Below are 72,089 nucleotides of genomic sequence, written 5' to 3'. Positions count from 1 at the left end.
CAGCACCTCGCTTTACCGCAAGCCCACAGATAATCTCACGATGCTCCACTTCTCCAGCTTTCACCCGAAACACATTAAAGAAGCCATCCCCTATGGACAAGCCCTCCGTATACACAGGATCTGCTCAGACAAGGAGGAGCGCAACAGACACCTACAGATGCTGAAAGATGCCCTCGTACGAACGGGATATGGCGCTCGACTCATTGATCGACAGTTCCACCGCGCCACAGCAAAAAACCGCACCGACCTCCTCAGAAGACAAACACGGGACACCACTGACAGAGTACCCTTCGTCGTCCAGTACTTTCCTGGGGCGGAGAAACTACGACATCTTCTTCGCAGCCTCCAACACATCATCAGCGAGGATGGACATCTTGCCAAGGTCATCCCCACACCCCCACTACTGGCCTTCAAACAACCGCGCAACCTCAAACAAACCATTGTTTGCAGCAAATTACCCAGCCTTCAGAACAGCAACCACAACACCACAAAACCCTGCCAGGGTAATCTCTGCAAGACATGCCAGATCATCGACATGGACACCACCATTACACGTGGAAACACCACCCACCAGGTACGCGGCGCATACTCGTGCGACTCGACCAATGTAGTCTACCTCATACGCTGCAGGAAAGGATGTCCCGAAGCGTGGTACATTGGCGAGACCATGCAGACACTGCGACAACGAATAAACGGGCATCGTGCGACTATCAACAGGCAGGACTGTTCCCTTCCAGTTGGGGAACACTTCAGCAGTCAAGGACATTCAGCCTCTGATCTCCGGGTCAGCATTCTACAAGGAGGCCTTCAGGAGACGCGACAACGCAAAATTGCTGAGCAAAAACTTATAGCTAAGTTCCGCACGCATGAATGCGGACTCAACCGGGATCTGGGATTCATGTCGCATTACATTTGGCCCCCACCAACAAGCCTGGACTTGCAGAGGCCTACCGACTGAACTGGCTTGGGACAATTCACACCTCTTTAACCTGGAGTTACCTCTCTCTCTGCATCTTTGATGATTTGATTGCCTGCAGGTGCTCGCATTCCGGGGCATCTCTGACTGTGTCTATATAGTAAGAAGTCTTACAACACCAGGTTAAAGTCCAACAGGTTTGTTTCAAACACGAGCTTTCGGAGCACGGCTCCGAAAGCTCGTGTTTGAAACAAACCTGTTGGACTTTAACCTGGTGTTGTAAGACTTCTTACTGTGCTCACCCCAGTCCAACGCCGGCATCTCCACATTGTGTCTATATAAACATTTCTGGAACAAGCCTTTCCATTCACCTGAAGAAGGAGCCGTGCTCCGAAAGCTCGTGTTTGAAACAAACCTGTTGGACTTTAACCTGGTGTTGTAAGACTTCTTACTGTACGTTTGAATAGATCTATGTTGGCTGCCAACACCGCGCGTGCGCAGTTGACCACACGGCCGCCATCTTTAATGGGGGCAAGTGCGCTCCATTGTTCGGCATGGCCGTCATCTTTCATTGGGGCAGGTGCGCGCCATTGTTCGGCATGGCCGCCATCTTTAATGGGGGCAAGTGCGCGCCATTGCTCGGCATGGCCGCCACTGGCGCGGGGCTTTCAAATCTCCGCGGTACCGACAATTTAAACCGGGCTTCACTTTTTTACGGGACGTCCAATGAAACTGCGGCCATCACTGGGTGGATCAGAGGCCTCACCGCCGGGAAAATTGCGGGCAGGCCACGTCTCTCGCGCGCCCGCCTGCCGCGCGACTCAGAAGCTGCGCGAGACTGCTGGAAATTTCAGAGCAGCGCATATCGTGTTCTGCGCCTGCGCGCGCACTGAAGCGTCCAGACGGCCATCTTGCGTTGGCAGGACACGGTGATTTGCCTCCCTCTGGGGGGACATTTCCATTGGGACACCATTTCGCGGATGATTAGGCCGGAGATGGGGAAGGGGCGAGGGAGGGATAGAACCGGTACACTCCATGTTAAAGGTACACTCCATGTGAAAGATGACTCCATGTTAAAGGTACACTCCATGTTAAAGATGAGTCCACGTTTTTTAAAAATTTATAAATTTAGTCTAGCCAATTCATTTTTTTTCCAATTAAGGGGCAATTTAGCATGACCAATCCACCCACCCTGCACATCTCTGCACAACCCAAAGATGAGCAGGGTAGGTGGATTGGCCACGCTAAATTGCCCCTTAATTGGAACAAAAGAATTGGGTATTCTAAATTTATTTGAAAAAAAGATGACTCCACGTTAAAGGTATATACCATGGCTAAAGGTGACTCTGTGTTAAAGGTACACTCCATGATAAAGGTACACTCCGTGGTTCAACATGTGTTTACATTGTGTATCTCATATGTTCTATGTTTTTCATGTATGGTGCGATCTGACTGGACTGTATGCAGAACAATACTTTTGTTCGGTACACGTGACAATAAATCTAAAGGTGACTCTTATGTTAAAGGTACACTCCATGGTTAAAGGTGACCCCATGTTAAAGGTACACCCTTTAACATGCACTCCATGTTAAAGGTGCATCAATGTTTCTCCTCACTGGAAACTACATAACCCTCAACATTCACCAATCCTGCCATGTGGAGAACCAGAGATCAAAGCACTTCAGTGCCATGGCGAATATGAGTAACTAAATTCTGCCTGACTTGGATTATTCTTGGAGCAGCTGCGGCCAAATCTTAAAACTCCACTCAAGAGTTGCGCTTCTGTACCTCCTCATCTGGATGAGATAAAAGCGCCCGGTAGTGTCCGCCAGGTGGTGTCAGAATGCAGTTGGATGCCTATTGTGTGATGATGGAACAAGAAGTTATACAACCAACAAATTGATCCATCTTTGACACAGTAACTTTTTTTATTTTGTAGAATCCCTACACTGAGGAAGGTATCTCCACATCATGGCTACACTGAGGAAGGCAGCCTTACATCCCATTGAGTATGCACCGACCCTCCGAAAGAGCACCCTAACCTGGCCCACTCCCCATCCTTATAACTCTACCCAACCTGTTGAATTTTAAAAATAAATTTAGTGTACCCAATTATTTTTTTCCAATTAAAGCGTAATTTAACATGACCAATTCACCTGCCCTGCACATCTTTGGGTTGTGAAAGTGTAATAATCCACAGGAGGCAGGAGTCCCGTCACCACACCAATATTATTGCCAATAACTAGATACAAGAGTAGCTCCAAACAGTGCTGCTAGCATTCCAGTCAACTTAAGACAGCTCACAAAGCCTACACAGGTGCTTATATGGGCCCCCTCAATGTGCTATCATTGAGGGAGCTCATACTCCAATTGGCCAACCAATAACTGTTTGGTCGAGGAGTTTCTTCAGCACCTTACATCCTATCGAAACTTCATTGGATATGGACCCTGTTTGGGACTCTACCGTGCCTTTGACCCCGTTGGTCCATTCCCATAATTCTTGACCCAAACCGGTGCCCCCACCTGGAAATGTCTCTGCTGCCGACTATTATCATGCCCCCAGCGTTGGGCCTCCTGTTGTTTCTCCACTTTCCCCGTTAAATTTGGGAAAAGGAGACTCAGCCTCGTTCGCAGCCGCCTTCCCATTAAGAGTTCAGCTGGCGGTATGCCCGTTGTGGAATGCGGTGTGGTCCTATAATCAAACAGCCAGCGGGAGAGCTTTGTGTCTATTGACGCTGCCGGCTGCTTCTTGAGTCCCGCTTTTAGTGTCTGGACCGCTCTCTCTGCCAGGCCGTTGGACGCTGGATGGTAAGGGGCCGTCTTGATGTGGCGGACTCCGTTTTCTTTTAGGAATTTTCCAAATTCCCCACTTGTGAATGCTGTTCCGTTGTCCGACACCAATACCTCCGGCAGTCCATGTATTGCAAACGAGGCCCTGAGCTTTTCGATTGTCGATGCTGTGCTTGCCGTGTTTACCCGGTGGACGTCGAACCATTTGGAGTAGGCGTCCACTATCACCAAAAACATTGAGCCCATGAAAGGGCCGGCGTGGTCAATATGCAGGCGGGTCCACGGTCTGCCTGGCCATTCCCACGGGTGCAATGGCGCAGCTGGTGGCACTCTTTGCCCGTTGGCACTCCTGGCACCGAAGTACCAAGGCTGCTATGTCTGTGTCCAAACCCTGGCCACCAAACGTAGCTTCGAGCTAGCATCTTCATTTTAGACACCCCTGGGTGTCCGTGATGTAACTCGGTAAAGATTGCTCGACGGCCCTGAGCTGGGACTATTACCCAGGCTCCCCATAATAGGATACCGTCTTCAACGGTTATTTGGTCCCTTCTGCTCCAGTATGGGTGCATCTGGGGCTCCACTGGTCTTTCCAGTTCCCCTGTTAGCAGTAAATGCTTCATCTTGGCTAAAACTGGGTCTTTTTGCGTCCACAACCGAATATGTTGTGCGTCCACTGGTAGGGTGTCCAAAAAATTTAGAGTCATTACTGTCTCCTCTACTTTCGGTATTAGCGGCAGGGTGTCCGGGAGGGGAAGTCTGCTCAAAGCATCTGCATTTGCTACTCGCGTTCCCGGTCTGTGCTCCAGAACGTATCTATATGCCGCCAGTAGCAACTCCCAGCATTGGATTCTAACTGATGCGATCAGGGGTATTGACTTGTCTTCTTTTAATAACCCTAATAACGGCTTATGGTCCGTCACTATGGTGACTTTCCGCCCATACAGACAGTGGTGAAATCTTTTTACTGCAAATATCACAGCCAGTCCTTCCTTCTCGATTTGGGCGTACTTCCTCTCAGCCATCGCCAAGGTCCTCGAAGCATAGGCTATTGGCCGTTCTTCCCCATTCCTTCCTCTATGGGCTAAGACGGCTCCTACCCCGTAAGGGGATGCGTCACAAGTGACCACCAACTCCTTCCTTGGGTCATAATGCTCTAGGACATTTTCGGATGACAGGTGTTCCTTAATGTCCTTAAATGCTCGGTTTTGGCGAGTGGACCATTTTCATTCTTGCCCCTTTTTTAGTAGCTCGTGGAGGGGTTCTAGGATGGACGCCCTATTTTCAATAAATTTGCCATAATAGGTTACAATCCCTAGAAATGATCGTAACTCCTGGACCGTGGTGGGAGCTGGGGCTTCTTTTATTGCCCTTAGTCTGTCTTACAATGGGTGTAAGCCCGACTCGTCTACTTTATATCCCATCCTCGTCGCCACTGTAATAATCCACAGGAGGCAGGAGTCCCGTCACCACACCAATATTTATTGCCAATAACTAGATACAAGAGCAGCTTCAAACAGTGCTGCTAGCATTCCAGTCAACTTAAGACTGCTCACAAAGCCTACACACGTGCTTATATGGGCCCCCTCAATGAGCTATCATTGAGGGAGCTCATACTCCAATTGGCCAACCAATAATGCTAATTGGAGGTCATTACAGAAGGTGAGACCCACGCAGACACAGGGAGACTGTACAAACTCCAAATGAATAGTGACCTGGGGCCGGGATCAAACCTGGGTCCTCGGCGCCACCATGCTGCCCAGGGACCTGTAGGTTTTGTGTTGCATTTGTTTTATGGCTTTGCCTCCATTTTATCTATATCTGCTTCTTCGCATTGATATATCCTACACTGTATTCACCAGAATTGCTAACTGTCCCTTACTCTTTCTCGGCAGTAATCACACCCATAGTATCAACACTTCATCCGCTTGGGGTCAGTAAACCAGTCAGTCCCTTCCAGTTTGCAATGTCCTCCAATTCATATCAAAGCCCACCTTTCTTAAGTATGGCACCAGTTGATCATTGTTTCCTGTTTGACATTCTGGCCCTTCCCGCTCTTTTCAAAACCCCTGCACTCTATACTTCAACCTGCATCTCTCGGCAGGGTTATCTGTAGGGTTGCCAACCCTCCAGGGCTGGCCTGGAGTCACCAGGAATTGAAGATCAATCTCCAGGACACTGCTGTGTGCAACCCTGGAGAAAAATCATCAGGACATTAGACCATAAGACATAGGAGCAGAAGTAGGCCACTTGGCTCATCAAGGCTGCTCCACCTTTCAGTTAGATTGTTTTTTTAAAAATTTCCCAGATATAAAAATATTGAGAATGAGGAAAAAGGTTGTTTGGCTGATGGGCAGCATGGTAGCACAATGGTTAGCACTGTGGCTTCACAGCGCCAGGGTCCCAGGTTCGATTCCCCTCTGGGTCACTGACTGTGCGGAGTCTGCATCTTCCACCTGTGTCTACGTGGGTTTCCTCCGGGTGCTCTGTTTCCTCCCACTGCCCAAAGACGTGCCGGTTAGGTGGATTGGCCATGCTAAATTGTCCTTAGTGTCAAAAAAAGGTTAGGAGGGTTATTGGGTTACGGGAATAGGGTGGAAGTGAGGGCTTAAGTGGGTCGGTGCAGACTCGATGGCCGAATGGCCTCCTTCTGCACTGTATGTTCTATCATAGTCCAGCATCATCCAATTGGGTAATAAGCCTTTTTACTTTCCAATTGCTGCAGGAAGGCAGTGCGGCAGAAGGATGGATGTGTTAGCTGACTGGTGGCTGGTGGTGGGGGAGAGGAGGGCGAGGAATGTGATGAGTCTCTCTGGAATACATTTAATCACTCTTGGAAGCTCCAGTTATCCGACAGTTGAGAGCAGACTTAAAATGAGGGGCAGGGAAAAATGAGGGGCTCCAAAACAAACCTCCCCATACCGATGTTGTGCCCTTGTACACCACAACACTCACCTCCCCTTCGGGTAATTCCTGGGAAAGATAATGTGAACGGGGGGGGGCACTCTGACTGGGGAGAGGAGATGGGGAGGCATCCGGATAATTCCTCTCTAACTTTAGGGCAATCAAACCTACTCACTTTGGTGTTATTAAATGCTGTTGCATGGATTTTTCACCTTTCCCGGAAGGTCCTGTAGTCCTCGAATGAGCACAGAGTCATTCTGTAGGGTGGGGGGAGGGGGGGGGGGGGGGGCATTCCTGCTGGAGGACAGCCAAGAGGAGGATGGGTGAAAGCCACCCATTGACTCCCATCAGCCTGTCTCCATTCCAGAAGAATAGCTGTCAGTAATAGCAAAGTTGTAGATTTAAAATCATTGCCAAAATGTTTAGAAGGGGAGATGAGGAAACATTTCATTTTTCGATTCAGAAACACTCTAAAAGGCGGTGGAAGTTGATTCCGGAATTCTGTTTTGTCTTAAATAGAGGTGGACAAGGACTTGGGAATGAGGAGTTTACCCCGAAAAACAGCGAGGTGGGACTTGAACACAAACAAACAAAAAAGGGGCAGCAGGGTAGCATGGTGGTTAGCATAAATGCTTCACAGCTCCAGGGTCCCAGGTTCGATTCCCGGCTGGGTCACTGTCTGTGTGGAGTCTGCACGTCCTCCCCCTGTGTGCGTGGGTTTCCTCCGGGTGCTCCGGTTTCCTCCCACAGTCCAAAGATGTGCGGGTTAGGTGGATTGGCCATGCTAAATTGGCCGTAGTGTCCTAATAGAAGTAAGGTTAAGGGGGGGGTTGTTGGGTTACGGGTATAGTGTGGATACGTGGGTTTGAGTAGGGTGATCATGGCTCGGCACAACATTGAGGGCCGAAGGGCCTGTTCTGTGCTGTACTGTTCTATGTTCTATGTTATATAAACTGGTCTTTTCCTTCACTGTCGCTGTCGCTGTCCAAATCCTAGAGCTCCCTCCCTAACAGCACAGTGGGTGTACCTACACCTCAGGGACTGCAGCGGTTCAAGAAGGCAGCTCACCACCACCTTCTGAAGGCCAATTAAGGGTCGGCAATAAATGCTGTGCCTAACCGGCAACCCCGACATCCCAGGAATTAATTTTAAAGGGGAAAAAAGGAGCTAGTACACGCGCGATGGGCCGAACACCCTCTTTGCATGCTGTAACTTTCTCTGAATCTCCTGTTCAGGCGACAAACAATGTTTTTTATTGGGGGGGGAGGCAGTTTTCCAACTTGTGATGTGTTTTGACTCATCGATCTTGCTGCCATTGGAAAGATTGCACATGGATCATCCCTTCCCCAGCCTCACAGTCATTGTCAAACGATGCCCTTGGGGAATGAGATCTACAGTGAAAGGGGGGGGTTACTTTACAGAGATCACCTCGCTTAATAAAAGCGAATGGGTGTGGGTGCTGCCGGAAAGACTGTGGCACTATAACATCTGTTATCAGGGTGTCCACACGGTGAGCTCATCTTTTCCACAGCAGGCTGTCTTACACGCTGGAGATAAGCTTCCTGGCTGAAACCTGCACTGGAACTGCTTGGAGCAAGTCCCAAGTTCCGAGCAATACAATCAGAGATCAGCAGAGGGCCTCACTCGGGCTTTTTTAAAAAATCCTTCACAATCCTCACAAGGCCTCTGCAAAAAAAAAAGCTGCTTTAAGTTTGATCTGAAACAATCTCTGCGTTATTGGATTTTGGAAAAAAAATTATCTGTGACTTTATAAAGGAACACTAGCGACGAAAATGGGAATTATTGAGGGGGGGAGGGGGGGAGGGGGGGGGGGGGGGGGGGGGGGAGGCCCTAACAGAAAAGCTTGTGAAAAAGTAGTTTAAAAAACTTTATCAAAGTTACAGGAAAGGGGCAGAGATGGCTTTCAAACAGTGAAGGAAATGTTTGAATCCAGCTGAGGTGTTTGAATGTTCATTAATTGGTTTGAGGCTGGGGAATGGAAGTCAGAATGAGACGCTAAGGCAGGATTTTTATTGGGGCCGGATGATAATTTTGTAACATTAAAAACCAGTTTGAAAAGCAAACCCGGCGGTGCCAGAGCTCAGTCAGGAGGTAGTACATAGAGAGAATGGTGGGCGGCACAGAGATTATAAAATAATAGTGTGAACAGAGCCTTTAGGAGTCTGAGTGAAAGATTAGGAATTTTGTAATCCCCATAGAAGCAGATGCACGTTTAAAACTTATTTTTAAAAGTCTTGTCACAAATCCCCCCAAAAATCCTCAAGAGGGGCCAGGTTTTACTCTATTTTTAATCCAATAAAACATTCACTGTTTTATCCTCACCGCATTCAAACGCTTTCCCTGGGACTGGACTAACCCCATCACCAGTGTACCCATCCTGGGAGGTGGGTTTTTTTGGGGGGGGGGGGGGGGGGGGGGGGGGCCTCCAGTGAAATGTACCTCGATCAAACCCCAAACATGGAAAAGACACGAGGCAGAATTCAGCTTTTGGTTAAGTGCGGAGCAGCCGTAACCCCAGATCTAAATTCAATACTTCCATTCTCCCCAAATCCTCAGAATTGCAGAGAGAAGCTGAGATTTTTTTTAAAAAGCGGACTTTAAACAAAAATAAAAAAAACTGCTCCGTAACAAAAAGGAAAAGGTTCGCAGAGAGAGAGAGAGAAACAATTCGCATTAAGTTAAACCTAAACAAGAGAATTGTGGCAGGAGATGGGTTGGGGGGGGGGGGGGGGGGGGGGGGGGGGGGGGGGGGGGGGATGAACATCTTGATGCAAGTTGCAAACTGACATTTAGAGGGTTTTTTCACCAAATCTTTCACACAGAAATATAAGTGAAATAGACTTCTTGTTATTACTGCACAACTGTGTCCAGGATCTTCGAATCTATGTGAACATGAAAAGGGGTCAGGAAAGGAGATTATTTCTGAAAGCTCTGTTTTAGTTGAATATTGGGGGATTCTGGTTTTGTGATCATTTTAACCTGGGACAGTTTGGTTTTGAGAGTGGGAGTGAAGTCCCCGGGTTTCCCCCCTCTAACGCCCTGGAAGGGGGGGGGGGGGGGGGGGAGGTAGTGTTTTGCTCTGATTTTCTCTCTTTTTGGAGCTCAGCTTTGGTTCCCTCCTGGCCCATCCAGCACCCCCTCCCCCCCCCCCCCCCCCCCTCACACACACACAGCCCTCTCCCCCTCGGGGATCCGGGGCTCGATGAAGTTCAGGCAGCCCCCCCCTCCCCTCGGTCCCTCCACCCCCAGCTGCTGCTCCAAATCCACATTGCCCCCCCCCCCCCCCTCCCCACCTCCCCACTCGGTTGGGAATCCACCGGGGGCCAAGCAGCTCAGCAGCCCCTCTCCTGCCGCCTCTCACCGACTGCAGTGAGTGGGACCGGGGTTTAACCGCCCCCCTCCCTCACAGCATTGAGGGGTGGGGTTGGGGCTCTTTCTGAACCAGATTCTTAAAAACGAATGACATTTGCTCCACTGTGAACTTACCCTGTCCAGTGTTGGGATCTCCCTTATTAACAGTGGTGGTGGGGGGTGGGGGGGGGGGGGGGGGGGGGGGGGGCTCTTTTCTATATAGAGAGGTTATTTTTACTGAAGGGGGGAGGATTTGAGCACATCAGGGTTCTCCAAATTCAAACGACAAACATTTGGAATAAAGAGGTCAGAGCCGCCTGTTTGATGGGATGACCAGGTCTCACTGACAAACTCCTATTTTCTCAGCTAGCCTGGGGTAAATTGAATGGAGGACTGAGAACAATTTAATGGACACGACCGCCCCTCATTTCACATCTTAGGGTCAACAATATGCAAACGATCATATTCGAAATGAGGGATGGAGGCTGGAACATTTCCCCCTCCTGGCAACATTGCTGCACTCTGTGGTCAGGAGGAAGACGCTGCCTCATCCAGCATTCACAGACAGCATCGGGTTCGGTGCAGCGTGAAGGTCCCTGTGCACTGCCCCAATCTCACAGGAAGAAAGATCACCCGAGTCTCTGCGCCACCTTGCGAGGTAGCCCCTGAACACTGAACTATCTGGAGTTGTGTTCCCGGGCCCCCACACCCAGCAGCATCGGGTTGAGATCAGGCAGCAAGGCGAGCCGACATGTTCGCCCTGGAAAGCAGAACCGGACTTGAAGCCAAGAAATGGAGAGATTCCCTCCTCTTACCCCCCCCCCCCCCCCCCCACACCCTTCAATTCAATGCCAAGTGTGAGCTGCTTTCACAGTTCAATAAACAATGGGATGAGTCCCACCTGTCAGAACCAGTTAATATTCTCCAGTCGCCAAAATTAAACAAATTACAAAGATTAATGGTAAAATAACACCCTGGCTGACGGGGATCTGCAACACGGAAAGTTCCTTATTTAAAGTCAAAGATGCACAAATCTGTTCTACTTCGCAAAGTTAACGCTCTTAGGTTTAGTCGAACATTGCACTCAATTTAAACATAATTCAGATATGACTTTTTATCAATTCCCTCCCCCCCTCACTGAGGACGCGGGGTTTTGCTGTTGTTTAGGTGCCGAGCTATTCGGCATGAGTGTGCCTCAATATAGAAGAGGCAACAGTAGAAAGCAGCCCCCTCTCCCAATGGGCATCCCCCTCCCCAGGCTCTGCAGCAGTGCTCAGTAGTGGGGACCCTATTCTGAAGCCCTCTTCGAAAGAGTGATTGCAGCATTACCACTGAGGAGCCGGGATTGACCCTACTGTGTCTCAAACTGGGGCTGGATTCCCAATCGGATCACTTACTCTCTTTGGGAGTTAAAACCCCAACAAGTTTCACAACTTGGGGGGGGGGGGGGGGAATCTAATCTTATCAGGTTTAATGTGGGAGACTTTATCCCCACATTATCTGTACTGACTGTAACTGGTTACTGATGGAGCCCATGGACTCAGGAGGTGAAAACGTTTCCAGCTCCCACTGCTGCAGAATCGGTCGATACATTTCCAATTCGGTTACCTTGCCTCGGTTCCCGAAGCTCATGGATCTTTATTTCATGGGACCCCCCCCCCCCCCCCCCCCCCCATTCTTGTGGAGCAAAGTCAGACGGGATCTTTATTTGTTGCCTTTCTCAATCGTTGTGTCCCTGGCTCCTTTGTAACTCCCGATAAACATCCCTCTGGATGTAAGCGCCAGAGTGGAATATATATTCCACCCTGGCACTTACACGTGTGTGTGCGAGATATGTGAACAGGAAAGGGATTAAGAATCCTTGGATCTGAAGGAGGTGGTTCTGTAATTCCCTGAAGAAGGAGGGAAGGAGTTGGGGGGGGGGGGGTCTGCTATCTCCATTCCTGGCTATTCCAGAATGTTGGAAAATGTTGTGGGAGCTGGGATGCCCCTGCTGGAACTGACCGGTGTGTGCCAATATACCAAGGAGGAGTAAAGGAGGCCACTCGGCCCCTCGAGCCTGCCCGGCCATTCGACAGAGGATAGGCGCAGGAGGCCATTCAGCCCTTCGAGCCTGCTCTGCCATTCATTCTGATCATGGCTGATCATCCAACTCTATCCCGCCTTTCCCCCCCAATTTCCTTTGATCCCCTTCACCCCTGTATATCTAACGGCTTCTTGAAAACAGTGTTTTGGCCTCAACTACTTCCTGTGGCAGCCAATTCACAGGCCCACCACTCTCTGGGTGAAGACATTTCTCCTCATCTCTGTCTTAAATGGTCTACCCCCCAAATCCTCAGACTGTAACCCCCCCCCCCCCCCCCCCCACCACCACCACCACCCTGGGCAGATGGCTGACTTGAACCTCAACCCCACACTCCTGCCTTGTTGATCCAGAATCTATCCACCTTCTGCCTCAGACACAGCCAAAGGCTCTGCTTCCATCTCCTGAGGAAGAGAGTTCCAACCACTCAGGACCCAGAGGGAAATACTTTCTCCTTCAATGGCGAAGAGCTGGACTTAACGGGCAGGACAGTAACTGTTGGAGTCTGACACTGGGATCACTGCCAGAGGAGGAACAACAGGGCGAGCAGAGAGAGAGAGACAGAGAGAGAGGAGCCGGGCAAACTGGCGATGTGACCCTACCTGGGCTGTCGGAGAAAAGTACTCGACTGTCTTTTGGTGAGAGGGCGCTGAGTGAGTGAGTTCCTCCCGGAGACGCATCAACGTGGATCAGCCGAGTATTTGAAGTCCTTTTCTGATCCTGGGGGTGGTGGAGGGGGGAATTTGGAGAGATAGATTACTGCCTTGTGCAATCCAGGACTGTCAACATTTACAACAAGGAGTCGCCAGCCTAACAACGCCGCGTTTAACTGGAACACACCTTCCTCTGCAGCCCATCTGGCGAGTGTTTCCTCCCGAACGCTGTGCAGTGGGTGGCGCTAAGAGTTACTGGAGACCAAGAGAGTCAGTCTGTGGTGTTACCAATCCCTGATGTGAAAGCAACACCCACCCCCTTTACTCACCCCCTCCAAGGCTGTGTACAATCTGAATGGGTCTGCCAAAGGAGGGCAGATTATTAAAAGTGAGCCAGCTGCAAGGAGCGGAAACGAGCCCTGGAAGAAATGCCAGGTCCCCGGGAGCAGCCCTGATCTTCACCGCTGGAATGTGCACTGGAGCCGGCCGCTTTGATATCAGCTCCGGGCCTTAATCCCCCATCACCGCCTTAATGCAGCCTCCCCACTGCATGTCAGCCAGAGACTTAATAGCTTTAACATTTCTCAACTTGGCCTTTCCAGGAAGAACCGCTGCTTAACGACCGACTTCCCACCCCTACCCCCCAAAAAAACAAGTTAGCTCCGATCAACGCACGTTCACCCCCTTGTAGCAATTGCCAGAAAACAAATAGCAGCAGGGAATGCGAAACCCCTTCCTTTGCAAATCAAGTTTTGTGTTCAAGCAGAAGTTAGTGCTGGGATAATGGAAACATTGTGTATTTCAGCAACTGTAAATCAGGAGTTAGATACAGAGTGAAGATCCCTTTACCCCCACCCCCATCAAACACTTTCCCAAATCAGATTCCAGAGGTTTTAAAGACTATTATGCTCTTGAAGAGAAAGATGTTTACCAGGGCGCTATCTCTCCTCTGCTAAGACAGGTGAACTGATCATTTTAAACAAGAACAATTTACGTTCAGGTAACACCGCTAACGTGAGGACATGCCCCAGGGGCGGTCCAACAACAGCTGTACACCAAACCAGCCGAGCTGCAAACGAGAGCTCGAGAGGTGGTTTAAGCAAAGGAATGGGCCTTGAGGATCTTTTTGCAGGTGGTGAAGAGAGGTGTCCACACGTAAAGATTATAGAGACGGAGTTAAAGCCGGCAGCAAAAGTTGCTGAATGCTTTGCTGCGAATGGCTAGGCGAAGGGAAAGGGGGGAGGCAGAAAACCCCTTTCCTGGAGGCAGTTCGGTGGAGGGGGATTTTGCAATTGGAGGAGATTGCAGAGAAAGGGTGGTGGAAAGATTTGATGATTCCGACGTGGGGGGTGTTACCTAGTGCAGGGGTAGCAAGGACAGATTGATGGACACCAGCGATTCCAGGCGGGACAGAATGTGTGTGGAAGAGGATGTGATTGCATTAGACAGGGTGCAGAGGAGATTCACTAGGGTGGTGTCTGGGCTGGAGGGTTTCCGCACTGAGGAGAGGCTAGTTAGACTGGGGTTGTTCTCCTTGGGGGTGGGCATGATTGAGATGTACAAAATTATGGGGGACATAGATAGGGTAGATAGAAAAACATTTCCCCCCTTAGTTGAGGGGTCAATAACCAGGGGGCATAGATTTAAGGTAAGGGACAAGAGATTTACAGGGGATTTGAGGAAAAGCTTTGGGTGGTTGGAATCTAGAACTCACTGCCTGAAAGGGTGGTAGAGGCGAGAACTCTCACCACACTTAAGCATTTAGATGAGAGCTTGAAATGCCACAGCATATCAGACTATGGACTAAGCACTAGAAAATGGGAATCGAATAGGTAGCTGTTTGATGGTTGGCGCAGATATGATGGCCAAAGGGCCTCTTTCTGTGCTGTAAAACTCAATGACTAAAATAGAGACAGGAAACTGGGGATATTGGAGTTGTTAAGTCTAGAGATGACAACGGCAGTGGAAGAGAAGGGTGGTGAAGATGGGGCAGTGGCGTTCAGGCGGTCATGAGTGGTTTTCCAGTGAGGGACGAGTGTGGCGCCTTGAAGCTCAAACGTGGGTTGAGCCGGACTCTGAGATTATGAACCACGTGCCTCACCTGAGAGAATGGGCAAATAAGGGGGTGGAGTCAGGGCAGAGGTTAACTTTGAACTTGTAACGTTGAGCTAGAGGAAGTTATGACTTATCCAAGATACTGCGAAGACAGGAAGTGTAATACCATGGAGATAATATGGAGAGTGTTAGGAAAATAAAGGGATTTATATATATATATATATATATTGGTAATCATTAGAAATATGATATAGTTTTAAGTGGGTTTAATTTAATGTTTCTGTGCCTGTAAAGGTAAAACCTATAGTTAGATTCATGCTGGACTGGATTGGTTTATTGTCACGTGTACCAAGGTACAGTGAAAAGTATTGTTCTGCGTACAGTTCAGACAGATCATTCCGTACATGAAAAGAAAATACATAGGGCAAACATAAAATACATAGACAAGGCCTCGGGTGAAGCATACAGCAGTGTAGTACTACTCAGCAGAGAAGATGTGTGACGAGATCAGATCAGTCCATAAGAGGGTCGTTTAGGAGTCTGGTAACAGCGGGAAATAAGCTGTTTTTGAATCTGTTAGTGTGTGTTCTCAGACTTTTGTATTTTGTGATATGCACACCTAGGAATTTGAAGCTGTCAACCATCTCCACCTCGGCCCCATTGATACAGACAGGGATGTGTACGATACTTTGCTTCCTGAAGTCAATGATCACCTCTTTAGTTTTGCTGACATTGAGGGAGAGATTGTTGTCATTACAACACTCCACTAGGTTCTGATTTATCGTTGTTCGAGGTCCGACCCACTATAGTTGTGTCGGCAGCAACCTTGTAGAGGGAGTTGGAGCCAAATTTTGCCACACTGTCATGTGTGTACAGGGACTATAGTAGGGGGCTAAGTACGCAGCTTTGTGGGGCCCCGGTATTGAGGACTCTTGTGGAGGTGTTGTTGTTTATCCTTACTGATTGTGGTCTATGGATCAGAAAGTTGAGGATCCAGTTGCAGAGTGAGGAGCTAAGTTCTAGGTTTTGGACAAAGGTGCTTGTAAGTATGGGGATTGATTTCAATTCCAACTGTGATTCTATTGTGCTTAGCGAATGTTACAGCATGAATTGTAAATTAACTGGCAGTGGTTGCTTAGCAACTGGGGTCTTGTATGGTAGATAAACTTTAAAGTTTTAGTTTCATTAATTTGATTGTACTTGGAGGTAGATAGTGAGAGAAAGGGCAGCACAAGTGGATAGCACCGTGGCTTCACAGCACCAGGGTCCCAGGTTCAATTCCTCACTGGGTCAGTCTTTGCAGAGTCTGCACGTTCTCCCCGTGTCTGCGTGGGTTTCCTCCCACAGTCCAAAGACGTGCAGGTTACATGGATTGGCCATGATAAATTACCCTTAGTGACCAAAAAGATTAAGAGGGATTATTGGGTTACGGGAATAGGGTGGAAGTGATGGCTTAAGTGGGTTGGTGCAGACTCGATGGGCCGAATGGCCCCCTTCTGCACTGTATGTTCTATGTTTGTTCTAAAAGGCAGTTCTGAGCTCTGCTAAAAGTAACTGGTTTTAGAAGGCTAAAGAGGGAACATCTCTCAGTCGTGCTAGAAGAAAAGCCAGACCATGGAGCAATGATTAAGAAAAAAATATGCCAGAAACCTAAAGTCCAGCTAATGAAGGAGAGAAATGAAGAGAAGTTTCCAAGAAGTCTGGAATTAATCGAACAGGAAACTGGGAACCAAAACAGATTACTGCTCAGTAAAGTCAGAGTTGAAAAGGCATTGGATCGTGAGAGGCCAGAAAGCTATCTGCAGTAATGCTAAGGTTTGTGAGAAATTACTAGTTTGGGAGACATTATCTGAAATAATTGAGGAAATTGCTAGCTGGACCTCAGAGTTTGTGTAAAAGTCTTTATGACAAAGGAAAAGTAAAACCTTGATGGAAGTGGTGGAAAGCATAATTTAAAAGAAGATTTGAAAGTGCGATTTTTGAAAGCAGAATTTTAAATCACTCGTGTGGAAGCTGGCGTTTAGTGAGGCAAGGTGGATCATGGTATAAAAGTCATCTGGGGGGATTTTGAGGAGAAGTCCAGACATTCACTTGGGTTCAGAGAGAAATGTGTCTTACCAGTCATCTTGTGTGCTTAAAAGGGACTTTTGTGTGTTAATGAGACCATTGTAGCTTAGGGTGTGCCTTATAATCCGTGTTCATCTTCAAATCTTTGTGTAATTTTTTAGATAAAGGGGGAGTAAAGGAGTATTGTTTCATAATCCAATTAATCCAGTTTTTCTTCCATTTCTTTTCTCTGCAAACTGTAGATAAACAAACATGGAATCCTCAGCTGGCGAAATAGGCAAAATTATGAATGGCGAAAATGTAAATGAAGGGTCCATCCTGTATGTGATATTTCTGAGATAATCAATGAAACACTTTAAAAAAAATATATAAATTTAGAGTACCCAATTAAGGGGCAATTTAGCATGGCCAATCTACCTACCCTGCACATCTTTGGGTTGTGGGGACGAAACCCACGCAAACACGGGGAGAATGTGCAAACTCCACATGGACAGTGACCCAGAGCCGGGATCGAACCTGGGACCTCGGCGCCATGAGGCAGCAGCACTAACCACTGCGCCACCATGCTGACCTCAACGAAGCACTCTTAGCAGTATATAAACTTTTAAGACTTTTTCATGTAATATATTTTAGATATTTTTGAAATATGTCCATTAAAAACAGCTAGCACAGACAAAAAGTACACATGAACGTTAGACAAGGACAGATTCTGGCTAAACAGTGGTGCCCATCACATTCAAATAGGCTTCCCAATTTAAAAAAGGCAAGTTACTGGGCCAACACTCATAGAACCCAGCTTTCAAAGGAGGAGGAATTCAGAAGATAATAGGAACTGGACTAAGCCATTCGGCACCCAATGCTGAGAGGCAGGGAAGGAGGACCACCTCCTCATGAACCTGCTCCTGGCCAAACGTGCCATTTACAAGTCCAGACAGCAGGCGACCTAGGGGGGGGTCATCCAATTTGACTGTCTGTCCCTCTAACATGGCTACATTTGGGACCAGGTGTCCCTCGAGAGGAAGCATACAATGTCTCCCAGCACAATCAAGGTCATGCGTGCCTGATGGGCACCGCGGGGAGGGGGGCTTATTGACCTCCTAATCACATTTTGGTTTAAAGTTTTAAGTTTGATTTGTGATTTGCTTTTTTGTTTAATGCAGTATCCCTTTAAGGGGCTGCCTCTTTTATTTGTCCTTTAGCTCAGCTGATTTAGTTTAACTGGTTAATCGTTTATTTTAAAGTAGGAGTAAGCCATTCAGCATCTTGAGCCTGGTCTGCCATTCAATAAGATCACAGCTGATCTGATTGTGGCTATATTTTCACTGTCTATCCCCACAAAACCCTCGATTCCCTTGTTATTCAAAAATCTGTTGAACTCAGTGTAGAATATATTCATGGCATCGTCTCCACTGTTCATGAGGGGAGAGGATTCCAAACAATAACAACCCAGAAGAGAAGGAATTCTACCTCATACCATATCAGTAGATAAAGAAAATCTGTTCCCGTTCATAAAAGGATCAAGAACGAGAGATAACAGATTGATATTGATTTGCAAAAGAAGCAAATGCAATGAGAAAAATCTTTTTCACGAGTGGCTTCAATCTGGAATGCACTGCCTGGAAGCGTGCTGGAGGCAGCTTCAATCCCGGTGTTAGATGGTTATTTGAAGAGAAATAATGTGCAGGGGTACGGGGAAAAGGCAGGGGAATGGCACCAAGTCCTAATGCTCACTTGCAGAGGTGGTGCAGACACAATGGGCCAAATGGCCTCCTTCTGCACTTCACAATTCTGTGATTCTATCTCTGTCTTAAATGGGAGACCCCTTATTTTTATATGGAAAAGAGAAAGGATATATTCAGATGATACTTTTGGCTTGTCAGCATTATTTTACTTGGAAAAAATGTACACATCAATTATTCATTTAATTGTACATCAAGACTTCAGATGCTGTAAACTGAACATTGTCAGTTTTCGTCTGCATACATATCTAATATCTACTGGAAGTCTCCTTCCTTTCATGCATTGTCTAGGGGCAGACCCCCAAAACCTGTCACTTGAGAAGGTGTTGACAGGAGGTAGTTTAGTGGTGAAGCTGTTTTCAGGAGCTGGGAGAATCTGAAAGTCACAGTTGGATATATCGGCACAGCTTTTTTCAGTACAGGCTGTACCAAACTCCTTGAAGTCACTGTGCATGGATAATAGTATCGATTTATTTCTTTAAGAAGTTACTCAGTCATCAATAAACATACGGTATAAAAAATGTTATTCGTCATTCATGCAGAAATCTCCAGCCAACATTTGCCGGATCTCTGAACATAAAATGGGCAGAGTTCCAAAACCTACACATGCGTAAAATAAAATCCAATTTACTGAAGCAACACTATTGACGGTTTTAAAAATCAATTACTTCCAAACCATGGATTATTAAAAATGATTAAGAGCCTTGAGTGTTATTTTTGTGCAGGGTAATAGGTCATAGCCCAGGAATCAGTATGGAAAGTTTTCAATCATTCTTATATTCTGAGTATCTAGAAAATCCTATTTCCAATCAATCTATTGCAGCATATTCCACTGCAGAAATGGTACACCAACTCCTTATTTCTAACAAATATAAGGGCTAGGCTATGATTAATAATTACAATAATTTGGAAGTTATTAGCTTTTGAGATAAAACAGAAATCAGAAAAACTATGTTAATGACCTCCAGGAAATAGGCAGACGACGAGGGGCAGTTAGTGCTGCCATTGACAGTTTAGACGCTTGCCCCAAATAACAAATAAAACCGCCCCAATTGATCAGCTGGCAGAATTTACATATGACTGGAGGGGAAATACAGGAATGAGATTTGGAAAATAGCATTTGTACACGTCTATATATGCCTAAAGAGATGCTTTGCAACAAAATCACCTTCCCATTGCCACTCTTTTTACCGCAGCCAATCCACCTACCCTACACATCTTTGGGTTGTGGGGGCGAAACCCACGCAAACACGGGGAGAATGTGCAAACTCCACATGGACAGTGACCCAGAGCCAGGATCGAACCTGGGACCTCGGCGCTGTGAGGCAGTAGGGCTAACCCACTGCGCTGCCCCCCATTGCTACTCTAATGAGATCACAGCAAGATTATATAGGTTTATTTAAAAGATCAAGCCTGCATTTGTTCACAGCTTCCTATTTTCATCCATATCAGCATTAAGGTGAATAATATGATGAATCTTGATAAGCACAAGTCACAACCCCAAACATTAGTGTGCGATGGACACTTAATTGTTAGAATCGCAATATTTGCGCGGCACAGTGGTTAGCACTGCCACCTCACGGCGCTGAGGACCGGGTTCGAACTCTACCCCAGGTCACTGTCCGTGTGGAGTCTGCACATTCTCTCCGTGTCTTAGTGGGTGTCACCCCACAACCCAAAAAGATGTGCAGGGTTGGTGGATTGGCCATGATAAATTGCCCCTTAATTGAAAGAAAAATGAATTAGGTACTCCAAATTAAAAATAGCTATATTTAAGGCATTTAAAGACTGAGTAAGGGCAGCATGTGGCGCAGTGGTTAGCACTGGGACTGCGGCGCTGAGGACCCGGGTTCGAATCCCGGCCCTGGGTCACTGTCCGTGTGGAGTTTGCACATTCTCCCCATGTCTGCGTGGGTTTCACCCCCACAACCCAAAGATGTGCAGGTTAGGTGGATTGGCCACGCTAAATTGCCACTTAATTGGAAAAAAATAATTGGCTACTCTAAATTTAAAAAAAAAGACTGAGTTGCATATCATAGAATCCCCGATGTGCAGGAGGCCATTTGGCCCATCGAGTCTGCACCGACCCTTTGAAAGAGCACCCTACACAGACCCACTCTTCCGCTCTATCCCCATAATTCCACCTAGGGGCAATTTAGCATAGCCAATCCACCTAATCTGCACATCTTTGGACTGTGGGCGGAACCCAGAACACCCGGAGGAAACCCATGCAGACACAGGAAGAATGTGCAAACTCCACACAGTATCCAGGGGTAGGAATCGAACCCAGGTCCCTGGCACTGAGGAACAGTGCTAACCACTGTGCCACCCGTCTTAAAAAAATACATGATTGGAAGCTTAATTATGAATACATATGTAAGGATCTACAATTACATTTGCTGACAATAGGGTGGACTATCTAAATGTACAATGCATTATTCTACTGCTGAATTACAGCGGTGTCCCTTGAAGACCATAAGGTCTAATTGTTATGCCTATTGAGGGTCTTTTGAGGCCAATTAATCTTGGACAGATCTTGTGTAATTTTCAACCCCGTTCATTTTGGGATATGGTGGATTACGGTAGAACGATGGGGTGTAGATTAATTTGTTCTTAATCCAGGACAAAAGTTCGGCACAACATCGTGGGCATGTTTATTGCTCAACCCTCGTTGCCTATAATGGTGGGATTTGAACTACTTGCCTCCACCATGCCAGTTTAAGGTTATAACCACAACACTACCCTATCTCAGTTGGACGGTTTATGGAGAAATTACTATTTATTTCTTTTGTTTTAATCTTTGGAGATATATATGTACTTAACATTTGAAGGTCACAATTAAAGATGTTTTACAACACTTTTTATTTGAAAATATTTGAGGGCCGGACAGACTCGTCCAGTAGCTTGAATAAGACCATTAGAAATAAAACAACAAAGTACAGAATCAAAAGACAATGATTTCAGTCATAATTCTAAGCACCCATTGATTTTGTTGCTGAAGTTTCTCCCTTCCTGACTCTCCATGGGTACAATTCCATTAATGTTACTAGCTGGGGCAGCATGGTGGCGCAGTGGATAGCACTGCCTCATGGCACCGAGGTCCCAGGTACGATCCAATCTCTGGGTCACTGTCCGTGTGGCGTTTGCACGTTCTCCCTGTGATGTGTGGGTTTCGCCCCCACAACCCAAAGATGTGCAGGCTAGGTGGAGGGGCTATGCTAAATTGCCCCTTAATTGTAAAAATGAATTGGGTAGTCTAAATTTTTTTTTTTTTTAAATTAATGTTAATAGCTATCGGCTTATTCACCTTGGTGGCCGTTATTGAGCTGCAATCCTAAATATGGAGTGTTAGCAAGCTATTCCACTGTGCAGAGCATCACAGCTGAGATGAACTCTGTCCTCGGTGGCGCATACATATCCTCATAGTGAGCTGAAGTAGAAATGCAACATTATTTTTCCTCTTCTTTACCCAATTGCGATACAGAAAGCACAGCCTTGCTGAGATTAGCCAACCCAGCACAGTGTGGAATCTGGGATCTTCAACTCGGCAATGTTGGTAGCTCATCAAGGAGATATTGATCATAGAACATAGAAAAATACAGCACAGAACAGGCCCTTCGGCCCACGATGTTGTGTCGAACTTTTGTCCTAGACTAAGAACAAATTAATCTACAACCCATCATTCTACCGTAATCCATGTACCTATCCAATTGCCGCTTGAAGGTCCCCAATGTTTCCGGCTCAACTACTTCCACAGGCAGTGCATTCCATGCCTCCACTACTCTCTGGTAATGAACCTACCTCTGACATCCCCCCCTATATCTTCCACCATTCACCTTAAATTTATGTCCCCTTGTAATAGTTTCATGTTTAGTAAACGTAACTATTGGGATGGTGCATTTCCAAATTGTAAACATGGATCAGTCAGAGGGTCTAAGAAATCAATATCATTGCTCCAGGAAGCACGAGACATCCCCAAAATGCACCTCCGAAAAATGACTCTGAAAGGCAGGCAGTTGTAAAATAGCACAACACCTTAGCCTGTAAACACCCATTAAAATTGACAGTAATTAGATATGTATTAGGTACAGCATACAACACTTTGAGACAGCGAGAATGCACCCCAAAGTATTTGACCCCTTTCTCCAGCAGTCCCTCCTTTAATTACAGAACTTAAGAAGCTATACATAAATAACAGCTACATGACCAATCACAGGCTAATGCAATTTTTGGACAGTTTAATTTAAGCCTAGATGTCAACCAGTAGTGTTAACCAGCATATCATACCTATTAATATACAGATAATTTATAGACCGTGGAATCCACATGCATGTGGACAGGACACTCAGCAAGGTTATTTGAAAATGTACAATTAATATTTGACTTATTACCGAGCTGACTATATAATTTCCCTGTAGTAAATCTGCAGTAAACCTTTGCAATTTCGCTCTCCAGTGCAAAGCATTAATTGAGCTGATTTACTACTAGCCTGGACTGCATTTAGCATTAATACATTATCACACTATAATTTATTGTTAGCTACATAGTGATTCTAAATTCCAGAGATTGCACAGGGGAACATTCCAAACCAGGAGCACGGCTTATAGACTGACTATAAACACAGGAGTGATTTAAAATGCCCTCTGGGGGAAGGCTGTTGTGGAGAGCAAAGGCCGTGTGCTGTACTGCTCCTGCTTCACAAGGAACCAGGAGCTAGCGTATCTTTTAATGATTTCAGCTGTGGGTGTGTGCCCCTTCGCTCAGCTCCTGTGCAACAAATAAAAGGAAAGGCTTCCTTAGAAAAAGAGGTTCCAACAACCAAAACATTGCCAAAGAGGAGCAAGAATCTGTCATGTTTAACCAGATGTTTGGATAATTTAAGAACTTAATTTTCAGATCTCTACCTCAGTTGGACATGCCATCAGTGACCGTCTTTTACACAACTTCCCAGATAAGCCCATCTGTTTGCCTTTAAACCTAAACCTCTTTCTTTCCATGCACAAATGGATCAAGCTGCGCTTAATAAATAGGAGTCGTTAGCTCTTTATTAATGACGATTTTAATATACAAGCTTGAGAAGTGAAATTAAATAGAGCACAACAATAAGAATCTCTATTACATGCACACAGACAGAATTGGTCTACGGGAAACTGGTACTGTACAGCAAGCACATCCTAAGGCGAATGGTCCTGTGAAAAAAAAAACAATAATTCCCAAAATTAGTAGAGTTTAATTTGGCAGAATTACAGAAGTGATAATATTTTATTACAATTAGAGGCACATAACATTACTTTATCTACAGTGTTCCTCAAGGAAAAAAATGGATGTGCGTAACAAAAGGTGAGCATTAGCACAAAGAAGGACAGCACAGTGGCTCAGTGGGTTAGCCCTGTAGCCTCACAGTGCTGAGGTCCCAGGTTCGATCCCGGCTCTGGGTCCGTGTGGAGTTGTGTGGAGTTTGCACATTCTCCCTGTGTTTGCGTGGGTTTCACCTCACAACCCAAAGATGTGCAGGGTAGGTGGAGGGGCCATGCTAAATTGCCCCTTAATTGGAAAAAATGAATTGGGTACTCTAAATTAAAAAAAACATTAGCACAAAGAAAGGGGTGAGAAAGAGAGAAAGAAAATTAGGAGCACAGTAGGGCCTTTAAGGCACAGTCAAGGGCTTTTGGAAGGGAGTGGCAAGGAACAAGGAGTTGGGGAGAGAATTTCATGTGGAATGAATAAACAGCTTTAAGATGATTAATTTTGTTCTCATCTCTGCACTGACTGAGGCCGAGGAACAAATCACTTCACGTTTAAGCAGAGGTCGAAAGAGTTGGGCGTGGGGGGGGGTGCAGATTGAGAGTGGGGAAATTGGACACTCTCCTGGCTGTACAAGTCATTCCCAGTTTGATCTTGACCATACAACCCTAATTTCAGTTAAAATGCAATCATGTCACATATACCATACAAGCTCAAATTTAGCTGAGATTTAACATATATTCTACGCAGAAATTAAAATTCAATTATATTTCCGTTGTAGTGGGATGAACCTTTAGCAGACAAATTTCAGTATTTCTGGTTCACTCTTAAGGTTAGCGAAGCTAGGGCAGCACGGTGGCGCAGTGGGTAGCACTGCAGCCTCACGGTGCTGAGGTCCCAGGTTCGATCCCGGCTCTGGGTCCGTGTGGAGTTGTGTGGAGTTTGCACATTCTCCCTGTGTTTGCGTGGGTTTCACCTCACAACCCAAAGATGTGCATGGTAGGTGGAGGGGCCATGCTAAATTGCCCCTTAATTGGAAAAATGAATTGGGTACGCTAAATTTTTTCTTTTTAAAGTTCAGCAAAGCTAAACAAAGAGACATGCTACATTTATAGCTTACCTATAGCTTGAATTTTTATTACCCTTACCCGTCAAGAAAAATCCTAAGTGAAGTTAGTTGCATGGGCCCTGACTACCCTTAAAATCTCATAAGGGGTCACTCACCCATCATAGTGCTGAGAGAATATTTATCTATAGTGGGACTCGGAGTCCAATCTCATACTCACCTGAGACTGTAGTTATTAGGAGAATCATATCCAACAATCAACATTAACTTCCAGCCACCCCCACGCACAGAGATTATAATTTACAAAAAACCCCAATACACACTATTCCGTATAAAATCACACATGATCCAAATGTTGCAATTTTAATTTTCAGGCCATATTTCTTGATATCTGATTTTGAGAATAAAACATTCCAATGTTTTTTTAAAAATGTAACTTGGGCATTAAAACAGTCATCATTTTTAAAAATGGAATCAATTTCATATAACCAATTTACAAAAGAATTAATCAGCCTTGACTGGAAAACTTGTAAAATAACTATAACCTGAAATTTGTTGAAGCTTCCTCAGGAAAACCCTGGCAATCACTAAATATTTTATTAAGATTTAACTACACGTGCAATATTTACTATGAATGGTAATTGTGAAACTGTGTGACATCACTGCCTTTTTGGTCTAGATTGGGTCGAGAGCATTTTTGTTCTCTATCCAGCAACCTTTGCGCATGTGCACAAATATCAGGCAAGATGAGTAGCTTTGCTTCCATGTTCCTGATAGTTAAATACAGGTTGAAAATCCCTTATCTGAAATGCTCGGAGCAGAGTGTGTATCAGAGTTCGGAATTTTTTGGATTTTGAAAAAAAACTGCATGTGCGGTGCACGTTGGGAACTGCACATCTGCTTGGGGTTGTGTGTGTATTAGATTTCTGAATTTTTTGGATTTTGGAATATATTGCGCATGTGACTCGCATGATAGGAACTGCGCATTGCCCTGGATACTTATGGAATTTCCCACTTGTGACATCACGCCAGCGCTCGGAAAAAAGTGCAATCTGAAGTTGTGGCCTGCCATGCTGATCAAACCCTACCCAGTTGGATTCATGACAAGAGTTTGGCAGAGATGCAATGGACTTGTAGGTCTAGTCTCCTTTGACCATAATTCTACTTTGGTTACGTGCGTCATCACAGACTCCCCTTGCCAGGGTCCAAAAGAAGCTGAAGGAAGACACTGTTGGAGAGATTTTCCCAATTCTCCCAGCATTATCCAACGTGTAATGTTTTTTTTTTATAAATGTTTTTATTGGGTTTTTTTGACCAACCTGTAATATTGATCAAAATGTCAAAGTTAAAATAAAATATCAGTACTCACTTTGACAAACTTTCCATACATAAGATAGGGAGACTGGAAATCATTCTGGCAGTTAGCGTAGGCCATTCCTAAACCCAATCCTGTACCAAAAATAATAGGCCAACTGCGCCCTGCACACAGAGGAAAAAAAACATTACATTAGGTGTGATGCAAATTCCTGCAATCTGGAAATGGTTAAATAAATTTTGCAATTCATTAAATCTGAAATTCTACGACAGACTCATTTGTTTTTTGTTTCATAGGATCATTGAATAGTACATCACAGAAGGTTATTCAGCCCGCGTCTATACTGCCTATTTCAAAGAGCAAGTTAGTCCCATGCCAGCCAACACTTTCCCCATATCTCTGCAAGCTTTACATAGAACAGTACAGCACAGAACAGGCCCTCGATGTTGTGCTGAGCAATGATCACCCTACTCAAACCCACATATCCACCCTATACCCGTAACCCAACAACTCCCCCCCCTTAACCTTACTATTAGGACACTACGGGCAATTTAGCATGGCCAATCCACCTAACCCGCACATCTTTGGACTGTGGGAGGAAACCGGAGCACCCGGAGGAAACCCACGCACACACAGGGAGGACGTGCAGACTCCACACAGACAGTGACCCAGCCGGGAATCGAACCTGGGACCCTGGAGCTGTGAAGCATTTATGCTAACCACCATGCTACCGCGCTGCCCCAATTTTAGTTATCCAATTCTATTTTGAATGCAGCTATTGAATTTGTATCCAGTATCCCATCAGGCAGTGCATGCCAATTTCACTCTTTTCCCTCCTCTTCTCCGGAGCACCTCAATGAAGTGACTATTCTTCAGAGTTATGAGAGGTGCAGATTTAGAGGGGATGTGAGGAAAAACTTTTTTACCGAGAGGTTGGTGGGAGTTTGGAATTTGCTGCCTGAGAGGGTGGAGGAGGCAGAGATCCTCAAAACATTTTTAGAAGTATTTAGATGAGCACATGCGATCCCAGGGTATACAGGGTTATGGGCCAAGTGCTGCAAATGGTTAGGTGATTGTTTTTGACTACTGCAGACGCGATGGGACGAAGGGCCTTTTATGTGATGTATGACTCTTAAGAGTGCTAATCGTTTCCCTGAATACATCAAATCCGGCAGCATGGTGGCGCAGTGGTTAGAATTGCTGCCTCACAGTGCCGAGATCCCAGTTTCGATCCCGGCTCTGGGTCACTGTCCGCGTGGAGTTTGCACATTCTCCCCGTGTTTGCGTGGGTTCGCCCCCACAACCCAAAAAATGTGCAGAGTAGGTGGATTGGCCACACTATATTGCCTCTTAATTGGGAAAAAAATTAATTGGGTACTCTAAATTTATTTTTAAAACATAGATCAAATCATAGCTTTGTTTTTTCTGAACTATAATTTTTAAAAATTGTTATTTTTTTTTAAATGTAGAGTACCCAATTATTTTTCCCCCCAATTAAAGTGCAATTTAGCATGGCCAATCCACCTACTGTGCACATCTTTGGGTTTTGGGGGTGAAACCCACGCAGACATGGAGAGAATGTACAAATTCCACACGGACAGTGACCCAGGGCCGGGATTCAAACCCGTGTCCTCAGCGCCGTCGGCAGCAATGCTAACCACTGTGCCACCCTTTCCTGAACGATAATGACAGCAGCTCCCAAAATGTTGCTCAGAGTCAACTATTAGGAATCACTCTGCAACAACCTAGGATATATATGGTCCCCATCCTCCTGTTTATATCTTCCTAGACTTTTCTTCTCACATCCAATGATACCACTCGTTTACTCTTCCATATACATTCAACAACAACGAACAGCAATACTTACGCTTAAAAACGATGAGAGAAAATACAATTCCTAAGCCAAAGCCAGCACCTGAAAAGTAAAAAAAAGTTTTTTTTTTTAAAAACAAAAGAAAGCTTGAAATGTAACCATCAAAAGCCACAAGCTAAAGCGCACCAGTCCCCTAAACTGTTTGGATCGGGGCATTGCAGCATTTAATATTTCTGTATACTCAGAGCATTAACAGCTATCTAACTCAGATTTGTAGCTTAGACCCCTCCTCTCACCGGCATCAAAAACATAAGGGTGGGGGAGGAGGAGGTGTTAGTTTTGGCTTTTCATCTTGAAAGAGAATCTTCCTTAGGGGCAACTAACACAATTATAACTTGGAGTCAAGTCATGGTGTTCAACAAATTGCAGGAACTACTGCAGGGGGAAAAAACTTCCGCCTGTACAACTGTGAATTTCAGCTCGTCTGGCACTATTAGTCTTAACAGATTGATTGTATAAAGAAAGACAGGACCTCCTAACTCAAGCTAATAAATGAACACACATCAATTCAGTGCTAATTAGCTCCATGTCAAAGACTTTAAGACCAGACCTACCCGCTCCAAAACAAAGTTTACAGTTTTTATATTTTTACATGGAGGGCTCCCTGATGGCTTGATGAGCTTATCAGGGATGTATCTGAGACTTACAGACTAGGAGGACTCGGATTCAATCCTTGCTTGATCTGGGGCAATCCCACTGAGAAAGGGAGGTGAGCTTTCTACTCCCAAAAGAGTGAGACATGCAGGAAGTGTACATGTGGAGACTGGCCAGACTCTAGCTGTGAAGTCACATGATAACATGCACTTTGGTGATGCATTGTCTTCCGGGGCTGGGGAATAAATTCATCACGTTGGAGGAGGAGGTATAAAATGCAGCAATTAATTTTAGAACCAAATCAGTTACTAGCTAAAAGGAATTTATAATGTACACACAAATCTCCCATCAGGCCGTCACCTCACACTGCTATGGGCAGACCTTTCTACCATAATTTGGGCACTAAATTGGTAATAGAATTTCAGATCTTAAAATCAACATTTATATTATGAAACATACCAGGAATGATCAAACCAGAATAATCAGGTATTCAATATTTATGCACTTGGTTCAAATATCAGAAGTGTTGGTCACAGTCTTTCAATCTTTGTTGGATGTATGAGTAACGCAGGGCTTTCACTGCTATACCATTATTCAAGAATGGGAAGAGAGGGGGGGGGGGGGGGGAAGAGAGAGAGAGAGAGAGAGAGAGAGAGAGAGAGAGAGGAGAGAAAATAAACCAGAAAACTAGAGGCAGTCAGCCAAATATCAATGGCAGGGAGGTTATTGGCAACCATTACTGCAGATAAAATAACCTTACATTTGGAAAGGCTCGAGTCAATCAAGAGATTTTTTAAAGGTAAAACATGCCCATCTAATTTTGTTGAATTATTTAATCAGGTAACAGAAAAGGTTGATCAAGGTAGTTCAGTAGATGTTGTATGTTCAGTGGATGAAGATGTTCAGTAGATGAAGTAGACTGGACAAAGTGCCATACAGAAGGCTTATTAAGAAGATGGAAGCCTGTGGAATTAAAGAGAAAGTGGCAGTGTGGATAAAATCGAATCAGTGACATAAAGCAAAAACAGTGGTGGGTGCAGTCTTTCAGACTGGAAGATGGGTTTTCAGGTGTTCCCCAAAGGTCAGTTTTGGAAACCTTGCTTTTTGCATTTTTATATAAACGACCCAGACTCTGGTACATTGGAAAATTTGCAGATGATACAAAACTAGGCAAAGTACTAGATAGTGATATGGATAAATATAGGTTTCAGGATGAGTCAGACAGGATGATTCAGACAGGATGGTGAAATAGGTACAAGTTTGGCAGATTGAGCTCAATGCAGAGATGAGCGAGGTTTTGGACTTTGGGAGGACTAATATGGAAATACAATAGACTATACTATAGTTTATAATAATTATTTATTTTGAAAAATGCAGATGAGCGGAGAGCCCTTAGTGTTAATATATGAAATACTCAGGTGGCAGAACAAGTTAATAATGTGGTTAAAACCATACAAGTTACTTGGGCTTATAAATGGAAGGATGGAATTTAAAAGCATAGAGCTCATACTGGAACTTCATAAATCCCTGGTTAGCTGCAGCTATAGTGAACAATTCTGCACACCACACTCCAGGAAAGATCTAAAGCACTTAGAAAGAGTACAGAGGTGTTTTACAAGAATGTTACCAGGCATGAAGGACTTCAGAGGTTAGAAAGGTTGGGACAGCTCTCCTTGTAACAGAGAAGGTTAAGAGGTGATGCAAGAGATTTTCAAGATGAGAGGTTTTGATAGTGTGGACATAGGAAATTATTCCCTCTGGTTACAGGGTCAATAACTAGAGGTCAGAGACACAAATTCATTGATAACAGATCTAGAGGGGAGGCAGGAGAATTTCTCCTCACTCTGCTGTGGGGATCAGATATGCTTCACCTAAAATGGTGGTGGATGGAATCTGATTCCATTAATAATTTTAAAAGTGTGAGCTACTGAAGGTTGAGGAGCCTGCAGGATTACAAATGAAAAGGCGATGGCAAGGCATACAAAGTTATGGGTCAAGTGCTGGAAAATGGGATTAGAATAAGATAGTCGTTTCTGACCGGCTCAGATGCGATGGGCCGAAGGGCCTTTTCTGTGCTGTAGACCTCTATAACTCTAAAAGTGGGGACGAGGGACTAAGTATGCCTGGTCTTTCAAAGAGTCAGCAAAGGAACAATGGGCTGTATGTTTCTGTGACTGTAAATTTTTGAACTTGATCAACAGCTTTAAACGTAAATCTTCAGTAATGTCACAGTTACAAAGAAACCAATTTAATCTTCCACTGAAGATTTTGGCCATTAGATCAGCGAGAATTTGAGAACTTGTTTTGTTCCCAGCATTTTTGAACCTCAAAGCCCACTACAATTAACAATTTCCTAAAATACCGTGCACAGAAATTATACCTAACTAGTACAAGTTAACCATCAACAAGAATGTACAAAATAGGGAACCATTTCGACCTTTAACCTTCATCTCTGCTGCACACCACCTGTCTCCCAGACAGAGATGCATTACGGTCTTTTTCTTTTGCCCTTAACCCTAGGGCTGGGGCCCACAAGAAGGGACTTTACAAAGAGGTCAAGTCTGCATTTGCAACACATCTTTGTCTTTTTAAGAAAATACATATATATTCGCCTCTCTGTTGGAAACTGACTTTCACCAACTATTTAAATGCTAATGGTAAATTTGTGAACTTTATAAAAAATAAGCTTTGTACAGGTAATTATTTAATCAGTAGAAAAGCAACACAGGCAGGCAGCTAATTTGTGTAGCGTTCACGTTTGAATTGCAAAGTCATTTGTGTAGGAGTGTTAATCATATTGAACTGCGGTTCAGATATTCCAAAAGAAAAGGCAATGTATTTCTATACTAGCTGCTCAAGTATGTTGCAAGGATGGGGCTTTGTTTAATCTTTAACTTAGAGAAATCGATCAAAATATATATGCAGTCCTGGATAAATGGAACATGGTAGACTGAAAGATTCTGGGATATCACAAAATTCTGCCACCGAGGGGCCTTAGAACAGAAACTTTGCAACCAGAATTCAAATCAAAAGTGTTGCAGTGCCATCCAGATGATCTGTAGCCAAATTAATAAGTTCTAAACGGCTTTATTCTGATTTGTACAAGACGAGTACACTCTCAGCAGTGGCGGAGACAGAATTAGATGAGAGGTAGTGGGCTTCATGCGACTATAGTCAATCCCAATGTGCAACTCTGAAATCCAAACAGCACAGATAAAAGGCTGGTAGACAAGAAAGAACTCAAAAGATAATCAGAAAGGACAAAGATGAGACATTTCAGAGGCTTCAGTGGTTAAAAAAAAATATCTTGCTGAACATAAAAATATCAGGGTTGTAAGTTTGGTGTGGTGCTTGGAATCTCAACACTCTGTCTCAGAGGTGACCACTGAGCAAAACTCCAACCCTGGACACAAAATTATACTCCAGTGCTTTTAGTAGCAGGAATACATGCATGCAATCTGATAAAAGGCACTATTAACAATAGTGAGCAAGGGGGACATCCGGGTGACGGCTATGAAAGAGTAAGTCGCACATTTGGTGGCTCCTGCTCGGGTCGGATTTTTGGACCTTTTCCCCCCCGATTTTCTACCAGACATGAACTGTAAAACTGAAGACAGGCAATTGTGTACTGAATTCCCACATTGGTGCATGGAGAGAAGGACTAGAAGTGCTCGTAAAGGCAGGAATAGAAAGACAGAGAAGGCTTGGGCTGAAGTGGGAGACAGCAGATCCAAGTTATTCAGGAAGACTTTGCTAAGCAGAAACAGGACTGCTTGGACCCAATAAAAGAGTCGATTGAGCGCTGGAGCTTAGATTGGACGCCCAAGATTGGGCAATCCAGAAGGTAGAGAAGGCACTGGCTGAGCAGGAGGAACATCAAACCACGGTGGAGTTGGAGGCGGGGATGCTGAGAGACCAGCAGAAGAAGCTCCTGGAGAATGAGGAGGACCTAGAGAATAGGCCCCGCCGGCAGAACCCGAGAATCGTTGGGCTCCCGGAGGGGTACGAAGGAGCGGACGCTGGGGCATATATAGCAGAAATGTTTGAGAAGCTGCTGGGGGATGGGACATTCTTGGAGGTGCACAGGGCTCACAGAGCACTTGCGAGGAAGCCGCGAACGGGAGATCCCCCGAGGGCAACGGTGATGAGATTCCACAGGTACTTGGATAAGGAGCGCATTCTACAGTGGGCCAAGCAGAGACAGAGCCGTAAGTGGGACAAAAGTATCCTACGCGTCTACCAAGACCCAAGTGTGGAGATGGCCAGGAGAAGAGCAGGCTTCAACCAGATTAGGTCGATCCTTTTTGAGAAAAAGGTGAAGTTCGGACTGTTATATCCGGCCCGTCTGTGGGTCACGTACGAGGAACAGCACTTTTATTTCGAGTCGCCCGAGGACACGCTGGACTTCGTGAAAAGGAAAGGACTGGTGGTGGACTGAGAACTTTTGAACTTTGCTGCAACGTTTATGTTTTTTTTCTTTTTGTTTCTGTTCTTGCAAAAAAAAAAGCTTCTCACTTTTCGATTTGTGGAAGCTGTTTGTAATGCCTTCCGTATTGATTTGGGACCAGTGACAGAGCTGAGTGAGTTAAGGTATTCTTTTGCACTGTTGGGGGATGGGTGTGTGTTTGTTTAGATTTTGGTGTCTTTCTGTCGGGCAATTGTGTGGGGTTTGTTTGATGTTGGAGTATGTTTGTATGAGTGGGAGGGGGGGGGGGACAATAGGTGGGAGACTATCCAGCGCCAGGGATGGGGGCCACCAAGCTAGCTGGGTGAGCTAGCTCACGGAAGTGCAGTAGCGAGGGGGGGGGGGGTTGCATATGTTTGGTTTATCAAAGGGGTTGGGTTACAGTGTTGTTACTTGGTGGGGGGGGGGGGGAATGTTCTGCTGACGAGGGAGGGACTTGGGCCAAGGGACAGAGAGGAGGTTGGGGGCGGAGGCTGCCTGGGGGCAGACCGGTGGGGTGGAGCATGGGCTGGAGGCGGGCCCAAAAAAGGGGGTGGCTGATCGACGAGGGGGGGGGGGGGCAATCAGCCCCCCAACTAGGCTGATCACCTGGAGTGTTCGAGGGTTAAATGGGACGGTCAAGCGGGCACGTGCGTTCGCGCATCTTAGGGGACTGAAGGCGGACGTGGTAATGTTGCAGGAGACGCATCTTAGAGTAACTGACCAGATTAGATTGAGGAAAGGCTGGGTCAGTCAGGTTTTTCCACTCGGGACTGGATTCAAAGACTAGGGGGGGTTGCGATCCTGATCAATAAGCAGGTGGTGTTTGAGGCGGGAAGAATAGTTTTGGATGTGGGAGGTGGGTACATTATGGTCAGTGGAAACTGGATGGGGTGCAGATGGTATTTGTAAATGTACATGCGGCAAATTGCGATGATGTGGAGTTTATAAAGAGGATGCTGCGGAAGATACTGGACTGGAGTCGAACAGGTTGGTCATGGGAGGGGACTTCGACACGGTTATTGACCCTGGCTTGGACCGGTCAAGCTCAAAAAACGGGCAGGGTGCCAGCAATCGCAAAGGAACTAAAAGGGTTCATGGAGCAGATGGGGGGGCTGGATCCATGGAGATTTGGGCAGCTGAGGGTGAAGGAGTTCTCCTTCTTCTCACACGTGCATACAGTGTACTCCTGGATCGATTTCTTCATTTTGAGCAGGGCCTTACTGGCAGGGGTGGGGGGACAAGGGGTACTCGGCAATCACAATCTCAGACCATGCTCCGCACTGGGTTTACCTGCAGGTTAGTAAAGACAGTAACCAGCGCCCGCACTGGAGGTAAGATGTGGGACTTTTGGCTGATGAAGGGGTGTGCAAGCGGCTGAGGAAATGTATTCAGAACTACCTGCAGGTCAACGACACGGGAAAATTTCAGCAGCGATGGTCTGATAAACAATGAAGGCAGTGGTCAGAGGGGAGCTGATCTCGATACGGGCCCATAGGGAGAAGACCGACTGATTAAGGAGATACTACAGATCGATAGAAGATACGTGGAGACCCCAGAGGCAGGACTTTTAAGGGAACGGCAGAGGCTACAGGAGAGTTTGGCTTGTTAACCACAGGGAGGGCAGTGGAGCAGCTGAGAAAGGCGGGGGGGGAATCTATGAGCATGGAGAGAAGGCCAGCAGAATGCTTGCACAGCAGCTTAGGGAGATAGGGAAAGTAAATGACGGATATGGTAACCTGGTTGGAGATTCAGCAGGGTCGAATGTGTTTAGGGATTTCTACAGTAGACTGTATGGGTCGGAACCCCCTACGGGGCCGAGGCACTTCTTGGGGGGGCTGAATTTCCCAAAGGTGGACGGGGAGCTGGTAGAAGGGCTGGGGACCTGATTGGGTTGGAAGAGATAGTGGAGGGTCTGAAGGCCATGCAGGCGGGTAAAGCCCCGGGACCGGACGAGTACCCAGTGGAGTTTTATAAAAAGTTCTCTGGGATATTGTGGCCAGTGTTGATGAGGATGTTCAATGAGGCAAGGGAAAGAGGGGTGCTGCCCCCGACAATGTCACAGGCCACGATTTCACTGATTCTGAAGCTGGACAAGAACCTGGAGATGTGTGGGTCCTGCAGGCCGATATCTCTGTTGAATGTGGACGGCAAACTGCTGGCCAAAATTTTGCCCTTCAGGATTGAGGATTGTGCTCCGGAGGTTATTGGGGAGGACCTGACGGGGTTTGTTAAGGGTAGGCAGTTGGTGGCCAATGTCAGAAGGCTGTTAAATGTGATCATGATGCCCCCGGAAGGTAGGGAGGTGGAGGTAGTGATCGCAATGGATGCAGAAAAGGCTTTTGATCGGGTAGAGTGGGATTATCTGTGGGAGGTACTGGGATGGTTTGGATTTGGGCTGGGCTTTATTGACTGGGTCAGGTTACTGTATCAGGCTCCTGTGGCAAATGTACGGACGAATAGGACAACATCGGACTATTTTAGACTGCACCGGGGGACACGACAGGGATGCCCCCTCTCCCCACTGTTCGCACAAGCTATAGAGCCGTTGGCAATTGAACTGTGAGCCCAAGGGGCTGATCTGGGGGGGTGGGGGTGGGATGGAGCACAGAGTCTCACTGTATGCAGATGACCTTCTGTATGTATTGGACCCATTAGAGGGGATGGAAGAAATCATGAGGATTCTAAGGGAATTTGGCTGGTTTTCGGGGTACAAGCTAAATATGGAGAAAATTGAGATGTTTGCGATCCAGGCGAGGGGACAGGAGAGGCAATTCGGGGAGCTGCCATTTAGATTAGTAGGGGGAAGCTTTAGGGACCCAGGCATTCAAGTGGTGCAGGAATGCGACCGGCTGCATAAATTAAATCTGGCCTGCCTAGTAGATCAAATGAAGGATGATTTTTGGAGATGGGACGCACTCCCATTGTCATTAGCTGGGAGGGTGCAGACGGTGAAGATGACGGTCCTCCGAGATTCCTGTTCGTGTTTTAATGTCTCCCCATCTTTATTCCACGGGTCCTTTTTTAACTGGGTCAACAAAGTGATCTCTGGCTTTGTTTGGGCGGGAAAGACCCCGTGGGTAAGGAAGGTAATGCTTGAGCGTAGTCGGAGAGAGGGCAGGTTGGCCTTGCCAAATTTTAGTAACTATTACTGGGCGGCGAATGTAGCCACGATCAGGAAGTGGGTGGTGGGGGAGAGTCGGCATCGGAGCATATGGAGGCGGCTTCATGCAAGGGCACCAGTTTGGGGGCGTTGGTAACTGCGCCTCTGCCGTTCCCGCCGGCAGCCCAGTGATGGTGGCAGCCCTGAGAGTCTGGGGGCAATGGAGGAGACATGTGGGAGCATCGGTCTGGTCCCCAATCTGTAATAATCACCAGTTTTCCCCGGGAAGTATGGATGGGGGGGTTCCGGATATGGCAGAGAGCAGGGATTGAGAGAATGGGGGATATGTGGGACTTCCTACGTAAACAGGTCTCAATCTTTCTGCTCCTACCGCTAAGGGGGATTCAGGACAGGGCAGTTTCCAGAGGGTGGGTAGTAGAAGGGAACATCTCGGACATTTACAAGGACCTTTTGGGGTCAGAGGAGACGCAGACCGAGGAGCTGAAGCGCAAGTGGGAGGAGGAACTAGGAGGAGAGATAAAGGATGGCCTGTGGGCGGACGCGTGGAGTAGAGTCAACACGTGTACAACATGTCCCAAGCTCAGCCTGATACAATTCAAGGTCGTTCACCGGGCTCACATGACAGTGGCCCGGATGAGCAGGTTCTTTGGGGTTGAAGACAGGTGTGCAAAATGTGCGGGAGGACCAGTGAACCATGTCCACATGTTCTGGGCATGTCCGAAGCTTCGGGGAGTTTGGCAGGGGTTTGCAGATGTCATGTCCACGGTGTTAAAAACAAGGGTGGCGTTGAGTCCAGAGGTGGCAATTTCCAGGGTGTCGGAAGATCCAGGAATCTAGGAGGAGAAGGAGGCGAACGTTCTGGCCTTTGCTTCCCTGGTAGCCCGGACACGGACACTATTAGCTTGGAGGGACTCAAAGCCCCTGAAGTCGGAGACCTGGCTATCGGACATGGCTAGCTTTCTCTGTTTGGAGAAAATCAAGTGGGTCAATGTTAGGGTTCGCTCAGAGGTGGCAACCGTTCATCGACTTCTTCGTGAAAAATTAATCGTCAGCAGAAGACGGGGGAGGGGTTAGTTTAGCTTAGAGTAGGGAGTTAATAAAGGTGGGACCTGTAACGGAGGGAGACGGCTTTTGCACTATGTTTATAGTTTCACGTACATTGTTTATTGTGTTGTTATAATAATGAAAAATACCTCAATAAAAATGTTTATTAAAAAAAAGTGAGCAAGCTCTGGTCCATTTGACTTCGAAGGTGGAATCTTCAAGGAGTACATTTACAACAAGACTGGAAACCTTGTATAAAATGGTGCAGAAAAACTACTCAATTAAAATTAGACATGTATTTATATCAATTTACAGCCAAATAAGCACTTTTCAGTGTAGTCACTGATGTGGTAAAAATGTTAGCCAATTGGTGCACAGCCAGCTCCCAGAAACAGCAATGAAACAATGACCAATTACTCTGTTTTAGTTATGTGGGGTGAGGGATAAACATTTGCCAGGGAACTAGGGAGATTCACCTTCCCTTCATTCAAAAGTGTATTAAATTTCATCTGCCCATCTCACCAGTCTATTTTGATCCACCTGCAATTTTCTACTCCTTGCTGTTTGGTAAATTCCAGAAGTGTGCAACATTTGCAAACATTGAGATTCTACCCTGTATACCAGCGTCCAGTCATTAACACACATCATTAATGCACAGTGACCCCAACACACTCTTCCCTCGAGTCTGAAGAAAAACAGTTTACTGACATTCTCTACTTTGTCACTCTGCCAATTTCTTATGCACACAGCCACTGCCCTTTTAATCCCAGAGGCATCCATTTAGCTAGCAAGTCTATTGTTATTTATATTTATCAAACACCTTTTGAAAGTCCATATACATAACAACAACTGCACTACCTCTCATCAATCCTTTCCATGACTTCATCAGGATCTGCAGCAGCCCCATACCCCATTAAGTGTTCAGGACGAGCACAACATTCGGACCAGCCCATCAATAAGTGTACCGTACCATATTACTAATATCCCATGCATAGTGGCATAATTGAATTAATACTTTCAGTCAAATTAGATGACCTATCACAAATCACCAAGCAACAGGCACTTAATGGGGAATAAGATTTGTACAGAGAAAGTTTCAAGTAAACAAGATCAATGAATGAAAAGGAAGCATTCTAGCAAGTCAGGAAATTGCACGATCAAGTGGAGAACTATAGGCAATTCCCTCCTTAATCCGAACATTCTTTGCAACCCACCGTTATGGGCCAGGGTTTAGAGAACCCCAAAGTGTATCATGGAGATCGCCTGACCCACAACTTTTAATAGACTGGTATGGGAAGCACACGGCCCACTCTACAGGTGTGATGCAGCAGAAATGGAAAAGTATTGTTTAAAGCGAAACAATGTTTATTCTATGAACTCAAGTTAACCTTTTTAAAACAGACAGTGAACATCTTAGCAACCATCGATTCAAATACAACCCCCAAAGAATACAACACTAAGTAATCCTTAATAACTTCCCAAACAACATCCAGAAGAGAAAAGAAACACCTTTTAACAGAAACACATTAGGTTTACATTCACGACTGAGAACATTTATAATTCTGAATTCACCAAATGATCAAGAGACAGTCTTTTCATGGCAGAGAAAACAGCAGTACACATTTGTCTGGCTTCAGCTCCAACACTGAAAACAAAACTAAAACACACCCTGCAGCAAACAGCCTAAAACAAAAGTAAAAAGCTGACAGACAGCCAAGCTCCACCCCCTCTCTGACATCACTGCAGTAATAAACACTCATTTCTTAAAGGTACTCTCACATGACACCACCAATAACTACAGTGTATTGCCATGTATTTCAAGCATGTCCATGCTTGCTGTTTGACCAAACAACGGTCTAAGAAATAAGCATACACGGGAAACTAAGATTAGACAAGGATTACTGCCACGACTGAGAGAAATTAAGCACCAAAATTTAAGATGGTCAGGTAAATGTCCTAGAAGGTACCAGATGTACTGATGGAAAGGAAAATATTTATGTCACTTTTATTTGTATCTTTTGAAGCAGTCTTAAGAGTTCGCTATTAGGTTAACTGAAGCACTTGGGAGAGTAAAATTATAATTGATTACTCAACTATTTTCCGAGACACTTCTGAAGTAATCAGGACCATTCTCTACTTGGAAAATCAACTGTAGGGCACGATTGATTGCAAGTTCCTGTGCTAGTCTCCAATTCAGACTACCCACTGACAACCTAATCTCAATGGTGGTTAATTAAATAGGTTACATTCAAAAATGTTTCTGCTCACGATAATGAATGGCACCTCAGAATGGCAAGCAGTGAAAGAGGAATGAAATGAAAATCGCTTACTGTCACGATTAGGCTTAAATTAAATTACTGTGAAAAGCCCCTAGTCGCCACATTCCGGCGCCTGTCCGGGGAGGCTGGTACGGGAATGAGCATCAAGGGATACAAAGAAATAAAAATTTGGCTGAATATTTACTAATTTTAGGATGCAGGGTATTTAACCGTCTGTAATATTAGTACTGTAGGACACTGGAAAGCTGGATGAAAAAAAACTAAATACCCAACCCCACCATCCAACACACCAACAAATTTAATTTCTGGGTAATCCCGCTTAAGGAATTATTTTAGATGTCAGATTGCTGGATGTCACGTTTTAACGAGGTACAGTAAAAGTATTATTCTGTATACAGTCCAGACAGGTCATTCTATGCATGGAAAAAACATAGGGCATACATAAATACACAATGTAAATACATAGACATCAGGTGAAGCACTATTCAGTAGAGAAGATGTGTGAAGAGTCCGTACGAGGGTCATTCAGGAGTCTGGTAACATCGGGAAGAAGCTGTTTTTGAATCTGATTGTGCGTGTTCTCAGATTGTTGTATCTCCTACCTGATGGAAGTAGTTGGGCGAGTTGAATAAGTCCCGGGTAGGAAGGGTCTTTGATTATGCTGCCCGCTTTCCCAAGGCACCCGGAGGTGTGGACAGAGACAATGTATGGGAGGCGGGTTCACGTCATGGATTGAGACGTGTAATTTCTTGCGGTCTTGGGCCAAACAGTTGTGTTACCAGGCTGTGATAAAAATTGGTAAGACTCAATGTGGACATGCTGAATTTCCTTAGTTTCCTGAGATAGTATAGGTGCTGTTGTGCTTTCTTGGTCTAGTGTCGACGTGGGTGGACCAGGACAGATTGTTAGTGATGTACATCTAGAAATTTGAAGCTGTCGGACTTCCGGTTGCGGTGATGCGAAGCTAAGCCGCACGTTCGGCAGCTCCCGCTTTCAAAGGACGTCCGGGCCTGTTTTAGTTCCCCAAACGGCGCTGTTTCGACGATTCCCGGTGGGGGAAGGTGCTTGGAGGAACATTCCCCGGAATTTATGGTGCGCACCCGGAGTGGGGCAAAGAAAAAGGCAGCAGCAGCTCCCCAGAAAAAGCGGGGGAAGGAGAACAAAATGGAGGCCGGCGGAGCACCCGAGGATTGGAGGCAGTGGGCGCAGGAGCAGCAAGCTGCTCTCCTGCGCTATTTTGCGAAGCTGAAGGCTGAGTTGCTGGAATCCCTGCAGGCGACTACAAGCAAGCTGTTTGAGACCCAGACGGCCCAGGGGGCAGCCATTCAGGAGTTGCAGCAGCAGGCCGCTGATCGGGAGGAGGAGGCCGTGGTCCTCGTGGGTAAGGTGGAGATGCACGAGGCACTTCACAAAAAGTGGCAAGACTGCTTGGAGGAGCTGGACTTTCGCACGAGGCGGAAGAATTTGAGGATCCTGGGCCTTGGAGGGGCTGGAGGGGTCGGATCTACCGTCCTATGTGGCCACTATGCTGAATTCGTTGGTGGGGGCGGGGTCCTTCCATCTGCCCCTGGAGCTTGAGGGAGCCCACAAGAGTGCTGGCCAGGAGGCCCAAGGCAAATGAACCCCCGCGGGCGGTGCTGGTGCGGTTCCATCGGTTCAGTGACCGGGAGTGTGTGCTGCGCTGGGCCTAGAAGGAGAGGAGCAGCAAGTGGGAGAACTCGGCAGTGCGAATCTACCAGGACTGGAGTGCGGAGGTGGCTAAGCGGCGGGCCGGGTTTAACCAGACAAAGGCGGTGCTGCATAACAAGGTCAAATTTGGAATGCTGCAGCCTGCGCGTCTGTGGGTAACATATAAGGACCGGCATTACTACTTCGAGTCGCCGGAGGAGACGTGGGCCTTTCTGCAGGCGGAGAAGCTGGACTCAAACTAGGGTTTGGGGGTTGCGGGGTCTTGTGTACTACGGTTGTTGCTGTTTTTGCTTTTACTGCTTTTGTCATTTTGATACATTTTTTCTATGGTTCTTGCTCTGTTTCCAGGTGGTTCTGTTGGGTATGGTTTGGTGTTATTCGGGGGATGTTGGGGGGTTTGTTTTTTTTTCTGTACGGGGCTGGGGGATGGGGTGGAGCTGGAATTTGGGAGCTGCGTCAGAAGGGTGGGGTGGGGCAGTGTGAAAGCGCGGGCTTTCCTCTGGTTTCCCGCGCTGCGGGGCAGGAGGGGTGGAGCTGGCAGTGGGGGCGTGGCCTCTACTGTTTTTTTCCCGCGCAGGAGCGGGGCCAAGGAGGTGTGGCAGGAGGGGGGATGACCCCATGTCGGGAGGGGTCGAGTTTTGGTGAGAGTTGCCGGGGTCAGCAGAAGTCAGCTGGCTCACGGAAGTACCATGGAGGGTGCGTCGCGGCTAGGAGGGGTCCTAGCCCGGGGGGGTTGGGGGAGGATACCGGGTTGCTGCTGGAATGGCCAGGAAGGAGCTGGTGTGGGCCGGGGGGCGTAGAGGAGAGGCGCTATCGTCATGGGGAACGGGTCGGGCGAGGTGTGCTGGCCTGGGGCGAGCAGTCGATGAGCTATGGCTAGTCAGCGGGGGAGGGGGGCGGGGTGCCCTCTGATCCGGCTGATCACCTGGAACGTGAGGGGGCTGAATGGGCCGGTTAAGCGGGCTAGGGTATTTTCTCATTTGAAGGGGCTGAAAGCGGACGTGGCTATGCTCCAGGAGACCCACCTGAAGGGGGCGGACCAGGTCCGTCTGAGGAAAGGGTGGGTGGGGGCATGTTTTCCATTCAGGATTAGATGCGAAGAATCGAGGGGTGGCAATTCTGGTGGGGAAGAGGGTGGCGTTCGAGGCGTCTGAGGTGGTGGCGGACAAGGAGGGCAGGTTTGTTATGGTGAAGGGTAGGCTGCAGGGAGAGAAGGTGGTGCTGGAAAACGTGTATGCCCCGAATTGGGATGACGCTGGCTTTATGAGGCGTATGTTGGGCCTCATTCCGGACCTGGAGGCGGGGGGCCTGATCATGGGGGGAAGACTTTAACACGGTGCTGGATCCCCGACTACACCGGTCCAGTTCAAGGACGGGTAGGAGGCCGGCGGCGGCCAAGGTGCTGAGGGGGTTTATGGACCAGATGGGAGGGGTGGATCCCTGGAGATTTGGGAGGCCGAGGGCGCGGGAGTATTCCTTTTTCTCCCATGTGCATAGGGTTTACTCCCGAATAGATTTTTTTGTCCTAAGCAGGGGATTGATCCCGAGGGTGGAGGAGGCTGAGTATTCGGCCATAGCATTTTCAGACCATGCTCCGCACTGGGTCGATCTGGAGATGGGGGAGGTGCGGGACCAGCGCCCGCTGTGGCGTTTGGACGTGGGGTTGCTGACTGATGAGGAGGTGTGTAGGAGGGTCCGGGGAAGTATTGAGGGGTACCTTGAGACCAACGATACCGGGGAGGTCTGGGTGGGGATGGTTTGGGAGGCTCTGAAGGCAGTGATCAGGGGGGAGCTGATTTCCATCCGGGCCCACAGGGAAAGGAGGGAGAGAGAGAGAGACTGGTGGGGGAGCTCCTGGATGTGGATAGGAGGTACGCGGAGGCCCGGGAGGAGGGATTGCTGGGGGAACGGCGTAGCTTGCAGGCCAAGTTCAACTTGCTGACCACCAGAAAGGCGGAGACACAGTGGAGGAAGGCGCAAGGCGCGGTTTATGAGTATGGGGAGAAGGCGAGCAGGATGCTGGTGCATCAGCTCCGCAGGTGGGATGTGGCTAGGAAAATTGGTGGAGTGATGAATAAGGGTGGGAATGTGGTGCAGAAGGGGGCAGAGGTGAATGGGGTCTTTAGGGACTTTTACGAGGAACTGTACCGGTCGGTGCCACCGGTGGGGGAAGGGGGGTGATGGAGAGCTTTCTGAACAGGCTAAGTTTCCCAAAGGTGCAGGAGGAGCTGGTGGAGGGGCTGGGGGTGCCGATTGTGTTGGAGGAGCTAGTCAGGGGGATTGGTCAAATGCAGTCAGGGAAGGCGCCGGGGCCGGATGGGTTCCCGGTGGAATTTCATAAAAAGTATGCGGACCTGGTGGGCCCCCTGTTGGTGCGGGCCTTCAATGAGGCTTGGGGGGGGATGGCTTTGCCCCCGACTATGTCACGGGCGCTAATTTCTTTGATCCTGAAGCGGGATAAGGACCCCCTGCAGTGTGGATCATACAGGCCAATCTCGCTCCTCAATGTGAATGCTAAGTTGCTGGCAAAGATCCTGGCCACCAGGATAGAGGACTGTGTGCCAGGGGTGATACATGAGGATCAGATGGGATTTGTCAAGGGAAGACAGCTTAACACGAATGTGCGGAGGTTGTTAAATGTTATTATGATGCCGGCGGTTGAAGGGGAGGCGGAGATAGTGGTGGTGCTAGATGCAGAGAAGGCCTTTGATAGAGTTGTGTGGGGGTACCTGTGGGAGGTGCTGGAGAGGTTTGGATTTGGGGAGGGGTTCATCAAATGGGTGAGGTTGCTTTATGAGGCCCCGATGGCGAGTGTAGCTACTAATGGACGGAGGTCAGAGTACTTCAGGCTCTACCGTGGGACAAGGCAGGGGTGGCCCCTGTCCCCCTTGCTTTTTGCACTGGCAATTGAACCTCTGGCTATGGCGTTGAGGGAGTCGGGGAGGAGGAGGGGTCTGGTGCGGGATGGGGAGGAACACCGGGTATCGCTGTATGCGGACGATCTGCTGACGTGGCGGACCCAGTGGGGGGAGTGCCGGGGCTGATGGAGCTGTTGGCTGAGTTTGGGGGCTTCTCGGGCTATATAAGCTGAATCTGGGTAAGAGCGAGGTGTTTGTAGTGCACCCGGGTGATCAGGAGGGGGGAATTGGTAGGCTCCCGTTTAAGAGGGCAGTGAAGAGTTTTAGGTACGTGGGGGTGCAGGTGGCCAGGAGTTGGGGGACTCTCCACAAGCTTAATTTTACCAGGCTTGTGGAGCAGATGGAGGAGGAATTTAAAAGGTGGAGCATGGTGCCGCTATCGTTGGCGGGTAGAGTGCAGTCCGTCAAAATGAAGGTGCTCCCGAGGTTCTTGTTCCTTTTTCAGTGCCTGCCCATCCTTATCCCTCGGGCCTTTTTTAAGAGGGTGACTAGCAGCATCATGAGCTTTGTTTGGGCACATGGGACCCCGAGGGTGAAGAGGGTCTTCTTGGAGCGGGGTAGAGATGGTGGGGGCTGGCGTTACCTAACCTCTCGGGGTATTATTGGGCGGCCAATGTGTCGATGGTGCGCAAGTGGGTGATGGAGGGGGAGGGGGCAGCATGGAAAAGATTGGAGATGGCGTCCTGTGGAGGCACAAGCCTGGGGGCCCTGGTAACGGCGCCGTTGCCGCTCCCTCCTACGAGGTATACCACGAGTCCGGTGGTGGCGGCTAGCCTCAAGATTTGGGGGCAGTGGAGGCGACATAGGGGGGGGGAAGTGGGGGATCGATGGAGGCTCCGCTAAAGGGGAACCATTGGTTTGTCCCAGGGAACATTGATGGGGGTTCCTGGGGTGGCACAGAGCGGGCATCAGACAGCTGAGGGACCTGTTCATTGATGGGAGGTTTGCGAGCCTGGGAGAGTTGGAGGAGAAATTTGAGCTCCCCGCGGGGAACATGTTCAGGTACCTGCAGGTAAAGGCGTTTGCTAGGCGGCAGGTGGAGAGATTCCCTTTGCTGCCCGCGGAGGGGGTGAGGGACAGGGTGCTTTCGGGGGTCTGGGATGGGAAGGTATCTGATATCTACAAGGTAATGCAGGAGGTGGAGGAGGCATCAGTATAGGAGCTAAAGGCTAAGTGGGAGGGGGAGCTGGTGGAGCAGATCGAGGATGGGACATGGGCGGATGCCCTGGAGAGGGTCAACTCTTCCTCCTCATGTGCGCAGCTGAGCCTCATCCAATTCAAGGTGCTGCACCGGGCCCATATGTCCGGGACTAGGATGAGTAGGTTCTTTGGGGACGAAGACAGGTGTGTCAGGTGTTCGGGGAGTCCTGTGAACCATGCCCATATGTTCTAGGCATGCCCGGTACTGGAGGAGTTCTGGAAGGGGGTGGCGAGGATGGTGTCGAGGGTGGTAGGATTCAGGGTCAAGCCAGGCTGGGGTCTCGCGATTTTTGGGGTTGCGGTGGAGCCGGGAGTGCAGGAGGCGAGAGAGGCCGGTGTTTTGGCCTTTGCATCCCTAGTAGCCCGGCGGAGGATCTTGCTACAGTGGAAGGATGCGAGACCCACAAGCGTGGAGACCTGGATCAATGACATGGCGGGTTTTATTAAGCTGGAGAAGGTCAAAGTTGCCCTGAGAGGATCGGTACAAGGGTTCTTTAGGCGGTGACAGCCTTTCCTCGATTTTCTGGCTCAACGATAGGGAACTAGGTCAGCAGCAGCAACCCGGGGCCGGGGGGGGGGGGGGGGGGGAACGGACGACTATGTTTATTTAATTTAATTTATTTTCAAGTTCTTTTGTTGCTTACTGGGTTGGGGGTGTGGGGGGGCTCGATATATGCGTTGGTACGGTCATGGGGGGGTGTTATGCTTATTATGATGTTTTATTGTTGTTTATTACTGTTTGTTGTTATATATTTTGTTAAAAAAATTCAATAAAAATTATTTAAAATTATGACCCAGAGCCGGGATCGAACCTGGGACCTCGGCACCGTGAGGCCACAGTGCTAACCCACTGCGCCACCGTGTTGCCCTTGCCACCTAACCTTTTGGACACTAAGGAGCAATCTAGCTTTGCCAATCTACCTAACATGCACATCTTTGGACTGTAGGGGAAATCGGAGCACCCGGAGGAAACCAACACAGACACGGACAGGAAGAACATGCAAACTCCACGCAGACAGTGACCTAAGCCGGAAATCGAACCTGGGACCCTGGAGCTGTGAAGCAACTGTGCTAACCACCGTGCTACCACGCCACTATGTTCCTTTTTCTTGTCCACTTAAATTGCATTTCTGTGAAATTTTATAACCAAGTTAGAACAAGAAACAGGTACGTCAAGCATTGTCTACTTCGCTCTGTGGGCCCCATATCCAGTAGGAATTGGATACAGAACATCAAAGCTGCTCTGGCCCATTTTACTAAATAAATTGGAGTTATTTTTTAGACGGGGTGGAGAAAGAGTAATGTAATCAGAAACAGAGGCACACACTAGTGACAGAATTATTGGGAGACACCTAATGGACAGTGTGGATTAACTTACATTTATACAGCACCTTTAGTAAAACAAATCAGATGGGGCTCTTTTGGAGCATTATCAAATAAAAATTGACAGCCTAAGACAGGCCGAGATAGAACAAGCTAATGCAAGATGGGATAATGGAGAGACACCACAAATAAAAGTGAATTGTAAGCAACCAAGAGCTTTCCAGGTAGGATGGGTGGTGGTGAAGAGTGGATGCAGGTTTGCGATTGAGCAGGACAAGGACAAAAAGTAGCACAGAGCAAGGCAGAAAGGAATAGCCTAGCTTGAGAGGAAGAGCGGAGAAATAATTGTGAAGTAAAGATAGAGAGAAAGAAACAACTATTGCAGGAGAGAAAGAGGGACAACAAAGTAGAGAGAGGATGGCAACCAAGCGTGATGGGGTAAAGGGCAGCATGTGACACAGTGGTTAGCATTGCTGTCTACGGCACTGAGGACTCGGGTTCAAATCCCGGCCCTGGGTCACTGTCGTGTGGAGCTTGCACATTCTCCCCGTGTCTGCGTGGGTTTCGCCCCCACAACCGAAAGATGGGCAGGTTAGGCAGATTGGCCATGCTAAATTGCCCCTTTAATTGGAAAATAAATAATTGGGTACTCTAAATTTTTTTATTTAAAAAAAAAAGAGTGATGGGGTAAAAGGGAAGGGTGGGAAGACACCGAGGCATGATGGCAGTAGGATAAGGATCAGGAACAGAGAGAGACTTAGGAAAAGAGAGTGAGCATGAACAAAGTGAAAGAATTACGGTTTCTACAGTATATTCTTTTGTTCATTTGTTGAACAGTCATTAACCCCAGAGTTTGCTGTAAACACATTAACTAGCATATTAAATAGAGCATGAAGAAATTTCAATCACTAATTCAAAGGGTTAATGAGATAACTAACCCCAATAAATCTTCATTTTCTTATGACATGGTTTTTGTGTAGCTAGATCTGGGCCGCAATTTCATTGGTCCAGGTGGATCAACTTTCCAAGGAAAGCTGTGTCAAGTATAGCTAAAAATTGCAGCTTTAGAAAAATGCACCAGAGACTGCCACAGCTAGCAAGTCAACAAGGAAACTGGGTTGGCAATAAAGAGTCCAGCAATATGTTTAAGATAAGCTCTTTTTTTACTCTCCGCTCAATCCATTTCTGCTGACCTTGGTGGTGTTTCATTTACATAATTAATACTTTTTCTTTCTGAAGATTGGCCTTCCTGCAGGGTGTGGTAAACTCTCAATATTACCTACAATATCAAACCTGGCTGTTTCCTTTTAAATTATATTTTGACATATATTTCTTTTAATGAGCTTTCCCTGAAATCAATGCTGATTTAGTTATTTGACTAATGGCTGGTATACTCAGTCTGCCTCTGTGTTCACATCTTCAGACATGGGGTATAACCTGAACGTCCTGACTATTATGCTACCTCAACACCACGAATCGTGTGCAATCCAAATAATTCAACTCCACTTGTAGAATAATTCTGAAGCCCAAATCTAATGACCCGGCTGTCACAGAAACTTCTGACCCATTTCACTGCACAAAGTTGCCAGATGGTTCTTGGGATTTAAATTGTTTTTATAATTTGATACTGATTGATGGAAACAAGTATCACGTTAAATTAAATAGTACAAGAGCAATTTGCCCAGCCAATAGCCTTAAATGTAAAAGTGGTTTCAGAATGGAACAGAAGTCTTATTGTGCTCCAAAACATTAATATGCTGTTGAGTGCTCCCACAATATCTGTATTATTTATGAAGCGCACTAATGGTAGTTTATGCTGTGGATCAGATTCTATTGGGACTAGATGGAGGATGCCAAAACTCATTCAAAGTATGACCTTTATAACCCTTCAGTAATAAGTGACCTTCATTATCCATTCCCAGACTAAATTTGAGCTTTCTGCTTCAGATCAACAGTGTTTTATATCAAGATATTTTAATCTCCATTTGAGTGCCCCAATTTAGGATGTTGACAGTACAGAATACAACCTTAAAAGCAAATTCATTTTCTACATGTAGGTTCAATTGGTGTAAAATACACGCGGTCTTATTGATTTCTTTAAAAAGGAAAAACAATTTATCTGAAAAGGTGAATGGCTTAATAAAGGTGATCATAATAAAGTCAGTCCAGTCATCCGTTGATATTCAGCCATATAGACAGAGTACAATGTTGTGCCACATCTGCCTTTGTGTAGCAATTTGAAATCGTAATTTAGCCAATAGGGTTTTAGTAATTGCAAACATACGGCTTTGTTTTCGTATTTACTTGGTACTTTCTTGATTTGTAAGTGCCATCTGTGTAAAATTATGAGAAATGCAGTGACCTATACAGGCCATGTGATTACACAAACATTATTAACTAGCTTCAGACAACATGTCCTTTCTTCCCCCAAGTAAATTTCCCTTTCCCTAGTCGCCACCAAATTCTCTGCCTAGTGTGCCATTCTTCATGCCCAGGCTGGAAATGCCAACTGCAACTAGAAGCCAGGAACTGCCCCAGCATGGCCATATTCTAATCTCCCACCTCCCTTCCAGGGAGATACCACAGTCCACACACTCAACATTACTCAGATTAGAAAGTTAAAATTACATCCATCCCCACTGCAGAGTAACAGCATCCGTTCTAAACCTTCTATTTCGACTGCCTCCACAGCAGAACCAAATTGCCAACAATAACAGTTAACTACAGTACTATTAAACAGTAAAAATTTATTTTACTTAGCTAGAATTTACAAGTACTTTATGAGAAGTCATTTTTTAAACAAAGGCAACGGGCTGAATTTAAAATGTCATGCAGAACATTCTGCCAAACGATTTTCCAGGAAATCGCCTGGTTACATTAATAAGTAGAAGGGATTAAATTTCCGTTCTTAGTAAAATGAATTTGGTATTCAGTGTCTCTTGGCTTGCACAAATTACACATTACTCAGGTGTAACCTCTTACAAAACTGGGAAAATGCAAGTTTATTTCAGTCCCTCACTCATTCTGCATTTGACCTTGTAGTGCTTGAAGGTGCCACTGGCTACACAAAACGTGAGATATTCCATTTCCCCAGTACTGACAGACATCCTTGAGCAATTACTAGCAAAACTAAAAGCTACATAGAACAAGTTACATTTATGAAAGAAAACACAACTTAAAACAATAAGTTAATGTCTAGATTTTGGGCCGGTTTAGCTCAGTTAACTGGACATCTGGTTTGTGATGCAGAACAAAGAATCAGGTTCAATTTCTGTACCATCTGAGACTATTCATGAAGGTTCCACCTTCTCAACCTTGCTCTCGCTGGATGTGTGGTGATCCTCAGTTCAAATCACCACCAGTCAATTTCCCCCTCAAAGGTCATATGGTCATCTGGAATTATGGCGACTTTACTTACTTTATTGGAAGGGGTAAGTATTGCCAAAAACACAAGCAGAATAAGGAACGGGGATCCTCAGTTTAATATCACATTTAAAAGGACAGTTGCAACGATAAAACATTTTCTCAGCACAACACAAGGGTGACAACGACGATTTCGAGCCAAAATCCAATCTATGATGTGCGAACCCACATTCTTTTGACTTCGAGGGGGACTTACTTATTTATAACATACACATTTGATATATAGAATTCCAGCCACTTTGGAGCATTATCAGCAATTGCGGCAAACTAACACATGGAGCAGCCATGGGAGCGGCTGAAAGTAGGGCATCCTACACAAAAGAGCTGAACTCCAGAGGTGAAGTGAAAGTGACTGCCCTCGACATCAAGGCAGCATTTGTCGAGTACCATGGAGGGTGTGTCGCGGCTAGGAGGGGTCCTAGCCGGGGGGGGGGGGGGGGGGGGGGGGGGGGGGGGGGAAGAGAGAGAGAGAGAGAGGAGAGAGAGAGAGAGAGAGAGAGAGAGAGAGAGAGAGAGAGAGAGGAGAGAGAGAGAGAGAGAGAGAGAGAGAGAGAGGGAGGGAGAGAGAGAGGACAGGCGCTATCGTCATGGGGAACGGGTCGGGCAGGGTGTGCTGGCCTGGGGCAAGCAGTCGATGAGCTATGGCTAGTCGGCGGGGTAGGCGGGGGCGGGGTGCCCTCTGATCCGGCTGATCACCTGGAACGTGAGGGGGCTGAATGGGCCGGTTAAGCGGGCTCGGGTATTTTCTCATTTGAAGGGGCTGAAGGCGGACGTGGCTATGCTCCAGGAGACCCACTTGGGTGGCGGACCAGGTTCGTCTGAGGAAGGGATGGGTGGGGCAGGTTTTCCACTCGGGATTAGACGCGAAGAACCGGGAGGTTGCGATTCTGGTGGGGAAGAGGGTGGCGTTCGAGGCGTCTGAGGTGGTGGCGGACAAGGAGGGCAGATTTGTTATGGTGAAGGGCAGGCTGCAGGGAGAAAGTGTGGTGCTGGTAAACGTGCATGCCCCGAATTGGGATGACGCTGGCTTTATGAGGCGTATGTTGGGCCTCATTCCGGACCTGGAGGCAGGGGGCCTGATCATGGGGGAAGACTTTAACACGGTGCTGGATCCCCAACTACACCGGTCCAGTTCAAGGACAGGTAGGAGGCCGGCGGCGGCCAAGGTGCTGAGGGGGTTTATGGACCAGATAGGAGGGGTGGATCCCTGGAGGTTCAGGAGGCCGAGGGAATACTCCTTTTTTCTCCCATGTGCATAGGGTTTACTCCCGAATAGATTTTTTCGTCCTGAGCAGGGGATTGATCCCGAGGGTGGAGGATTCCGAGTCTTCAGCCATAGCAATTTCAGACCATGTTCCGCACTGGGTCGATCTGGAGATGGGGGAGGCGCGGGACCAGCGCCCGTTGTGGCGTCTGGACGTGGGGTTGCTGGCTGATGAGGTGGTGTGTAGGAGGGTCCAGGGAAATGTTGAGGGGTATCTTGAGACCAATGACACGGGGGAGGTCCGGGTGGGGATGGTTTGGGAGGCTCTGAAGGCAGTGATCCGGGGGGAGCTGATTTCCATCCGGGCCTGTAGGGAGAGGAGGGAGAGGATGGTGGGGGAGCTCCTGGATGTGGATAGGAGGTACGCGGAGGCCCCGGAGGAGGGATTGCTGGGGAAACAGTGTCGCTTGCAGGCCAAGTTCAAGTTGTTGACCACCAGAAAGGCGGAGACACAGTGGAGGAAGGCGCAAGGCGCGGTTTATGAGTATGGGGAGAAGGCGAGCAGGATGCTGGCGCATCAGCTCCGCAGGCGAGATGCGGCTAGGGAAATTGGTGGAGTGATGGATAAGGGTGGGAATGTATGCGGAAGGGGGCAGAGGTGAACGGGGTCTTTAGGGACTTTTACGAGGAACTGTACCGGTCGGAGCCACCGGTTGGGGGGGGATGGAGAGCTTCATGAACAGGCTTTGTTTCCCAAAGGTGCAGGAGGAGCTGGTGGAGGGGCTGGGGGCGCCAATTGAGTTGGAGGAGCTAGTCAGGGGGATTGGTCAAATGCAGTCAGGAACGGCGCTGGGGCCGGATGGGTTCCCGGTGGAATTTCATAAAAAGTATGTGGATCTGGTGGGCCCCCTGTTGGTGCGAGCCTTCAATGAGGCATGGGAGGGGAGATGGCTTTGCCCCCGACGATGTCACGGGCGCTGATTTCTTTGATCCTGAAGCGGGATAAGGACCCCCTGCAGTGTGGATCATACAGGCCAATCTCGCTCCTCATTGTGGATGCTAAGTTGCTGGCAAAGATCCTGGCCACCAGGATAGAGGACTGTGTGTCAGGGGATGATACACGAAGATCAGACAGGATTTGTCAAGGGAAGACAGCTTAACACGAATGTGCGGAGGTTGTTAAATGTTATTATGATGCCGGCGGTGGAGGGGGAGGCGGAGATAGTGGTGGTGCTAGATGCAGAGAAGGCGTTTGATAGAGTTGAGTGGGGGTACCTGTGGGGGGTGCTGGAGCGGTTTGGATTTGGGGATGGGTTCATCAAATGGGTGAGGTTGCTCTATGAAGCCCCAATGGCGAGTGTAGTTACTAATGGAAGGAGATCAGAGTACTTCAGGCTCTACCGTGGGACCAGGCAGGGGTGCCCCCTGTCCCTCTTGCTGTTTGCACTGGCGATTGAACCTCTGGCTATGGCGTTGAGGGAGTCGGGGAGGTGGAGGGGTCTGGTGGCTGGTGGGGAGGAACATCGGGCATCGCTGTATGTGAACGACCTGCTGCTGTATGTGGCGGACGCAGAGGGGGGAATGCCGGGGGTGATGGAGCTGTTGGCTGAGTTTGGGAGCTTCTCGGGCTATAAGCTGAATTTGGGCAAGAGCGAGGTATTTGTCGTGCACCGTGGTGATCAGGAGGAGGGAATTGGTAGGCTCCCGTTTAAGAGGGCAGTGAAGAGTTTTAGGTACCTGGGGGTGCAGGTGGCCAGGAGTTGGGGGACTCTGCACAAGCTTAATTTTACCAGGCTTGTGGAGCAGATGGAGGAGGAATTTAAAAGGTGGGACATGGTGCCGCTATCACTGGCGGGTAGAGTGCAGTCCGTCAAAATGACGGTGCTCCCGAGGTTCTTGTTCCTTTTTCAGTGTTTGCCCATCTTTATCCCTAGGGCCTTTTTTAGGAGGGTGACTAGCAGCATCATGAGCTTTGTTTGGGCTCATGGGACCCCGAGGGTGAAGAGGGTCTTCTTGGAGCGGGGTAGAGATGGTGGGGGGCTGGCGCTACCCAATCTCTCGGGGTATTATTGGGCGGCCAATGTGTCGATGGTGCGCAAGTGGGTGATGGAGGGGGAGGGGGCAGCATGGAAAAGGTTGGAGATGGCGTCCTGTGGAGGCACAAGCCTGGGGGCCCTGGTAACGGCGCCGTTGCCGCTCCCTCCTACGAGGTATACCACGAGTCCGGTGGTGGCGGCTACCCTCCGCTAAGGGGGAACCATCGGTTCGTCCTGGGGAACATTGATGGGGGGTTCCAGGGTTGGCACAGAGCGGGCATCAGACAGCTGAGGGACCTGTTCATTGATGGGAGGTTTGCGAGCCTGGGAGAGTTGGAGGAGAAATTTGAGCTCCCCTCGGGGAACATGTTCAGGTACCTGCAGGTAAAGGCGTTTGCTAGGCGGCAGGTGGAGGGATTCCCTTTGTTTCCCGCGAGGGGGGTGAGTGACAGGGTGCTTTCAGGGGTCTGGGATGGGAAGATATCTGATATCTACAAGGTAATGCAGGAGGTGGAGGAGGCGTCAGTAGAGGAGCTAAAGGCTAAGTGGGAGGGGAACTGATCGAGGATGGGACATTGCCGGATGCCCTGGAGAGGGTTAATTCTTCCTCCTCATGTGCGCGGCTTAGCCTCATCCAATTCAAGGTGCTGCACCGGGCCCACATGTCCGGGTCTAGGATGAGTAGGTTCTTTGGGGGCGAAGACAGGTGTGTCAGGTGTTCGGGGAGTCCAGCGAACCATGCCCATATGTTCTGGGCATGCCCGGCACTGGAGGAGTTCTGGAAGGGGGTGGCGAGGACGGTGTCGAGGGTGGTAGGATCCAGGGTCAAGCCAGGCTGGGGATTCGCGATTTTTGGGGTTGCGGTGGAGCCGGGAGTGCAGGAGGCGAGAGAGGCCGGTGTTTTGGCCTTTGCGTCCCTAGTAGCCCGGCAGAGGATCTTGCTACAGTGGAAGGATACGAGACCCCCAAGCGTGGAGACCTGGATCAATGACATGGCGGGTTTTATTAAGCTGGAGAAGGTCAAATCCGCTCAGAGGATCGGTACAAGGGTTCTTTAGGCGATGGCTATTGGAGCTCAGAGGGATGATCTTATTGAAACATTCAAGGCCCTGAGGGAACTTGACAGACCGGATGCTGAAAAAATGTTTCTCCTGATGGGAGAGAGATAGTTTAAAGAGGAGTCTCCCATTTAAGATGGAGATGAGGGGGATTTCTTTCTCGGAGAGTTGTTAGTCTGTGGAATTCTATTTCCCATGGAGCTAGGGTCATTGAATGTGTTTTTGCCTCACTTCAAGAGTAGAAAATCTGTTTTTCACCTTTACGTTGCTGGTGGAGTGACACATGGGGCTTGGACAAACACGAGTCATTTCACTTACTGTAACAAAGAGAATTGTACTTTGAATCCAGATATGAAACACAATCAAATTATTTAGTTTCAGAGATTTAAGAAAAATAAAGTTAGGACATTTTTCTACACATGGTTTCAAAATATAAAGCTCAGTTTAAACTGGTGTTGCAAAGTGCGATGCCAAGCTGTGAAAGACAAAGAAATTTCATTTAAAACAATTTTGCAACATTCAAATCTGTTAAGAGAATCCTCACAACACAAATGGTCTTTCTGCTGCTTTTTCATTCTTTCTTACCCAAGGGTGGTGACTCTTGCTGGAATATAGTGCCACAGCGCTACTGCTTCATCCACGTGGCGTTATTGTTGCTCGTGAATAAACAACAGGCTATTCAGCATGAAGGCCATAATTTTGAACCCAATCCTGTCATCTACACAAGTGCACAATCTACCAAGGTCACCGTAAAGCCATCAGAAATAAAGATTTGTATCATGTGAACTAAAAAGTACCTAGCAGTAAACTAATTATATATTTCATTCTTCCAGAAATAGGTGTGCAAGGAGACAGTATTTCTGAGTTCGGGCAAAGTACATACTTGAGTAATTCGAAATGATAAATTATCACGCACAAAGTGTAAAACCACCTTAAAAGAAAATGTACTGTTTTTCCTGCATGTATTATTACCAATGCACTAAATAAGCTTGGTGAAAACTAGGTAATTGTATGCAACCATACAAACCAGAAAATCCCAAGCTTGATTCCAGTTTGTGCAGTTAATTGATTTCAGCGAGGCATTAAGGGGAGATCAGGGCATGCTACAATTGGCTTTGCGGGAATGAAGAATCAATTAGTAATTAATAATAACCTTTATTGTCTCAAGTAAGCTTACATTAACACTACAATGAAGTTACTGTGAAAAGCTCCTAGTTGCCACATGCGGCAACTGTTCAGGTACATTGAGGGAGAATTCAGAATGTCCAATTCACCAAACAAGCACGTCTTTCGGGACGCGTGGGAGGAAATCCGGAGCACCTGGAGGAAACCCACGCAGACATGGGAGAACGTGCAAACTCGCGCAGACAGTGAGCCAAGTCAGGAATCAAACCTGGGACCCTGGAGCTGTGAAGCAACAAGGCTACCCACTGTGCTACCGTGGTGTCCCATATTCTTGTTTCCGATTACTTAAAAATGACTGTGCTGGGTGCTAGGTGCGGATATGATTGAGTTCAATCATGGAGGGTAACACACCCAGAGACTGTTCATACTTGGATCTCACATGAAGAATTACTATCTGGGGATGGCACTGGAGGACTGGTAGAGCCTCTTGAACCGTACCCCATGCACGAGTCATCACCTTCAGAGGGGGAAAAAAGTGGGGTAAATTCATTTAAAACCTTTCTACAATGTGCTGCACCATCACTTCCTTATAACCATGTGACCAAGAAATCTGTTTCCAAGTCTGAGTATTTTTGTACCACTGTAAACCACATTGACAAACATAATTAACTTAAATATAAGTTGTATTTCTAAATGTCATCCAATAATGTTTGAAACTAAAACAACAAGTTGACAGAGCATTAATGCCAACATAATAGCTCCCTTTAAAATTAGGAGTTGTTACTGATGTACAGTAGAATATTTTGGTTACAGCTTCACTCAGCGATACACAACATACACCCTGTTATTTGGCTCATGTGATTTTAAAATGAGAAAGCTGTTTTTAACCTCCCGTTGTGGTTTAAAACTATTTTCATAAATATTTAATCATTTTTGTTTGCAAGTCAAAGCATTGCATCAAAGTAGATTCACACAGATTTTCTTGCTCGGATTCAACCAAGAACAGTATGTTCATCAACTGCCAATTTCTCTCCTCCATTGCTGAAGGTGGTTTCGGCTGAGGTTATTCCACAGATATTTTATATATTTAACCAAAGTTATCATTACCTACATTTGAGCTAAATTAAGTACTGGCAGGCTATTGAACATTGGAGGAATTATGCTGAACCAAATTTGATGTCCCTATTTGATGTCCACACATGCACAATACCCAACACCCTATGGATATGAGGAACCTCGAGCTCATACTTACCCTCTGTAGCTTATGGACACTTAAAGCAGTAGTAGACCCCAACTGAGATCAGCTTGCTAGCTCAAAAGGACTGGGAACCTGCTACTTAGGAATTATAACAGGGAAACAGCTTGTTCGGCTACATCAGTTCATATTCAACTTTTCCACCACACAAGGATCCCTTGAGCCAGCACTCTTCCTACTTTGCTTTAACTCCTTTCCTTCAACCAACTATCTAGCCTACCCTCTTTGTTTCAATTACTCTGGAAGTGTGTTTCACAACCTCGCAAAACTGTTAAGTAAAATGTCTCCTGCTTTCTAACCTAAATTTTAAATCTACACAATTTCATTTCAGATCCTTCAATCACCAGAAAGTCTTTTCTACCTGCTCCATTACTTCATGATTTTAAACACCATCAAATTACCTTTTCTGTTCTAATGAAAACATCCATAATTTTTCCAAGTGTTTCTTCATACCTCATTCCAATAGGCATTCTAGTTAAACTGCACTGTTTTTTAAAAAATCATTATTGGATATGGTCAGCATTTGTTGCCTCTACCAAATTGTCTTTAAAAGTAGCTTGCTAGACCATTTCAGAGAGCAGTTAAGAATCAATCACATTGTGGTGGACCTGGAGTCACATGGACGCCAGACTGGGTAGGGATGACATATTTCCTTCCCCGAGGAACACTGCCGAACAGATGGGTTTTTACGACAACAGGTTCATGGTCATCAATAGACATTTAATTTCAGATTTTGACTGAATTAAAATTTCACCATCTGCCATAGTAGGATTCAAACCTGGGTTCCCAGAGTCTGGATTACTAGCCCAGTGACAATACCATAATGCCACCACTTCCCCCCAACATCTTAGTGTCAAAGGGAAAACTGCAGACAGTAACTCTGCTGTTAAAAAATTATTACACATTGATAGATCTAGACCAACCATAGAATGCAGGGCAGAAGCAGGCCAAAGGCCTGCTCTATCATTCAACGAGATCATGACTGATCTGATAATCCTCAACTCCACTTTCCCACCTTATTCCCCATAAACCTCTATTCCCTTGCTAATTAAAAATCTGTCTAGCCCAGCATTGAACATACTTAATGACGCAGCCTCTTTAGTAAAGAATTCCAGATTCACTACCCTCAGAAGAAATTCCTCATTTCTGTCATAGACGGGAAACCCCTTACTTTGAGATTATGCCCTCTGGCCCTTGACATTACCACAAAGGGAACCAACCTCTCAATATCTACCCTGTCAAGCCCCAAGAATCCTATATGTCCCATTAAGGACACCTCTCATTCTTCTAAACTCCAACGAATACAGGCCCAACCTACTCAACCTCTCCTCATAAGAAAATCCCTCTATACCTGGGATCAACCTAGTGAACCTTATCTGGACTGCCTCCAATGCCAATATGTCTTTCCTTAGATAAGAGGACCAAAAATGCTCACAATCATTCCGAGTGTGGTCTAACTAATGCCTTGTATAGTTTTAGCAGGGCTTCCCTATTTTTAATACTCATTTCATCTGAAATAAAGACCAATGTTCTATTTACTTTCCTTATTACCCAAATTGCATGCTAGCTGTTTGTGATTTATGCACGAGGATGTCCAATCCCTCGGCACTGTAACTTTCTGCAGTCTTTCTCCAGTAAAATATTATGCTCCTTTAGTCTTCCTGCCAGTGACTTCACATTTCCTGCATTATATTCCATCTGCCAAGTTTTTACCCACTCACTTAACCTGTCTATGTCCCTCTGTAGACTGTGTCATCCTCACCATTTGCCTTCCCACCTATTTTTGTGCCATCCGAAACTTGGCAATAGCGCATTCAATTCCCTCATCCACGTCATTGATAGATTGTAAATAATTGTGGCCCCAGCACTGATCCCTGCGGCACTCCACTATTTACTGGTTGCCATCCTGAAAATACCCCTTATCCCAACTCTATCTTCTATTGATTATCCAATCCTCTATCCATTCTAATACGCTACCCATCAAAAACCCCATCATATAACTTTTCTGATGCCCTTTAGCCACTCGATATGCCGTTTAATGCCTTGTGTTCTTGAATCCGCTCTTCCACATCACCTCACTTTTCCATCCAAAGTCTAATAATGTTTTTTTTTTTTTTTTTTTATAAATTTAGAATATCCAATTCATTTTTTCCAATTAAGGGGCAATTTAACATGTCCAATCCACCTAACCTGCACATCTTTGGGTTGTGGGGGTGAAACCCACGCAGACACGGGGAGAATGTGCAAACTCCTCACAGACAGTGACCCAGGGCCGGGATTCGAACCCGGGTCCTCAGCGCCGGAGGCAGCAATGCTAACCACTGTGCCACCGTGCCGCCCCTAATAATGTTTTTAAAATCAAATCAAATTACTGACATAGAATTACATTTACCCCATTCCATCCTCTTCTCAGCATCCACTTTCAGCTTCCTGCGATTCTCAAAATGGTTTGTTGTGCCTTTTATTCCAGCATCATCTGGAACTTTGGACAACACGTTCTCGAGTGCAGAATGCTGCCTAGTGTGGCGTGAGGAGAAATTTGGGGTCATGAGCTCTGAGGCAGCAACGGCTACCATGGACTTCAAGCTGAATGGATCTCATCTGAATGCTCCTGGCTGTGAGACCTCTTTAAATCCATGCTTTTATTTTGTCGGCGGGCATAGCTTAATGTACGGTTCTCTGGAGCCTGATTACTGCTGCAAAACAAGCCAGGGAAAAGATTTTGTAAAGAAGAAACCCTGTCTTTTCATCAATTCCCCAAGAGCTCAACTCCTATTCCTGACGCCCGTCATCAACTGCAGCCCCCTCCCTCCCAATTGTAACTGAAGCTCCACCCACTCTACAACCAAATTTTCAAGCTGAGATCACATGAAATCTGAAACATTAAAATTACATCAGGAAAAAGTTAGAGAAGCACTGCTCCTGCCCTCTACTCACCAGAATCTTATTGGACATCACTATTCATTTCTAACTGCTGAGAAAGTGACTTTAATTACAGTTTAGTTTTCTACCTTCTAATTACTTTAACCCAATTTACTGCCTTACCATTAATTCCATAGCCGTCAATCATCTCCATGTTCCAGGTGTAGTAGGTACCTTTCTGAAAGTCTATGCATACCTCCTCTGCTACATTTCCCTCGTTCACCGTTTCCATCGCTTTCTTGAAGAATTCCATCAGATTTGACACACAAAACCTTCCCTTATGAACACCATGTTGGGCGATATGGTTTAGTATTGCACAGAGTAGTGAATCTACTCATTGGGTCACCAGTATAATGTAGCAATCTTTCCAATGTCAGATTGCATCTGCTGGTGGGGGTCACCAGTATACTGTCGCAATCTTTCCAATGTCAGATTGCATCTGCTGGTGGGGGTCACCAGTATACTGTCGCAATCTTTCCAATGTCAGATTGCATCTGCTAGTGGTACCTCCCATCTGTAAGCCAGAAGGTGATGGGTTCAAGCCTCACTTTGGAATCTCAGCATATAATCTGTAACCCTATTTCACTAGTGCTTAAATTGTTGAAGATGTGATCTTTCACAATAGGCATTAAAATCATGGCCTGTACCCCTGTGGAGATTAAATAAGGCATGTATTTATGCAGTGCCTTTCATAATTTCAGAACATCCCACAAAGCACTGTGCAGCCAATGCAGCGTCTTTTGAAATGTAGTCATTCCTGCAATGCAAGAAACGAGACAGCCAATTGGCACCCAGCAAGGTTTTACAAACAGCTATCTGGTAATGACTGGATAACCAGGTTAGTGACATGGGCAGAGGGATAAATACTAACCAGGACAACAGGGATACCTCCACTGAGAGACAGTGCCACAGGATCTTTCACATCAACCTGAAAGCAGTTGAGGCCTCGTTTTAATGTCTCATCTGAAAGACAGTACCTTTGATGGTGTAGCACTCTCTCATTACTGCACTGGAGAGTCAGCCTAGATTTAGACTTTTAGGACCTGAACCCACAGCTTTCTGAATCAGGAGAGTGTACTATCTACTGAGACATAGGAATGTAAAAAGATCCAATGGCACTTTTTTGAAGAACAGCAGAGAGATTGCACGACCAACCTCAAGGTAATGGTTTCATTCATCTTACTACTGTTTGTGGGATCAACTACTGAATTTACCAACAACCTAATAGTGACTACATTACAAAAGTATTTATCGGTTGCCAAGTGTTTTTAGGTGTCATCAGGTCCTGAAAGGCGTATATGCAAATGGCAGCTCTCTTACTCCTGCTTACCAAACTTCACAAAGAACAGAACCAGTAGGAAATACATTAAATTAGTTCAAGATAATCACCCAGCAACAAGTTTGCACTAGTCTTGATATCTGCTGCATGGGAACATTGGAGCAAAGAGTATGCCATTCAACCAGCTCCACCATTCAATTAGATCATGGTTGATCATTGCCACCTTCCTGTGTTATCCCAATGTTCGTAACCAGAAACCTATTGATTTCAGTCACGAACATGCTCAATGATTGAGCTTCCTCAGCTCTCTGCATTAGAGAATTCCAAAGACTCACCACCCTCAGTGAAGAAATTCCTCCTCATCTCAAGTATTAAATGGCCTGCTCCTAAATCAGACACTGTCTCTTCGGGCTCCAGCCTGCTCCTAAATCAGAGACTGTCTCTTCGGGCTCCAGACTCACCAGCCAGGGAAAACATCCTATCTACATCTACTCTGTCAGGCCCTGTAAGAACGCTACGTTTCAACGAGATCAATTCTCATTCTTCTGGCTGTCTTCCACTCTCCATGGAGCAACACCTAAGCAAAGATATGTTGCAATAAGTGGGGTGGTTGGTTGGGGCAATAGAACATAGAACATTACAGCTAGTTTCTATTTTCTACACTGCTTCAGGCAGTTTTCACTCCTTTAAAAGTCTTGTCTAAAAGATTTAGCATTTTCATGGAGGAAGTGAAGATTGTTATATTTACAACCTGGATTTTGTATTTGCCAATCTAAATTCTGAGATTCATGGGTAATAAGCTGATTTAATGTCATTATTCCATGACACAAATACTTGCACAACACACAACTAACTGGTTAGCTTTATTCCATGTGCAATGCCACAGATCAATTGTTTTCTCAATAGATTTATTTTAGCAAATCACATACAAAGTTCACTCCAACACTAATTCAGCAGTTTGCATGGATCCAATCGGTAAATTCCCACAACAATCTGAAATGACTCATCAACTTTGAGAGACATAAATACATCAACAACACATGAATATAATTCCTACAAACGTAGGAAAAAACACTATCAATAATCAAACCAAAAAGGTGAGAGAGGCAACCAAAGTTTACTTGAAGAGGTGGGTTTTAAGGGGTTCATGTAAGAAGGAGGGGACAGACAGCGGGTTTACAGAACTAACTCCAGGGAGCAGGGACGAGGCTGCTGAAGTTATAGTCACCGACAGTGGAATCACAGGAGAGGGGAACTTACAAGACCAGAGTCAGTGGAGTAGAGCGTTTGTGGAGCACAATCTTAATTGGGTTGAAACACAATAATGAATTTTCTGTTTGAAGCCTTGGAACACAGAGCAAAAGTCAGTCACCAAAGACAGGATGACAGCATAATCATGATTTGGTACAGGATAGGTTAGAGAGGAAAAAAGTCTAATGACCACCATGAAACCATTGCCAGTTGTCATAAAAACCCACCTGGTTCATTAATGTGAACCTTACTTCCTTTAGGGAAGGAAATCGGTCGCCCTTATCTGATCTGCCCTATATGTGATTCCAGGTCCAATGTGGTTGACTCTGAAATGCCCTCAGGGATGGCAAATAAATGCTGGCTCAGCCAATGATGCTCACATTCCATGAATGGATAATTTTTTTAAATGCAGAAAATAATGGGCTCAGAAATACAGTTGTGTTAACTGGGATTGAGCAGAGTCTGATTTGTTAAACCCCTTCCGGCCAGTTGGTGAATGAAACGACCAGAAGTCCAAAGATGTGCGGGTTAGGTAGATTGGCCATGCTAAATTGCCCGTAGTGTCCTAATAAAAGTAAGGTTGGGGGGGGGGGGGGGGGGGGGGTGTGTGTGTGTGTGTGTGTGTGTGTGTGTGTGTGTGTGTGCGTGCGTGGGGTTACATGTATAGGGTGGATACGTGGGTTTGAGTAGGGTGATCATGGCTCGGCACAACATTGAGGGCCGAAGGGCCTGTTCTGTGCTGTACTGTTCTATGTTCTATGTTCTAGAAGTCAATCTTTACTCAGTTTGAGATTTATTCACAAAGTGAGACATTACAAATGTATAGCACCTAACTCTACCACCACCAAGTGTTTCTTCATATTTTGTTGAGTAAACAAAAATCATGAATAAAATAAATTAATTAGCTAATTAACAGCCACTTAAAGGGGTACTGTAACTAAAACAGAATCATCAACAAAAACGTAGCAAATTAACATATTTATCAGGGCTGATAAGGATACAGGCTCCTTTGAGCCCGAATTGAACCAGCTGTGCACAAGTACTTATCCAATGTGTGCCCCCCATCTGTATACACTTAACCTTCATTTCTATACTTAACATGGTTCAACCATTACTTCAGGCTCTACCGTGGGACCAGGCAGGGGTGCCCCCTGTCCCCCTTGCTTTTTGCACTGGCAATTGAACCTCTGGCTATGGCGTTGAGGGAGTCGGGGAGGTGGGGGGGTCTGGTCCGGGGTGGGGAGGAACATCGGGTATTGCTGTATGCGGACGACCTGCTGCTGTATGTGGAGGACCCAGTGGGGGGGAATGCGGGGGCGATGGAGCTGTTGGCTGAGTTTGGGGGCTTCTCGGGCTATAAGCTGAATCTGGGTAAGAGCGAGGTGTTTGTAGTGCACCCGGGTGATCAGGAGGAGGGAATTGGTAGGCTCCCGTTTAAGAGGGCAGTGAAGTTTTAGGTACCTGGGGATGCAGGTGGCCAGGAGTTGGGGGACTCTCCACAAGCTTAATTTTACCAGGCTTGTGGAGCAGATGGAAGAGGAATTTAAAAGGTGGGACATGGTGCCGCTATCGCTGGCGGGTAGAGTGCAGTCCGTCAAAATGACGGTGCTCCCGAGGTTCTTGTTCCTTTTTCAGTGCCTGCCCATCCTTATCCCTAGGGCCTTTTTTAGGAGGGTGACTAGCAGCATCATGAGCTTGAGTTGGGCACATGGGACCCCGAGGGTGAAGAGGGTCGTCTTGGAGCAGGGCAGAAATGGTGGGGGGGCTGGCGTTACCCAACCTCTCGGGGTATTATTGGGAGGCTAATGTGTCGATGGTGCGCAAGTGGGTGATGGAGGGGAGGGGGGCAGCATGGAAAAGATTGGAGATGGCGTCCTGTGGAGGCACAAGCCTGGGGGCCCTGGTAACGGCGCCGTTGCCGCTCCCTCCTACGAGGTATACCACGAGTCCGGTGGTGGCAGCTACCCTCAAGATTTGGGGGCAGTGGAGGCGACATGGGGAGGGGGTGGGGGGGGGGGGGGGGGGGAGTGGGGTCTCAATGGAGGCTCCGCTAAGGGGGAACCATCGGTTCGTCCCGGGGAACATTGATGGGGGGTTCCTGGCACAGAGCGGGCATCAGAAAGCTAAGGGACCTGTTCTCTGACGGGAGGTTTGCGAGCCTGGGAGAGTTGGAGGAGAAATTTGAGCTCCCCTCGGGGAACATGTTCAGGTACCTGCAGGTAAAGGCGTTTGCTAGGCGGCAGGTGGAGGGATTCCCTTTGCTGCCCGCGGGGGGGGTGAGGGACAGGGTGCTTTCGGGGGTCTGGGTCGGGGATGGGAAGGTATCTGATATCTACAAGGCAATGCAGGAGGTAGAGGAGACGTCAGTAGAGGAGCTAAAGGCTAAGTGGGAGGGGGAGCTGGGGGAGCAGATCGAGGATGGGACATGGGCGGATGCCCTGGAGAAGGTCAATTCTTCCTCCTCATGTGCGCGGCTTAGCCTCATCCAATTCAAGGTGCTGCATCGGGCCCATATGTCCGGGACTAGGATGAGTAGGTTCTTTGGGGGTGAAGATAAGTGTGTCAGGTGTTTGGGGAGTCCAGCGAACCATGCTCATATGTTCTGGGCATGCCCGGCACTGGAGGAGTTCTGGAAGGGGGTGGCGAGGGCAGTAGGATCCAGGGTCAAGCCAGGCTGGGGACTCGCAATTTTTGGGGTTGCGGTGGAGCCGGGAGTGCAGGAGGCGAGAGAGGCCGGTGTTTTGGCCTTTGCGTCCCTAGTAGCCCGGCAGAGGATCTTGCTACAGTGGAGGGATGCGAGACCCCCCCCAAGCGTGGAGACCTGGATCAATGACATGGTGGGTTTTATTAAGCTGGAGGTGGTCAAATTTGCCCTGAGAGGATCGGTACAAGGGTTCTTTAGGCGGTGGCAGCCTTTCCTCGATTTTCTGGCTCAAGGATAGGAAACTAGGTCAGCAGCAGCAGCAACCCGGGGGGGGGGGGGTTTGACTATGTTTATTTTATTTTATTTATTTTCAAGTTCTTTTGTTGTTTACCAGGTTTGGGGGGGTGGGGGGGGCTCGATACATGCGTTGGTACGGTCTTGGGGGTGTTATGCTTATTATGTTGTTTTATTGTTGTTTATTACTGTTTGTTGTTATATATTTTGTAAAGAATTTTCAATAAAAATTTTATTTAAAAAAAAAACATGTTTCAACCATAGACATGGGCAAGAGGCATGGATCCTTGGCAAGCACACAAAGAGTTTGTGATGCTGTGCTCAAGATGATGGTTTTGGTCTTCTCGCGAGAAGTAGCAGTGGCTCATCCAAGTCTGACAACAATGGTCATCAAGAGGGGAGAAAGAGTAAAATATTTTCCATTTAAAAAAAGGGAAGAAAGAGCAGACATGACTGGGTAACAGGGGGGGGGGGGGGGGGGGGGGGGGGGGGGAATAATGCAGAGAGAAGTAATGAGCTTGGATCTGGAGCAGCTGCAAAAATGCATTTGCAAACAAAGGAGGAATCCAAGTTCCAGAGGCACAACATTGAATAAGAGGCATAGCCTGGACATAAGAAGTTTCCCAGTTTACTCCAAATGCCTTTTAATGGATGGATCAGATATTACCACAACAGGCACATCTTAATGTGACTGTCAATATTAAATTAGCTAAAGACCCATCAGTCTTCAGGTGTAAAATTTCATTGCATCGACAATCTCACCAAACACTGAACCACATTGCAGATGATTCAACAGAAATTGACTTTTTTAGTCTTCCTCTATGGGTCTGGTAAGTAAAGGTGCAAATCCTTGGGCCTCCCCAAATTTTGACAGTTTACCCAGTAGAGGTGATGATCACTAGTCTTTGTGACGTCTCCAATGCTATAGTGAATAGATATTGTGCATTTCCATCCTTTCCTGCTGCAGATTCATTCACACTAACACACTACACTCCTTGACTGTACACTAGTTTCACACTTAAGTGATGTTTCAACGAAGACAAACCCGAGGGCAGCATGGTGGCTAGCATTGATGCCTCACCAGGCGAAGGTCTCAGGTTTGATCCCAGCTCTGGGTCACTGCCCATGTGCAGTTTGCACATCCTCCCTGTGTTTGCAGGGTTTCACCTCCACAACCCAGGTTAGGTGGATTGGCCACGCTAAATTGCCCCTTAATTGGAAAAATATAAATTGGGTATTCTAAATTTATTTTAAAAACAAAGACAAGCCCAAACTACTTGTGTCTTCCAGATAAAACCTTAAAGTGAGATCCCATCTATCCTCCCAAGTAGACATAAGAGAATGCCATAGCACAATGTTAAGTATCCTAATCCGCATTTATCCAACTACCAAGAAAAGACATCGTACCGAGCATAAATTAGTTGCATTTGCAAAGGGACCCACACTGATTACGCTTCAAAAAAAAAGTACAGCTACAAAGTACTTGTGCCATTCCGAGGGCATAAAATACACTATATAATTGCAATAACTTGCATTTATACAGGACCCGAATTAAACATTAATGTATTTTAGTGTGATCAGGCAAAAATCGACAATTAAAATTAGAGATACTTTGGTGATGTGGTTAAGGAATAAATGTAGGCCATGAGAACAGCAAAGACTTTCCTGCTCTTCAAAATTGGGGTCTTTTAAGTCCACACAACAGAGCAGATGGCCTGTTACCTGTTCATCCAAAAGACTACCCACAACAGTGCAGCATTCTCTTAGGGTTGCACTATGGTAAGTCCTGGTGAACCAAACATTTGGTCAAAGTCGAACCAGAGAGTTAGATTTTAAGCAATGTCTTAAAAGAGGAGAAGAGGAAAAGATCACGGAGAACGGAATTCCAGGGCTTAAGACCCAAACTGTTTGAAGGCACAGACACCAAGAGTGGGCAAAACCAGTGGTGAAGAGAAAAGGCCAGAGTTGGAAGAACACAATTCTCAGAAGGTTGTAAGGCAGAAGAAGGTTGTAGAGATAGAGAGAGACAAGGTTATAAAGGAATTTGAACACACAAGATATACAAATCACCTTTTCTTTACTTAATTATCAAGGCATCCCAGTCAGGCCTGATGTGACCTTCATTGGAGGATAAAATACAGATGCTGGGAATCTGAAAGTAGAAACACGGCACGTTACTGTTTCAGGTGTTGAGCTGAAACGTTAACTTGTCTGTTTCCTCCACAAATACGGACTTATTTTCTAATATTTTCGGATCCTACTCTCACCGTACATTCACGCTCAAACACATCTTGTAGAAACCATGAACGTGATCTGGAACACAAGCTGTGCTGACTTTCAAGGTCAAAGGGCCAACCAACGCCTACTCTCTCGGCTAAAACCTGAAAAATGGCAGTTGGGATAGGGGTACCGAAAGCGGCTGATGTTGGCGGCAGCCAAACCCGAATCCAAAGGAAAGGGAGCAGTTACGGGAGGGGCGGGGGAAGAGACAGAACCGGGAGCCGTCATCAGAGGTATTTAACCCCTTGTACTCGCTATATTTGATGGTACAGGGGAAGGCGAGTGCCAGTTTGCTCCGTGTTCCCGTTACTCGTAGCGGCTTAATCTACCGGCTACCGCCGCAGTGACCGGGCATCTTGCCCGAGGCCTGCCGGCTAGGCCCCGGGCTCAATCTGCCCACTTCACTCCCGCCGGCCCACCAAAGCCAGCTGAGCAGCTGTCGACTCGGGTCGATCCCGAGCCATCGGCTACACGCCAAGCAACATTACCTAATTTGACCGCCGCGTCCGCCATGCACCGCTCCGCCTTCTTGGTTACTTCGGCCTCCGACATCTTAGATTGCCCAGGAGCCAACTCTCGCAAGAACTGGAAGCGAGGGGGAGTGAGGGGGCGGGGCCACAGGGCACGGGGGCGGGGCCATGGTTCTAGTCACGTGGCCAGATGGAGACGAGGCGGGCAAATTCCATCATTTTTATAAATTTGGACTACCCAATTCATTTTTTCCAGTTAAGGGGCAATTTAGCGTGGCCAATCCACCTACCCTGCACATCTTTGGGTTGTGGGAGTGAAACCCATGCAAACACGGGGAGAATGTGCAAACTCCACACGGACAGTGACCCAGAGCCGGGATTGAACCTGGGACCTCAGCGCCATGAGTCTGCAGTGCTACCACTGCGCCATCGTTCTGCCCCGCAAATTCCATCATAAGCCTTCATACACCATTAATTAAAAATCCACACAACACAAGAGCAGCATGGCGGCGCAGTGGTTATCACTGCTGCCTCACGGCGCCGAGGTCCCAGGTTCAATTCAGGCCCCAGGTCACCGTCCATGGGGAGTTTGCGCATTCTCCCCGTGCTTGCGTTGGTCTTGCCTCCACAACCCAAAGATGTGCAGGCTAGTTGGATTGGCCACGCTAAATGTCCCTTAATTGAAAAAAATGAAATGGGTACTCTAAATTGATTTTTAAAATTCCACAACGTGATGTTCCTACCCATCAATATCTCTGAATCATAGAAGGCTTGCAGCACAGAATGAGGCCAGAAGGAACTCACCAAGGCTCCTTAGGCAGCATCTTCCAAAGCCCCGACCATCTAGAAGGGCAGATACATGGGAACACCGCCACCTGGAAGCTCCCCTCCAAACCATTCACCATCCTGGCTTGGAAATATATCTCCATTCCCTCACTGTCGCTGGGTCAAAATCCTGAACTCCCTAACAGAACAGCATTGTGGGTGTATCTGCACCACAGAGACGGCAGCAGTCCAAGAAGGCAGCTCATCGCCGCCTTCTCATGGGCACTAAATGCCGGCCTAGCCAGCAAAGCTCACATCCCATAAAAATGAATTTCAAAATAATAATCATCATAATATTGAGTCTTGTACCATGTCTCTTGTGAAAACAATTTAGCTGGTTTCAATCTTCTGCCCTTTTACCCAAAGCCCTGCAGATTTCTCCTCTTCTGATTCTTGCCAAATTGCCTTTTCAAAACCTTTGTTATGACTCTCCGCTACCCACTCAGGCAGGCAATCCGAATTGCTTAAATAAAAGCAAAATGCTGCCGATGCCGGAAATCTGAAATGACAACACAGTTCAAGAGAAACCCTAGAGGTCTGGTATCATCTGTGGATTGAGAAACAGATTTAACATTTTAAGTGCAGAACTTCTTCAGAACTGGAGAATGATCCTTGAGAAAAGGCATATTTAACTCAAAATGTTAGCTCTCGTCTCTCTTTCCACGGATGTTGCCAGACCTGCTGAGTTTTTCGAGCACTTCCTGTTCCTGTTTTTATTTCCAATCACCAGTTGCACAGAAAAAAGTTTTCCTCAAGTTGCTGTTGGTTCTTTTGCCAATCACCTCAAATCAGTGTGCTCCGGTTCTCTGTCCTTCCTTCAATGGAAACAATTTATCTCTCTACTTTTGCCGAGACTCCTCATGAAAAGTCTTTTTTAAGTTTTCTCTCAAATTTCTCTTCCCTAAAATCTCCAGTTGTCCAATCTATCCATCTATCTCAATTCCCTCAACTGTGGAGTTTCGAGGCCAGCACGGTGGCCTAGTGGTTAGCACAGCTGCCTCACGGCGCTGAGGTCCCAGGTTCGAATCCCGGCTCTGGGTCACTGTCCGTGTGGAGTTTGCACATTCTCCCCGTGTCTGCGTGGGTTTCGCCCCCACAACCCAAAAAAATGTGCAGAGTAGGTGGATTGGCTACGCTAAATTTCCCCTTAATTGGAAAAAATAATTGGGTAATTTAAAAAAAAAAACTGTGGAGTTTCTTGGGCAGCATGTGGAACAGTGGCTAGCACTGGGATTGCAGCGCTGAGGACCTGGGTTCGAATCCCAGCCCTGGGTCACTGTCCGTGTGCAGTTTGCACATTCTCCCCATGTCTGCGTGGGTTTCACCCCCACAACCCAAAGATGTGCAGGGTAGGTGGATTGGCCACACTAAATTGCCCCTTAATTTGAAAGAAAAATAATTGGCTACTCTAAATTTTAAAAAAAATCTGTGGAGCTCCTTTAAGATTGGGCACTGGCCAGGGCGGAACATCTAATCAGGCTCCCCTACAGGATGATGCCATCTTCTATACTGAATTCTTGACATTTAGATAGGAAGGGCTTCAAGTCCTCCGTAGGGCACCCTTGGGTTCTGCCACTTAGGATCACGGGGCGTCGTTTTGCCAACTTGGGATCTTGCTGGGTCCATGTCTAGATCTGCCTGGCGGTCACAGACAGGGTGTCCATAGAATTCAAAGTCACGATGATGTCATCCGTTCTTGGCTGGGGTGGGGGGGGGTGGGGGTGGCGAGGTTGGGGGCAACAATAAGCGACTCAGGGCGTCAGCATTGACTCTGTACGTTCCCGGGCGGTGCTCAAATGAGTATGCATATGCCACAAACAAGAGTGCCCAGTGCTGAATCCGAGTCATGGTGATGGGTGGGAACATCATGTCCACCTTAAAAAGGCCCAACAAAGGGCAGCATGGTGGCCTAGTGGTTAGCACAACCGCCTCACGGCGCTGAGGTCCCAGGTTCGATCCCGGCTCTGGGTCACTGTCCGTGTGGAGTTTGCACGTTCTCCCCGTGTCTGCGTGGGTTTCGCCCCCACAACCCAAAAATGTGCAGAGTAGGTGGATTGGCCACACTAAATTGCCCCTTAATTGGAAAAAATAATTGGCTAATCTAAATTTATTTTTAAAAAAGGCCCAACAGTGGAGTTTGCACATTTTCCCCATGTCTGCGTGGGTTTCACCCCCACAACCCAAAAGATGTGCAGGTTAGGTGGACTGGCCACGCCAAATTGCCCCTCAATTGGAGAAAAAATAATTGGGTACTGATGTGTTGGGTATGCTGGGTCTGCGAGGACTGCGTTTACCATAGCAGTGAGAGAGACAGGCTTCGAACACTTGGAGAAATGCAACTCTATTTTATTGAACTAACAACTGTTAAACATACTTGAACTGTGGGTTGACACTATGCTGAGTTGACTGGAGACCTGAGGCTAACCTGACCAGACTATCTTGCTACCACATGGTGGATGTTCGTGTTGTTGCTACAGGGGCTCTGGCTGTCTCAGAGGCTGCATCCCAAGAGAGCGGGAAAACTAGTGCCCTCTGGCTTTATAGTGGCCGTGTCCTGTCTGGTGATTGGCTGCTGTGTTCTGTGTGTTAATTGGTCATCCTGTGTGTCAATCAATGTCTGTCTATGCACCATTATATACTTGTGTGTATATTATGACAGGTACTCTAAATATTTTTTTTTAAAGGCCCAACAGAAAGCAGCTAAAGCATGAGAGGGGCAGATAGAACGGGAGAGAGGGGGGGGGGGAACAACTCATTCTAAGAGGAAGGAAAAGCAAACCACTGGGGGAGGGGGGGAGGGAAGAGACAGGGGACAATAGAGGAGAACCAGGGAGGCTGGGGGGGGGGGGGGGGGGGGGGGGGGAGGCAGGGAAATGTTAACCAACCTGACATCCATAGGAACAGAGAAAAAGAAGAACACAGGCGGAGGACGGGAGGGCCAGATGAAGCGGCAACACGTACGAGAAGACAATGGCGGCGAATTCCGACCAGGAGAAGTGAGGGGCACCAGACCCACTCGAGGATTGCCCTCCGGAAGTGCCTTGCCGGCACTAACGGATGCCTACTTACATATATATATAGATATATCATATCCTGTGTAAATAAAGGCAAAATATACTCTGTGCAAAAATCCAATAAAAACATTTTTCAAAAAAGGCTCAACAGGGTTTATGGCCCGTGATTATCGTGAAATGACAGCCGCAAGTATATGGATGGAATTTCTTCACTTCAGATATCACAACCAGACCCTTTTTCTTGATTTATGTTAGTGTCACTCTGCATCTGCCAGGGTTCATGACACATATGCAAATGGTCGCTTGGTGTCATTGTCCCA

At 46.9% G+C, this 72,089-nt stretch overlaps 2 protein-coding genes across 3 annotated transcripts in view; both read right to left on the bottom strand.

Annotated features, from left to right (window-relative positions):
• Window positions 1–13,089, bottom strand: part of nbl1 (NBL1, DAN family BMP antagonist) — a 47,176-nt gene extending 34,087 nt beyond the window's left edge. Inside the window, exons 1-2 of one of the 2 annotated variants that reach the window (XM_038822144.1) lie at window positions 12,903–13,089; window positions 12,665–12,782 (exon numbers count right to left, since the gene is read on the bottom strand). The gene's annotated coding sequence lies outside the window, so the exon portion shown is untranslated. The other variant, XM_038822145.1, reaches the window with a different exon arrangement.
• A 10,527-nt stretch (window positions 13,090–23,616) lies between these two features.
• Window positions 23,617–68,087, bottom strand: micos10 (mitochondrial contact site and cristae organizing system subunit 10). Its single transcript, XM_038822177.1, has 4 exons — window positions 67,949–68,087; window positions 28,069–28,116; window positions 26,256–26,365; window positions 23,617–23,765 (listed from the first exon to the last, which is right to left on the bottom strand). Exons 1-4 carry the CDS (start codon window positions 68,010–68,012, stop codon window positions 23,751–23,753), a joined length of 237 nt encoding a protein of 78 aa, XP_038678105.1. The 5' UTR covers window positions 68,013–68,087; the 3' UTR covers window positions 23,617–23,750.
• Window positions 68,088–72,089: the final 4,002 nt, after the last annotated feature.

This window comes from Scyliorhinus canicula, chromosome 16, assembly GCF_902713615.1.
Source record: "Scyliorhinus canicula chromosome 16, sScyCan1.1, whole genome shotgun sequence".
In the NCBI taxonomy this organism is placed as follows: Eukaryota; Metazoa; Chordata; class Chondrichthyes; order Carcharhiniformes; family Scyliorhinidae; genus Scyliorhinus; species Scyliorhinus canicula.
The sequence above is the reverse complement of the archived record's forward strand: the minus strand, read 5'-3'. Positions and strand labels throughout refer to the sequence as shown.

Bases quoted from the DNA above. Each gene is read 5' to 3' on its own strand.
- micos10 (XM_038822177.1), bottom strand. From the start codon at position 68,012: ATGTCGGAGGCCGAAGTAACCAAGAAGGCGGAGCGGTGCATGGCGGAC. The intron at 28,117-67,948 runs GTAATGTTGCTT...TTTACTTTTCAG, and splicing joins GGACGCGGCGGTCAAATTAG to GTGCTGGCTTTGGCTTAGGA. The intron at 26,366-28,068 runs GTAAGTATTGCT...CTCTGTGTGCAG, and splicing joins TTCTCTCATCGTTTTTAAGC to GGCGCAGTTGGCCTATTATT.